Raw genomic sequence first — 71,516 nt, 5'->3', positions numbered from 1 at the left:
GGTAGTCTCGAACACAATACGATGGCTTGCACATGGCCCCAATTGTGGTGTAATGACGTATGAAGGGTATATGGTTAACGGATGTTCTTACCACACTAAGTCTCGTGATGACCATCGAATTGTTCAAAATAGTGGGATTATGTTAGTGGCAACGACAATGCAGGTGTCTAGTGCGAAGGACAAAAATCCAGTGATTGGTGACATGTCTTTCTATGGGATCATTGAAGACATTTGGGAAGTTAGTTACAATACGTTCAATACTGTTCTTTTCAAATGCAAATGGGTTGAAAATAAGAATGGTGTTCGAATAGACGATCTTCATTTCACGTTGGTTGACCTTAGCCGAATTGGACATTCTTCAGATTTCTTCATTATTGCCACACACGGACAACAAGTCTTTTATGTCTCAGATCCTGTTGATCCAAGATGATCGATTGTTGTAAGGCCACCACAAAAAGACTTTCCGTACAAATGTGCTAATGATGACCTTGGAGATATGTTGTCGCACTACCCCCCAGTCTCAAAATGGAATTCAACAAGTGACATTGATGAAAGTGGGGATGCATACACTAGACTTGACTGTGAAAGCACATGGGTTACCACTTGACTTTCATACGTATGTAAAGTAATTAAACTCTCTTTCGATGTCCTTTTTTGGTTATGTTTAATGATAATGATGATCGTTCTTAATTTGCAGGACAATGGCAGTTGGAGATACGAACCGTACTGTTATGAAGCAAACTTATTTCATGTTGAAGACTTTTTTTACAACTTTGAACATTATTAAGTCTTTTATTTGCCATATTTGAAGTAGTATGTGTTGTATTATTGTTAGTATGAGTTAATCATGATGTTATCGTTTGAAAGAACAATTTGTTAAAGTACTATGTGTTCTATTTCGAATCTAATTTTTTTTCGTACTTTTCCATTAGTACTTTAATTATTGTTATTACTAACTGTTTCTTCTTTTACTATTAGATCAGTATCGTAGATATGGTTGATTCACAGGATGTTGCTCGACCTAAGGAAAAAGGAGAAAGTAGTACACAAAAAAGAAAACGTGGTCCAACTGAAATGAAGGAAATAACTCGTGCTAGGAGTGAGGGTCAAAAACTAGTGATTCAGTACAACGAGTTGGGTCAAGCAATTGGTCAAAATGCAACGAAACTGAAGAGTTTCATAGGAACTATTGTGCGGTTCCATGTTCCCATTATATACTCTGATTGGCCTACGGTGCCAAAGGAAATAAAGGACAAAATATTTGAACTAATAGAGTTAACAATTGCCATGAACATTTGAACTTTGGTACACTATCCATTTATTTTGCTATGTAACATGTTATGTGAATATTCTGTAGGCCGGATTTGTGGTAGACTCTCGATCAAAGAAGACTATCATCCAGAACACTGGCGTATGCTTTCGTCAATTCAAGTACAGATTGACGACAACATATGTCTTGCCATTTTTGGATGATGTTGATTTCCGCCGAATGAGTACTCTTTCATAGATCAATAACATTGGACTGAGTTTGTTGCATCTCGGTTGAAGGAAGACTTCAAAGTAAGTATAACGCTTCCTATCCTTCTTTAAATTTGAATTGCAATTTTATAGGCTTCATATGGTAATTGATTAAATTTGTATAATGAAATGTAAAGAAAAAGAGTGAAAATGGGAAGGAGAAGCGGAAGAAACATAAATACAACCACAGAACCTCTAGAAAGGGGTATGCAAATCTTATGGAGGAGTTGGTAAGCTGATTTCCTTTAAGTTGTTGTAGGATTATATGTAATTCTAAATAGCTTATTATGTTATAGTTACTCTTTTGCCACATTCTTTAACATTCGCTTCGTGTTTTAACTATAAATAGAAAGCATCGTCATCGGATCAAATTGATCGATCCATAGTTTGGAAACAAGCTAGAATGGATCGTAAGGGACAAATTCCGGATGAAGAGATGAAGGAAGTGGTGAATCTTATAGTAAGTACTTGCATTTTTTGTACTTTTTTTTTGTATAAGCAAGTACTAATTTCCATTCTTTGCAATTTTATAGGATGAACTTGTAGCGAACCAAAATACGACTAATGCTTTCGGTGAAGAGGATATTCTAACAAGGGCTTTGGGTGGTAAGGATCGTCCTGGAATACTCCGCGGTGTGGGGAAGTATGTCACAAAGAAAAAGTACTTCCATACCGCAACACAACAAAAAACAAATGAAAAAGAGGATGACAAGGCCACTTCTAAAAATACGATCGAATGGCGAAAAGAATAAAAGAGTTGGAGGAGGAATTGTTGAAAATGAAAGAGAATGATGATTGCGTAGGCAACTCAAAAGAAGAACCAGGTATGGGTTCTAAAGAAAAATCATTCATGGAAGGGGCTGAAAATGTGAACGATTTGGAAGATTTATCAAATGATTTAGAATCAGAAAAAAACATAGAGGATGTTGTTGAATTGAATGAAGACATCAAGGTATGTTTTTCTAAAGACCTTTAATCCATAAGGTTACATGTTTTATGTGTATACTGTCCTAACAATTCACTTGGATTCGTAAAGGTCGACATAGCGAAGGATGATAAGAAGGTGGAAGGTGTGACGTTAGAGAAAATGAAGGTTAGTGAATCTAAAGTAATTGATTTATTAATTAAACTTTTGTGAGGTATACATATTTGACAATGTCTTCTAAATAGGTTGGAATCCCGTGCAAGTTGGCGTTTGAAACGAAAGATCATGTCGTTGCATGGAGGACCATAATTGATTCAGATGCAGAAGGTGACAATGTTAAAGTGGCAGTAGATGTCGTGGTGGATGGAGATTGTGCAATTCCCATTCCATCAGAGCAAGGGATGTACAAAATGTCCCAGGAAGTTGGTTTACACATATTGTGGCCACGTGATCTTGTCATTACGAACAATATAAAGGTAATGAAATTTTCATTGAAGGATATACATGTCGCATTTTGTATTAACCCTAATTACAATATCTTTTGTAGATGGATTATGAGAAATTTACTAAGGATATGAGCACATTCGCACCGACACCAATTCAAAATGCTCCAGTTGCACTACGGTTCTTACTACGAATGGTTGAACATATGGGGTCAGCAATTCAAATCACCACACCACATGACGTATTTGGGGTCCGAAGAAAATGTTGCATAATGATAGAGTCGTTGAAGGATTTCACATCTATGCGACCAATAGCTACCGCTTGCCTTGATGCGTACATAATGTAAGATATGTTATTAAAGTGTTACTCTTCATAAGTTTGTTTGATATTTATCTTCTTTCAATGTATTTGTAATGTACTCGTAGGTATCTATACACACGTATGGAATCATCAAGAACTTTGAATCTATACAAGTTTGTTGATGCTGGGTCGATTAGTTGTGGAAGTTCTAAAGAAGAACGAGCCCAATTGTTGACTGCACGATTACTTGGAACAAATTACGATCAACTCTTATTGTTTCCTTACAATTCCGGGTATGTTCATAACCTAAAGTTATTGATAGGAATTGTGCTTACAGTAGTCTAAGATGTAGTATTATTGTTTGACACATATATTTAGGAATCATTGGACATTGGTTGTAATAAACCTTACGAAGGGTGCTGCCTTTTGGATAGACCATTTGAAAAACCGTATTGACCCAGATGTAACCGAAGTAGTTGAAAGGTATGTCATACTTACTTTTACCTTTACTTCCTTTTTTCTTAATGAGACAATATTTTAAGTAGTTCAAACTCCAATATTATTCTGTAGGTCGTTCAACATAATGAACAAGAAAAAACCTTCTTGAAGGGTCGTGAAGGTATGTGAATATCTATATTGCTATGGGTTGTAAATTAATCCATATTTCTAACATAGGTCAACTCATTTGTATGTGTATCTCTAGTGTCCTAAGCAATCAGGAGTAGTAGAATGTGGTTATTACGTGATGCGGTTCATGCGTGACATCATAATGTCAACGAGTACTTCTATCATACAGATAGTAAGCATAACAGTTATAAAACTAGCGTGCATATATACTTTTTTGTAAATGAAACTCATTTAGAACCACTTTATTGTCTACAGACGAAAGATTCACCTCGTGCGTACACACAGGATGACATTGATTGTATAAGGTCTGAGTGGGCTGAGTTAGTAAGGAAGCACGTACATTGTGCTTAGGATAAGATATTTTGTTACACATTTTGTCACATATTTTGTCATATACTTTGCACATATTTTGTCACATATTTTGTCATATATTTTGTCATATATTTTTGTGTTCGAGCTACCATGGAAAATACAGTGCTGGAGGAAAATACAACTGTCATGTTCAATATCAATGAGGTAAGGTTATCTTAGAATGTATTAAAATGCAATTTTTTAAGTTCATCAAATTATCTCCATTGATTTAGTATCTCCTTTTGTACTTTGTTCTAGTTATCTTAGCGTGTTGTTGATCTTGAAGTGTGTTGTTGATCTTGAAGTGTGTATGTAATTATTGCTGAAGTGTGTTGTTCATAAGTGTTGTTGATCGTGAAGTGTGTATGTAATTATTGTTGAAGTGTGTTGTTGATAAAAGAGTGTTGTTGATCTTGAAGTGTGTATGTAATTATTGTTGAAGTGTGTTGTTGATAAAAGAGTGTTGTAGATAAAGAAGTGTTGTTGATCTTGAAGTGTGTATATAATTATTGTTGAAGTATGTTGTTGATAAAAGAGTGTTGTAGATAAAGAAGTGTTGTTGATCTTGAAGTGTGTATGTAATTATTGTTGAAGTGCGTTGTTGATAAAAGAGTGTTGTACATAAAGAAGTGTTGTTGATCTTGAAGTGTGTATGTAATTATTGTTGAAGTGTGTTGTTGATAAAAGAGTGTTGTAGATAAAGAAGTGTTGTTGATCTTGAAGTGTGTATGTAATTATTGTTGAAGTGTGTTGTTGATAAAAGAGTGTTGTAGATAAAGAAGTGTTGTTGATCTTAAAGTGTGTATGTAATTATTGTTGAAGTGTGTTGTTGATAAAAAAGTGTTGTAGATAAAGAAGTGTTGTTGATCTTGAAGTGTTTGTTGATCTTGAAGTGTTGTTGATGTTGAAGTGTGTTCTTTTTGGTTTTGCTAGGTTGACAAAGGTCTTAACAAGGCAAAAGGGAATCCTATGGCATTCTATAAGGTATGTACTCAATCATGTTATGGTTGAATAGGCAAACATATTTGAAGTGTGTATGTGTTCTATGTTGTTGAAGTGTGTTGTTCATCATGAAGTGAATGTGATGTGTTTATGTGGGTGAATGTGTTGTCTTGTTGAATTATTTTGTTTCCTTTTCTTTTCTTATTAGGTTTTGCCACAATCCATTAAAGCAATGAAACCATGGATACGCCAATTAGTTGATGTATAGCCTTTTTTATAGGTTTGGTAGGAAATTTTTTTGTTTAAATGTAATTATTTAAAATAGTTTGTTCGTACCAAAAAACATTTGTACTAACAATTAAAGCAATATTAGTAAGTGTTTATTTCTATTAAAGCGTTCACCTTTTTTTCATTTGTTATTGTATTGGTATGTAATGGTATGTGTAATGGAAGGGCGACAACAAATACATAATTCAATAAGAAATAGGGCTTTTGAAAAAAGTGACTAAAAACACAACTATGACATTTAAAGTGAAAAATAAAACTGTCATCGAAAAGGTTTTATTGACAGTTAATAAAAGTCATGGTAAGTAAAATGATGACAGTTAAAAAGTGTCATAAATGATAAATAATGACATTTAATATCAGTCATAGAATATTAACAATGACAGTTATCTTCCGTCATAAAATGTCAACTATGACAGTTATAAGCTGTTATAAAATATAAACAATGATAGCAATTAACTGTCGCCGAAAATATAATAATAACAGTTATACTCTGTCATAAAATTTAAACTGTGATAGTTGTTAACTGTCATCGTAACTAAATAATGACAGTTATAATCAGTCATTAAAAAAATTCTTTCGTGACAGGTATTATATGTCATTGAAACAACATTTCGTGACAGTTTATACAACTATCATAAAATACTTTCCATGACTGCCGCATCAATGACTGCAAAAAACTGTCACGAAAACCTTTAATGACAGCATTTAACTGTCATTGTAGGCCCTTTTTCTACTAGTGACTTATTCAACGTACCTAAAACATATAAAAAGTGGGGTAAACTACCTTATGCTACCTCTTTTTTCCTAGATTCCCTAGTTCCAATGTCCTTTTTATTGTTAAACTCTACTTGATACTTTCCCTTTAAATTCCTTCTATCCTTCCCTTCTCACGTCACTCTGTCTATAGAGCAAAGTCATCTCAATGCCATCGTTCAACCTAAAGACATCTCATTCGAAGTGGAATGCCTCTCTAATGAGCTCTTTTTGACAGCAAGTCTTGGATATTCTATCCTCTCATACATCCTTCCAACAATACGTTCAATAGCATAACATAAGGCTTCGCTACCTGATTTCTCAACCATTCTATAAAAAAAACTAAAAAGTAATAACTATCGATTCTTCATAATCCAAGACTAGCTCTCATATTATTCCTCATTAACCTTGGCTACACAATCAATCATTTCATACGTCATGTTGCTTGGTTTTTCAACAAAACTGGTATCCCTTAAGGAGTTGAAAAGAACATATACCAGAAAAGAGGAAATTTGGCTTGAGAGACAGAATAGAAGACAAATTTGTGAATTTGTTGTTGTTGGGTTGGGTTGGTTCAGAAGAAGTTATTATTGAAGGTAGATGGTTTTCTAATGATTCATCAATCCTTCCCCACCACATACCCGAAAAGGATTAGTTTTGTGAACATTATGTTTAGAGCCACAATCTCCTAAGTTTTATTTACTATGTTTCATTTTTATGTCACTGATTGAGTGTGTTACTCAAGTTATTTATCTTTAAAGCTTTATATTTTTCATCAGTTAGGTGGTGAAGTTTTTTATTTCCCATTTGTCTTTCTTTTTAGATTCCTCTCTCTCAAGAAAATACAAATAAAAGTAAGAACAAATCAGGGAAGAAGAAGATGAATGAGCTAACAACGAAATTTCTAATTTCTCATTTGTCTCTCTTCTTCTTCAACTCCAATTACCTGATTAAATGTTTGGACAAAGGCACATGTGAAGCAATTTTACGATATTGAGGTATGAACCAATGCTTTGTTATGTCAAATGCTTTGTTTACTGTTGAGTACTGATTTCTTCAGCTAAATGACTTGTTTAATGAACTATGTTTAGACGCCATTTGTTTAAATCTCTTGTTAGGTTGTTGCTATTTGAGTAGTGGGATTTAGTTGAAGTAGTTGTGTCTCATGCCTTCCCCCGACTTTTGAATAGTTTACTATGATCGACAGATATTCCTACTCTAATACTAAATTCCCCACAGGTAAATTCATTGGTAATTTTTTTATTCCTTTATTATTTTAAATTTATTATTGTTTGAGATTTTTCTAACCATATTATTGTTAAAAAAGAGTGACCAACACTCCCCAAAGTGTTTGCTGCTAAGTTGGTTGGTTCAGAAGAAGTCATTATTGAAGGTAGATGGTTTTCCAATGATCCATCAATTCTTGTCCACCATGTACCTCTTGGCCCGAATGTAGTTCGTGTGTGGGTTGATACAGTAAAAATACCAAAATTCCTTCTTATGGAGGCCTACCTCTGACATTATTGTTATTGACGTTGTTGGCACTACTATAGCATGACCAATGGATAAAGTCAAACTATACAAGAAAGTTTATTTACTTTGTGAATTAGGTATTTATTTAGTTCATTAACTAATTTATTGTTAGAGTTAGATAATGATATTTCTTTTTAATTTTTATTATGTGATTGATATGTGGAAAAAGCATTGGAGCAACATATATGTATGTGGGAGAATTTTGGTATAGCTACAATTTAAACATCATTTTTTATCCTATCAAATTTTTGGGATTATATATATGGAGTCATTTTATTTGACTTAGAATTTACAACTTGTTCTAATAGTTAAGAACTTTGTTGGAACATAGTGGATTATTTCCAGCCTTTGGAATGAATATAATGTTTTTTTTTGTATGTTATAAATTTGAATATTTTGGTTATAATTATGATTGTAGATTTGGATGAATATGAATTACACCTTTTTAATATGTCAAACGACTTGATGTATAAATATCCATATGATTATAATTTGATTTTACAATAATAATATTTGGTAAACAAATTGTAAAATAAAACAAATTGTTATTGGATAGGTGCTATTAGATCAATTATACTTATGTTTGTATTATTACAAAAAAAAAAGCTATAGAAGATCTATCAACATTAATGCTAAGAAAAATGAGCATTTACAATTTTTTCATTCCAATAACTAATGCTAAGAAAAATAAAAGACTTTCAATAACATATCTAAAATCGCTATAGTCTTTTATAATGTTTTTTTAATTGTTATAAAAACTTTTTGATGTTACTTTTTCTATACCATAAAACGTTTCCATAACATTGAATTAAAGCTATTATATATCAACTTTGTATATTGTTATTAATAGCTCCACAAAAACCACTATAGAAAGTCAAGGACTTTTTGCTATGACAACATTCATAAAACGCTACAAAAAATATTTTATAGCGTTTTTTAAATGTTATTAAAAAAAGCTATTGAAACGTTTTGATAACGCTTTCCGAATGCAATAGAAAAGGCAGAAATAGTCTTTTATAGCATTTTTCCAATGTTATTAAAAAAGTTATTGAAACATTTTATAGCGCTTTTCCAACGCAATAAAAAATGCTATCAAAATTTCAATAGTATTTTTTTCAACGTTATAAAAAGACTTTATAGTATCGTATATGTTCTATTGTTTTGCATAGCGTGGTAAAAACGCTATGGAAAGTCACAGACTTTCAATAACATGAACTTTGACAGCATTTTGAAAATGCTATATAAAAAAACAATGATAGCGTTGTTTGATGCTATCGTAACTGATATTTCTTGCGGTTAATAGCCTTTTAACATATTTGTGTATATATATGAATTAAAGAAAAATAAATATTTTACATTCAATGTTCACACTTTTTATACTTAGTGAAAACAACTCGTGCATATGTATGGCGGACTTGTAAAATGGTAATTGATGATACGTTTCTCCAACCTAGCAATACGTCAAAAGTAAATGCATCAAAATACTATTTAAAAAAACTCATAAGAATATCATTGTTGCTTGCATGAGCATATGTTAAAATTTGTAGGTGTTAGTTTAAAAAATTTTAAATATTGAAATTTGTAAAGACAGTACTTAAAACCATAACCAGTCCACGACAACCATATTTTGTTTTAAATAAAGCTTTACTTAATGTATATTGTAATTTGAAACTTCAAAATTAAATATTAAAATACAAAAATCGATAATGTGAGAGGGGCATGTGTTCTCAGTGGCCCCTATATAAATTCATTGCTTGTTTTCAATGGCTTCTTCTATATGAATCATTTGGATTGTTCTCCTTATCCTTATAACAAGTGTTTTGTGTGTGTATTTTTTTTTTTTTTTTTTTTTTTTTGCCTTGACATAGAGTGATGATGTCCCTCTCTCTTTAAGCAATACAATGCATTTGCAAAAAAAAAAAAAAAAAAAAAAAATCGAGAAAAGAAATAGAGCATATGTTGACATAATCTCTCCACTCCGAAATTATGAAGCTAAAAATTTATTAACTTTTTTTATTATAAAAATAAATTTTTTTTAAAAAATGTAAATTAGTAAGTATAATTTTAATTTAGTTTTAAATAAATAAACATGTTTATTATTTGGGGAGTTTTAAAGATTAATTTAAAAAACAAGCTATTTATCCTTCACACAAAAATCAAGTTTGGAAAAATTTATCTATTTAATTAAATTGACCATATTTTGAAGTTTATTTTCTTTATTTCGTAATTTTATGCTATAATAAAATATTAATTTATTTAATAAAATTATTTTAAATGATAAGATCAAATAAAAATATTTATGAAATATAATAAAAATCGAAGTTTTATCAGTAATTAATACCAATAGATGTGTATGGTGACAAAAAGTCTGGAATTCAAATTCCAACCACAATTTATAGTTAAAACTTAAAAGAAATCATATTTGAGTGTGTCCCTTCCCATATTAAAACCGTGAGAAAGTGGAAACGTGGATGGAAGTTTCCAACACATAAATTCTATTTTTTAATTTGTTTATTTTTTCATAATATAAAATTAAAATAATATTATTTTCTTTTATTTGGTAAATCTTCAATTTTGGAAATCAAGCCGCGTGGAGTTGCTTGAGCCGGCGGACGAGGGAGTCCGGTGAACAATGGCGACGCTGACGCCACCTACCTTAACCTTCCGAATTTGTTCTCACACTGCCTTAAATGGCCGAATTGCCTTTCACTTTCCTCGTTCTTTGACCTCCTCGTTCAATCATCGTCTTCGTCTTCCACTTTCCATGGCTGCGTCAACGGACTCCACTTCTCAGGTACTTCCTTCTCTCTCTTTTTTCCAGCAATCAATTCCCTCTTTTATTTCTTGTTTCTTGTTGATTTCATTTCCGCGGGAACAAATTTGAATCATAGGCAATAGATTTACCGTCTTTCCTTTTGTTTTCGTTTTTGTTATTAGGCTCCGTCTGGCTATGCTAATAGCGACGACATTGATGTATCGAAGTTGATTCAAGCTCATCAGGTACTTCTTTCTTTTAATATTATCCTTGATGTTTCGTCAGTGGTAGTTTGATTATGCTTATATTTTCAATCTCGAGATTGGAAGATTGTGCGGAGTTATTTGTTGTGTTTTGTGAGTTTATAAAGTTATTGCTGAATGTGAATGATGATGTTTTAGGAAAAGGCGGCTCGGCTTTCGCCAGCTGAAGAGATTCGAACATTGCTGGATCAGAGTGTGCGCGGGACGCTCTCCACCTTTTCCCGGGTTTTCACTCTCTTTTGATCTTTAACCCTGTTGTCTTTATTGACTTTGGAATTTGCTGCATAATTATGAACTTGTGACTGAGACTGCTTGTGTAGATCTGATTTCTCCATTAATCATTTGCATTTTGGTTGGTTTTTTAGGTTCTTAGTAATATGGTATGCACCTTTGCAGAGCTTTGAAGGTTATCCGTCTGGATCTTTTGTCGACTTTGCATGCGATGCTGATGGTACACCTATACTTGCTGTGAGCAGTCTAGCAGAGCACGCTAAGGTATCGTTCATCTTTATGCGCCTAGTCCAGAATTTTGGGGGTAGCAATTGAAAATTTTATGTGTCAAGTAATTGTTAATCATTTGTAAGTTTGGTGTTTCTTTTCTTTGTAGAACTTGGAAACTAATCCGAAATGCTCATTGCTTGTGGCAAAAGAACCCGAGGATAGGGGAACTTTAGTGGTCACTCTTCATGGTGATGCTGTGGCTGTAAGATATTTAGCTTATGTTCACTATTTATTTCTTCTTTTCATGTGTCAGTCTATCTCTTTGCTTGTATTCAATCATCAGAAATGCATAGATATGTGTCTTGTTCTTGTGTCTTACAGGATAAGTTTTATTGTGGATGATGTTATGGCATGACAACCTGAATTATGCTCTTCACAATTTAGGTTTCTGAAGAGGATAGACCTGCTGTTCGTGCTGCATATTTGTCCAAGCATCCAAATGCATTTTGGGTAGTAACCAATTCTCAGAGTACTTATGTTTATCATTGAAGTTTTTTTCCATTTATGCATCAAAGATGAGTAAATATTTCCTCCCTGTGTGAAGGTTGACTTTGGCGACTTCAACTTTGTGTATATCAAACCAAGAGTGATACGATACGTGTCCGGGATTGCAACAGCTTCTTTGGGTTCAGGAGGTTTGTGTACACAGATGGTCTTTTCTTGAGATTTCCCTTTTCGTTTGCTTTTGTTCATAAAGCTTTGGTCATATCTTATTTCATAAACAAAACAAAGAGGGAACTTGAAGCTGGTTTTTCACCGTCTGCTTAACTCTAAACTGTCTTATTCTTTATATTAGGCTTATTCTTGTCAAGCTGACTTCTTAATTTTTTTACCTTTTTATCCAAGAACTAAGCGGTGAAGAGTACATGGCAGCACAAGTTGATCCAATAGCTCAATTTGCAAAGCCTGTTACGGTGATAACATAATCTTAAGATCTTGCTTATTATTTGAACATATTTTAACTGTGAATAATCTATTTTCTGAATCAGTTTTTTTTCCTCTTAATCTTTAGTCTCACATGAATAGAGATCATGCTGAAGATACAAAGAACATTGTGAGACACTGGACATCCATTCCGGTAAAATCAATATGTTCTAGATAAATGTTTTATATAATTCATCTTTATGTGGAATGACTTAATATTTTATTGGTTTAGTTTTTTTAATCAGATTCTGGGCTATATGATGGGGGGTGAGTGCTGGGTCTAAATTGGACGAAGTACTTGGGTAGCTTTTGTGAATAATTTATACCCCCGATATACTTTTATATCGGTTTTAAGATTTTAACCATTTCAATTTTAGTAACGACTCCATAGCTACAAAATAACTATTACTTCACTTGGTGTAAGTGTTTGACCCTTATTCCATGACCATCACCATAGCTTTTTTACACTCCTTTCCATTTTCAATTGGAAAGGCCTTTTGTAGTTTTCTCACTAGGATCTCTCCTTCTTTTGTAATTTCTGTTAGAATTAGTGTGGGCGTGGCCCATGGAAGGATTTGCTCTAATTTCCTTTCTTTTTTTATTTTTTTATCATAATTAAGCTTGTTGTCTATTTATTTCCCCTTTGTATCTTTTGTTAATATGATAAATTAATAAGAAAGTTGTATCGTGGTTTTTTCTCTTGGTATTCGGGTTTCCACGTAATTTGGTGTCTATTTTCTTTATCGCTTTTAACATGGTACCAGAACGAGGTAAAGATGAAACCCTATACATGATTATAGATGAAACCCAAACAGAGACAGATGAGACAGCCGCCACTGCTACTGGGATCAACGTCGCCGTCGCTGCTGCAGTGGATGCTGCCGTTGCTGCCGCCGCCATGAAAAAGCTGCTCCACTAGCTTTAGAAGACACCAACGATCACAATGGGCCGACCCTTGGAGTTAGTCGCCTAGCCTAGTGGAGGAAACTAGCCACATGCGTCGCAGCTGTCTGCCCATGCGTCGTCATCCAACTCCTCCGCCGTTCAGCCAGCTTACTCCCACCTGTTTTCCCAAGTCCAGCCGTAGTACCCTTTTGGTCAGCTGCACATCCATGTGCCGCTGGTGCCCTCGGATTACAGACTGCCATCGTTTCACGCACCACTGCCCTTTGATTCTTTACAGTAGCCGCACATCCATGGTACTAGGGTCGACCAACTCCATAATAAATTAGGGTTTGAAGTTGGTGAATCTTCGGCACAATCCAAACCAACCAACTTGTCGATGTATTCCAAGAATTTGGTAACTTACCTCCTTACCTTGTCCTCAAATTATATAACTATTTCTCTCGCACCATTTATTGGTGCTTCTCCAGGGGAGAAGCTGAATGGCCAGAACTACTTTTCCTGGTCTCAGTAAAAATGTTTCTTGAGGGACGTCACCAATTTGGTTTTAACCAGACCAATTTCACCCCTCGGGCCCAGGCGTGTATGTTTGTTGGGTATCTTCTTCATCATCGGAGCTATAAATGTTTCCATCCTCCTTCCCGTAAATACTTTGTCACAATGGATGTCACCTTTCGTGAGGATCGGCCTTTCTTTCCTGTTAGCCACCTTCAGGGGGAGAGTGTGAGTGAAGAATCTAACTATCACTTCGAGTCTACCAGTCTTACCCCTATTACCTTACCTGACCTAGTCCTCATCCCATGGTCCTACCTACGAACCAAATTCCCTAGAAAACTTACTATAGGAGGAATCTTAGAAAGGAAATTGGGTTCCTATTGATCTTCCAACTCCGAACCAGGACTCTGACCTTCATGCGATCAAGGTATGACTAATCTTATTGACTCATATGTTGATAGTAAGATGAGTGAAAATGACAAGTCTGATATTGGTGTTCTTGAAAATATGGGAGAAAATAACAGTATTGATGAGACTAAGGTCAGAGTAGAAACTGATGGTAATGAGGCTGAACAGAACCATTCAGGTAATCTTGATGAGTATGATTTGTCTCTTCACATCCCTATTGCGTTGAGAAAAGATACTAGGTTCTGCACGAAACACCTTATTTGTAACTATTTTTCTTATGAGTCTTTCTCCACAGTTCAGAGCCTTCACAGTCAATTGGCTCCACTGTGATACCTAAAAAATATTCACATTGCTTTAGAGTGTCTTGAGTGGAAAACTTCTGTTATGGAAGAGATGAGAGCTCTTGGAAAGAATAAGACTTGGGAGATTTGTAATCTCCCTAAGGAACATAAAACTATGGGATGTAAATAAGCGTTCACGGTCAAATACAACGCATTATTAACATCAAGGTCAGGTTAGTTGCAAAAGGGTATACTTAGACCTATGGTGTCAATTTTTCTAAAACTTTTTCTCTAGTTGCAAAACTAAATTCCATTAGAGTCTTGCTATATGTTGCTGTGAACTTCAGAATCCTTGTATGGGCTAAACTTCAGAATCCTTGTATGGGTTTGTAAACTTCAGAATCCTTGTATGGGCTAAAACAATCACTAAGAGTATGGTTTGATAAGTTTAGTACCTATGTCAAGTCCCAAGGGTATAGTCAAGGGCACTCATTTCACACCTTGTTTACAAAAGTCTCCAAGAATAGGAAGATCGTTGTGTTGATTGTTTATGTAGATGACATTGTTTTATTTGAGAATGACACCACGAAAATCATCCGACTGAGAAAGAAGATGGGTGATAAATTTGAAATTAAAGACTTGGGGAATTTGAAGTATTTCCTTGGGTGGAGGTAGCTAGATCAAGAGAAGGTATCTCCGTATCTGAGAGGAAGTATATGTTTGATTTGTTGACTGAGATAGGTATGTTGGGATGTCATCCTGCTATTACTCCTATTGAATTCAATTGTAAACTAGGAAATTTAGGTGAAAAAGTTCCGATTGAGAATGAAAAATATTGGTGCCTTGTGGAAAAGTTAATTTACTAGTCACAAACTAGACCAGATATCTCATATGATGTGACTACCGTTAGCCAGTTTGTGCAGGCTCTTGATGAGGAGCACATGAAGGCAATTAATAGAATCCTGAGGTACTTAAAAACAACTCTAGGTAATGTCCAGGAAGACCGACGAAGAGCTATTGAGGCCTATACTGATTCTAATTGGGCAGGGTCCATTGTTGACAGAAAATTCACCTTCGGCTATTGTACCTTTGTACGGGGCATTCTCATAACATGGAGGAGTAAGAAGCAAGGGGTTGTGGCCAGAAAAAGTTTTATCTGACGTTCATGAGATGCTGATAAAATTATTCTATGGTAATAAGACAACTATTAGCGTCACCAAAAATTTAGTTCAACCTGATAAAATTGAACACTTGAAGATCCGTCAACACTTCATTAAAGAAAGACTGGATAATGGTAGCATATGCATTTCGTACATCCCCTCGAGCCAACTAGTTGCTAATGTTCTTACCAAGGGACTTCTCAGACGAAGCTTTGACTCATGTGCTAGCAAGTTAAGTCTCATTGACATCTACGTCACCAACTCGAGGGGAGTGTTAAAATTAGTGGGTTTGGCCTAATGAAGAATTTACCCTAATTTCCTCTCTTTTTTATCATAAGCTTGTTGTCTGTTTATTTTCCCCTTTGTATCTTTTGTTATAATATGAGAAATTAATAAGAAAGATAGATCTTGGTTTTTCTTCCGGTTCGGGTTTCCACGTAACTCGAGGTTTGTTTTAACACTTTCATACCATGAATGAAATTGTATCTTATCAAATGTATAGTTTTTTCAAGGAGAGAGAGAGAGAGAGAGATAGGATGCCCCACCTATTAGAGTAATTGAGTAGTTAAGTATTTTACTAAATTACCCTTACTCATCTTAAAGTAGTTAGTTTGTTACGGGTTTGTTATAAGTGTAGTCTATAAATAACCACACCTGTATTGATTATCATTATGAATGAGAATATTCAGTTTCTCAAAATACTAGTTTTATAACCACCATGCACTTTTTCTGATGCGTTTTCAGTATATAATTAATATGTACATATATTGATGAAGGATCCTGTGGGACTGTGCTACTATTCTATCTGCAGGTTGATTCTGCCATCATGCTGGATTTGGATAGCCTTGGTTTTAATGTTAAGGTATTGGTACTATTAATTAAATTATTTATTAGATCTTGTTGCCTTGTATTATTTCACAAAAAGTTAATTATCTTAAGTTCTCTAATTCTTTGCTAAAATATATCGGAACATGTTAGGGTAATTAGTGATTTATTTCGTCAAAAGCTTACGTGTTAGGTTAGCAATAGTCGGCTCATACCTGATCATGGTATTGTGGACCATTAATCTTGACCGGAGGAAATGGCAATATGGATAATTGAACGCGGACTCCGGCATTTATGCTAATGTTATATGGAATGTATTTACTTCCAATCTATCGAGCTATTAAATTAAGATTTGCCGATGATATATGCTTTACAAAGGGTGTATTGACTTCAGTTCTACTTTCTCAAGGACATATCTTCTTTTGTTTGTACAACATCCTTAATTTCCTTTCTTTTTTTGTTCATTTAGGCTGATTATCGAGGGACTTCATTTAAGCTTCGTGTGCCTTTTCCAAGAAGAGCAGAAAATAGAAAGTAAGACTTCTTATACTTGAATTGCTAGTTTTGTTGATCAGTTGCTTCTATTGAAATAACTGTTTCTTTTTATTCTAGGGAATATTCGATTTTATCAGGTTCAATCCTAAACTCAATTAGTGAAATTCAAAACCTACCCAAGGCCAAGTTAGGAAATTAATAAAAAACCAAACAATCAATCGTCCATAATCTTACTCCAAAAACACTTAATCCCAACACAAAAACACCCTACATTCAACTATAAATTATGATTTAAAAAGTAGAAATAATGATGGAACTCAGAGCCAAAATGCTCATACCTAATAAAGTAAAATAAAGGCACAATTCCAGTTTAAATCCATAATAGTAAGCCCTGCTTGGTCAAAGTCGCAAGAACGCTGTCATCTAGCCATACATCTTTTAAGGGATGAAATTCAACCAATAAAAGGTTTTAATATAAAAGCAAGTAGAAGAGATTTTTGTAGACTTAATTTTCAAAAAAAAAAACAAAATATAAAATGGTTACCAATATAGACATTTGTTTTGGTTTTTGAAAATAAAGGCTATTTCCACTTCCAATGGCATGCATTTGAAATCTTAGCCAAATTTTTTTTAAAAAACAAGTTTTTAAAATACTTTTTTTAGTTTTCAAATTTTGACTTGGTTTTAAAACACCCCTGAATGTAGTATAACCAAGGAATGAAAATGGGGTTTGTTGGGTTAATTTTCAAAAACAAAAAACCAAATGATTACCAAATGGATTAAAAAACGTCATGCACATCTCATCAATTTGAATATTTAAGCCCTTTTCTCGGCTGCATTTCTGATCACTTTTTTTCTTCCTCCTTTTTAGGGATGTCAAGACTCTTGTGGTGGAAATGCTAGAAGCTGCTAAGCCTCAAGTTTAACCATTTTCGCAGGAAGATGACCAATTAATTACTTGTTCTCTGTCTAATTCTTATATTAAATTTCTCACAACTCTAATTTCCTGAGATTGCTCTTGAGATCTTTAAGTATTAACATTGCTTCTCATAAAATAGTTTTCAAGTTATACATGGTATCTGAAAAACAAGCCATACGTGTAAATCTGATTACAATGTTAAATGATCACTTGTAAATTTATTTCACTTTTCTGAATGATTTGGCAGGATATAGATTTCAAGGACCACGGTGATCATACAAATGTAAGGATTTTCTTTTAAGGGGGCTATCATTTTTTTGATACATATTTCTTTTACTTAATTCTCGTAAATTTAATCTTCTCCAGAAAGTTGGATACTGATTAAACTAATAGTTATCGTTTAAAGTTGAGCATATTTTCAATTTTCTTTTATATCTGTGAGTTTAGTCTCTGAACAAACTTTATGTTCAATAAGCATGCCCATAAGCTTTGTGTAAAAGAAATCTTTGTACTTAAAAAGTATATCCTTGAGCTTTCAATTTGTGTCCGATAAGTCTTGAAGGTATGAAATAGGTTCTTGACTTAGAGAAGTTGAATGGCTTATTAAACGTTTTAAAAGTTCAAAATTGAAAGTTTAGTTAATATAAAAACACTTTTTCTAAGTTCAGAAACAAAGATACAAACTTGAAAGTTGTTGAGAGACCAAAGTTATAATTAAACCAACCAAATAATATTAAAGTCTACATATAATATACATATATTTAAAAGAAAATTATGTTATCTGGTTTAGTGAAATTAAAGTGCCTAAAAACATATTGAACTGACGTGAATTTGTCATTTGTCAATCATTTGAGAGTCAAATGCAAACTAACATTGTTTAGGCGACTTCCTATCAGGATGCATCATTTCCATTGGAGTTATTTGAGCTATTTTATTCAGTTGGTTGGGGAGGGTTCTCTTTGCATCACTACTACTTATTCTTTTAATCATCCCGCTTGTATTCTTTTTAGTTGCAATTTTGGAATTCAAGATTGTTTGAGTCATCTCGTGGACTTCTATCATCTAAAGTTTTTCTTTTCTTTTCTACGTACAATCAAAGAAAATGAAAAGAACTTCAATGTGTAAAAAAGATAAAAGAGAATAGTAAAAGTCGGAACACAAGAGAGTTCTTCGAGCCACATGACCAAGTGTAAAATGTTGAGCATGAATAGTTAAGTCGTGAGCGATAGAATGATTAGACCAAAAGAAGTTTGATATAACCACATAGATGAATATATCTAGTAGTGTTGACAAAATTTTAAACCTTATTCACAAATCTAGAATTTTCAACCAAAAAACTCCAAAGAATTTAGTAGTCAATATCAATCTAAAGGAGAGAATTGTCAACTTCAAGAGCTTTAGTAAAATATATGACAATGTTTTCCTAAGCTCCAAATAACTCGCTAAAGAAAAATGACTCCATATGAGTTGTTATATCATCATCCGAATCTTGAACAATGGTTTTGGTATTCACTCCACCATTAAAAAATGTGGTATTAGAGATCTTAAAGAAGGGACTACTAACAAGTGAGGGGTCTCCTCAATGTAACCATGAGGGAGTTAAAAGAGCAAGAGCTAACTTAGACCGTCAATAAATGGTTATAACTTAAGTCTCTGAGTTTGGTTTACATAATATAAGTCAAATTTTTTTTACATACATTTCACACATATGTGATAGGAAGTAAGTGCATGTTAGATGCCAAAACCAATTACAACTACTTGATCTAAAATTTTGAGAATTAGAATAATCACCACTACACATAGATATTTTTTTTTAACAGACATCTAGCCTTATGACGCATCTCGTCAACAAAAAGGTGACATAAAAATTATCAACAAAATGGTCAAGGTGTATCTAAAATTCTTTTCTCCATTGCTTCTTTTATAGATAGTATAGATCACTATAAACCTTCGGTATAATGAATTGATCTCTCCTTCCAACTTTTGGGAGAGAGAAAAAGAAAAGTACAAGAAGAGAGAGAAAATGAAAGAAAAAATGTTTTTATTTTGTGGTTACCGAGTAATTTCCTAATGGATGGCACTCCAAAGGAAGGGTAATATGGTAGTTTCACTTATTACGAACTAGGCCCAGCCCATTTTTAACACTCAGGCCCGATTCAGAAAAGCCCAAACCCTAAAAACCCTAAATCAAATGTCGCTATTAAATTGTTCCCGCCCCCATTCTTTAATCGCTGTGGATTCACCTAAAAAATTCCTAATCAAATAACCAATTTTATCTCTTTTTCTCTCGCGTTTTGTATTTTCATTGCAATTCCTGCAAGATCTTTCTTTCTTCTAGTGTTGCTAATGGTATTCGTTTTTTAGATTTGGGGGAAAGGAAAAAATGAAACTGGTAATGCACTTGGTTTCTGCATAGCCTTTCGAATAACCAGAAGGTGCTAATTATTTTTCCACACCGTTTGGTTCAGACAAAGGCTTATATCAATTGATCGGATTATAATATTATTCCGTCGCCGAATCCGTTTGAGGGAGTCGAACGCTTTTTCCTTTCGTTCCTCTCCTAGATAGATTCGGACATTTCTCTGCCTACCCCCATATCTTTTGTAGTTTATTCGTTCTTTTTAGCTCTTTTGATAAGGCATCTGATCTGGGTTTTTGTTAGCTTTTTCGAAAATTGGATGTTCTTTTTTTTCTTCTTCTTTTTAAGTGAATCTGGGAGTGTTGGATGTAGGTTTAGATGCTGTTGCGAATTTTTAAGGCTAAATAGTGATTAAACAAAGCTTTGTAGATTAGTGAAAATGATATTCTGTAATTGGATTTTGATTTAGGGATTTAATCGTTTTTGGCAATCTGATTGTGAAATATGGGGTTGATTACGTAAAGGGTTTGCATTGTTTGATGTTTAAGACAATGTATTTTGTCAATAATACAAATGGCGAAGCTATGGTGTATTGACAAATTAAGTTTGATATTTTGTGAATAGTTCAAATCCCACCATTGATCTATCACTTTCTGAAGTGGGTCATGACTCATGAATCTCTTTCCCTTTCATTGGACTCCTGACTTTTCCCCTTAAGTTTCTCCTCTATTGAATTATTTGATCTGATCGATTTTGCATTATTGTTTACTGTTCTAATCTAGAAAAAGAAATAGAGAGGGAATTCTATTTTAGATTTTGCTTATTCTATTATTTAGTGGGTCACTCTCTCAATTCAGTTTCATTATTTTGGCCTGAACTTGGGTTCTTCTATTGTTTTGCCTTGTATGTAAGCAACATTAATTAGTGGGAGAATAGGGTAAGTTTGTTTGAACACTCAAGAACAACGCATAAACAAAATGGGCCAAGGAATAACAAAAAATGCATCTTTCTTGTTTGGTAGCTAAGCTCAACTTGGCAGTCATTTAATTCTTTCCCAGGGGCAAATGCCTTTATGTTTAAGAGAATCTCTGGTCCTGTAATATGCTCTCTTCTCGGTTCTAAAAGATTGAAATTGCTCTTTTGATTGTGTGTTAGCCAGGAATCTAAGGAAAAAAAGGCTTCGGAGGGTTTGAAGGTAAATTAAGATTCACACATCTAAACAAGATGGTCAAAACTATGATAAAAGCAACATCGTTCTTTCCTGGTTGCTAATTTGATTATCTTTCACACGGCAAGTACCTTTGTGTCCAAGAGAATCTCTATTCTTTTTGGTTCTAAAAGATAAAAGATGGAAATTGCTCATTTTATTGTGGTGTTTCCAGTCAGTCAGGAATCAAAGAAAAAGGGTTTAGAAGGGTTTGAAGGTAAATTAAGATTCAAGGCATTCTTTAATGCTAAAGACTTGCAAGTCTTTTTAAAATATCTCAAAACTTTTAACGTTTAAGTATTATTTTTTAATGCTGAAGACTCTTTTGTTGGTTACATTAATTGGAGTAAGACAAAAGTTATAATCTTGAGACCTTGTCAGAGGAGTTATTGTATACAGACTAAAATGGTGGCATTCTAACCATCAAATGCTGAGGCTCAACAAGTTTTGCTAAAATAACCTCTTTCATTTCCTATGTATATTGCGTGAATATTGGACCAATTATCCAGACTGAGCATTATGGAAGACACAATAAAATCGTACAAACCTTTGAAATTCATAGTTGAACAACACTCGGTATTGGCTTAGGCTAGGACTCCATCCAGTATGAAACCAGGTTGGACTCCTAAACCTACTTTTGTTCTTAAAGCTATAATCTCTATGTACAGAGATGGTAAACTTTGCATAGAAAAGTAGAACTGGGCTTTGGCACATCCACCTCAATTCATCCTCTAGTGTTAGAGTTTGTCTTCAAGGCAGAGCGAACTCTTGGCTTCCTTAGAGCCCACCATAGTGTCCACCACAGGTTATATGAGCCCTTGTCTGTGGAAGTCCTCTTGCTGCTGAGATTGCTTCATTTAATCTAGTGGCTTGCTGAACTGCTTGCTTTAATTTCTGCAAAAAAATGCTACGAAAATAAGCTTCTGCAGCTTATGGGTTACATGAGCTGAATATTTTCACTTAATAGTTAATTCTCTAGAAAATTTTGCTTGTTCATTACTGTTTGAGGTAATATTACATAATATTTTTGACTTTCTGACCTTATCATGGGTATAGATCTGGATTCTCAGCTTGTGTTGGTTGCCTCCATGAAACAGAATACAAATAGTGGCAGCTGCAACACCAAAGGAGCAAATGGCTCCAATTCCATTTAAACTCCACTTTAATATGTTTAACCCACCCATGGATCCATCCCAATTCATCTCATCTTTGTTTGCATCAATCTCTTTGTTGCTTTTCTGGCTGATCAAGTTCATTCTAGGGGAGTTTGTAATGTTCTCTTTTGATTCACCCCCATCATCAAACTGATAATGCCCAACATCAATTTGAGGCTTTGTTCCTTTGTTACTGGATCTGGGTGAGTCTAGTTTCATGTCGACGAATTCATTTTCCTTCATTTTCTTGAAGAAAACTTGGGTAACAGTATCTTGATCTGCTTCCACAGCTCCTTTCTGATCCTTTTCACTCATGGCTGATGGCACAACACCGATCACGATGGACTCCTTTTCTTTTTCTTTTTCTTTCAGTGCTAGTGAATCATCATCTGGGATTTTGACAATTGGTGAATCCAATTGAAGATGAACAGGAATCGGCTGTCTAACCAATCTTGAAGAAGACGGTTGGCTGATGTGCTGCTTGGAAGAAGAATTCATTGACGGACAAAGGAAGTAGTTCATATCAAACACAATCTTAGCATCAGAACCGGAACGCCTCTTAGCGGAAACAATCTTCTTTTGATCATCTTTGTAATCAAGCAACCCATCATCTGATAGAATTTCCCATTCATGGAGGTCCATTTTTTTTTCCTTTTTCTCTAGAAGAACTAGGGAGAAATAGAGGATGAATGATTGGATGCTGAGAAACAAAAGAAAGTCACAACAAGGTGAACTTTATATGAAACGAGACTCAAAATTCAAAACTTTTTTGCAGAAGTGGTTTAGCCAAAGCCCTCTGAGAAGTTGTGTCTTGTAGCTCTTGGACAGGGGACTGCCAAAAGCAAAATGATATGAAGTAATTTTTGGAGTGCTTATCCCTTTTTAATTCTCTCAAACAGTAATGACAAAAGGGTTGATGGGGTCAGTAAGGACCCACCAAGAACTCAAATGATAAACCCTCTTAGATTCCTCTAGCTTTCTTCTTTGTGCTGCTTTATTTGTGAATATATATTTAGATAGGGAGGAGAAAATTCTTTCTGAAGATGGTTTGTTTGGAGAAGAAAAAAATAAAAAACTTGAGAGGAAGACGAGAGGAGTTTGATGATTTTGATGACTATGGTGGCTGAATTTGTTTGGGTGATTCTAAGAAGCCACAGCCTCACAGGAATGGAACCAAAAAACTAATTAAAAAGTGTGTCGGTTGCTTGCTGGGATTGTCTAGAAGCGATAAGGATAGGATAAGTGTATTTTCTTTTCCATCTTTCTTTCTTTTTTAGAAGGAAGAGGAAAGTTAAATGTTATTTTGTAAATTGCAGCTGTCCATTGCTAAGAATCTTCTCATTGACAATACCTAGAAAGACCAGAAACTTATAAGTTTTCTTTTTCTTTCTTTTAATTATTTGATCTCTATTTGGTTTTTAATTTCTAAATTTGTCATAGATCTTATATAATTTTTAATAAAAATTTATTCCCAAATATAAAATTTATTCCCAAATATAGTAAGATGATAAGAAAAAAAAAGAAAAGTAATTGTAAAATTAGTAAAATATTATCGCTTTTCTATCGGTAGATACTTCTAAAAGTTTTGTTATTTGAAATAATTTTTTTTATAAAATTAATTAATTTTATTAATATATAAATCTAAATTTTATTTTAGAAGAAGTTTTAAATATAACAAAATATAATAAAATATTTTATAACAAAATATGGACGTATATTATTTTACTATCAGTGTTGATTATCAATTTTAAAATCTTTTTATATTTATAAATGGGATAGTTGCAAATGTAGCAATTATATTTAAAATAATTAAGTATATAGCAACATTTTAAAAAAATTGCAAATATAACAAAATCTGTCAAAATCTATCAATGATAGGAGTCTATCGATAAACCATGTAGCAAATGTTAGTCTATCACTCTTAAACCATAAGAGTCTATCATCGATTGAAGTGTATCACCGATAGATTTTGCTATATTTACAATTTTTTTAAAATATTGCTACATACTTAATAATTATTCTAAAAATTGCTACCTATTGTAATTATCCTTTATATATATTTAACAATCTTGTTATTTAAAATTATTTTCTTATATTTTTATGCAATGCGCCGTAGATTTTCATTAACTTGATTACATTTCTACTATCAAATAATCCTTTAATAGGTAAGCTTGACAATTTTTATATAACCTCTTAATAGGTAACCTTGAGGATGAGGATTTTTATATAACCGGATTTTTATATAGACGGTTAGTAAATATATTCAAATCACTTTCAAAACAACAAGCAAACAATAAACTTAACTTTCTAGAGTATTTAATTTTGAGAATAAGTCATTTTGAAAAAAATCAAGAATGAATCATTTTTTGAAAAAGTTTAAAGTGTGTGACAAAAGATTCAAAATAGGGTTTTAAATAATTTCAAAGTTTACCACCTTTGTTAAGAAAAGAAAGAAATAGTTTGAATAGATGCAGTTAGTTCAAAAAAAGTTTTGAATTAGTATTCTCACCATTTGCTGCTTTTATTAATTATAATTATAATAATAATTATTAGAGGGTAGAGCGAAAGTTGAATATTGGAAAGTTGCCAATTCTCAACTTTTAATTTTATTAAAATGAAACGTAGACTTTGGCTCTTTTTTATTTTTATTTTGCCCTTTTTGTGTTTGTTATATTCACTCTCTCCTTCTTATTTTATCAAAAAAAATCTAATGGAAATCTATTAAAAGCAGTTACTTTTATTATAACATTCATCCTTTCACACTATTATTAATCTTCCTCAATATTTTATTCTCACCTCTCCTTTCTTTTTATTATTATTATTTCTTTCATTAGAAACATTGTCAAAAATAAAATATTTGATAAAATACTTAAACTTCAAAGAAAAATCAAGTCTAATGAATTTTTTTAGTTCTACGGAAGTGTAAACATTTTGTTAAATTTTTCTTCTTCTTTTTTTTTTTTTTTGTCAATTTTTTCTATATTTTTGAAAAACCCCTTATTATTACTTCCTTTCATCTAATGTTTTTTTAGGGTGTGTTTGGGCCTCGAATATAGGGGAAAAGGAATTAGGGTTAAGGTTATCCTAATTCCCATTTAACATATCTTTTCCTACTCTTATTCTGTCGTACGCCCCTTCTAACCCTACCTCATTTTTCGATCAAAATCCACCGTTTTCCTCTCCATTTTCGTTCCATTTTCTTGTAATTATCTTCCCATTTTACTTTGATTATTTTTCCATTTTCCAATCTCTTCTCCCTTCCTCTTCACTCTTAACGAAGTGAAAGTTCATTTACATTTCCTTCCTTCCCTTTTCTAAGCATATCTCCGTGTTCTTCTTTCGATTTTTTTCCTACTCTCCCCAATTCTTTTGTCGTTTCGGCACTACCTCCGAAACGGTTCTCATCCTCTCTCTATTTTGCGTTTCGTTGATTGGTTGCCAAGAATGTGCGTGACCTCCGAAATGTTTCTCATCCTCTCTCCATATTTCCATACGTTTCGTGTGCCGAAGAACCCTTCCCGCTCTCCACTCTTGTCGGTCCTAGAATGAGTTTACTGCACTTTTATTTGTACCCAACAACCATATTGTCATACATGGTGAAAGAAAGCCAAGTAGAGGCATGGCGGAGCATGGCAGGGGTTCTCGGTCTACACCGAAGGTATGCTCAACCTATAATGAGTATTGTGGTGGTCTCTCTGATTTCTTTTTCATGTTTGTTCATTTTTTAGGTCCAATATACATTTCTTTTTCCATTGCCAGTGATGAGTTTAATCTTACCCACTATATGATGCACGATTCTATTTTTGTTAACTATTTTTTTCTAATGCTTCGTCTGTGAACTTGTTTAATCATTCTCACTATGTGTCCTCACATTCGTTTGTTTTGTGTCCATATGTGATCAATTTTGTTTTGCCTCCGTATGTGATCAATTTTGTTCCACCTCTATCTTCTGAACATGTATGGATTTGTTTTACAAGCTCTTCTATTTCAATTGTTGCATCGAATTGTTGTTACAACCTCCTTCTTTCTGAGAATTCTATCTATTCCTGTAGCCTATGTACAACAATGTGATGCCTACTATGTGTGTTGAAAAATATGATCAGCTACTTTCTTCAGCTTTGACTGCATTTCTGAAATCTCCTATTTTACGGAATTCTTGTTAGACTTAATTAATGTTGGCTGCCTTATTTATTTATGATACTCCCTTTACTATATATTTAGACCTTCCTCCTTGCATTTCATGCCCAACTGTCTTTCCCTTTTGGTGTACTTGCACTCCTCTTTGATATGTTCATCAAATCTCTTTGGTGTACTTGCATTCCATTAGATTTGCCACTTTAGCCACTGTTTTCAATAATTTACAACTCAATCATGTTTGAATGTAACATTTAAAACCACACTAGATATATGTCTCTTGTGCTCAAAGATAGAGTTAATTTAGCCCATTTGTTTTGCCTTCTTTGCCACTGTTCGTAATTATTTACAATACACTGATTCTGTAAATTTGTTTGCTTCCTCCTTTGAATGCTCCATTGCTCTCGGTTTGATCACTCTTTGGTATGTTCTTAAAATTTTTCTTATTTACTTTTTATAAAACAATTCTGCTTGTTTTACTCTGTTTTCTCCCTATGACTTTCCTCATGCACTTCACCTTAGCTTTTTTTTTTATTATTTTTACCTATTACACCATTATTTTATATGTTGAACATGTTCACTTACAATGTTAATGCATCTCATTTGTTTTGGCATTTTAGTCACGTTTTTTTAATATTTTACAACCCTCTTACTTCTGTTTTCAATGCATTCCATATGTCACCACTGTTGTATATGTCTCATATTCTCAACTATCATGTTCATTTAGCCCCTGACTGTTGCCTTATTTGCGACTGTGTGTAATTACTTACAACTCATTGTTTCTGTCACAAGAAATGCTTGCTGTTTTTAATGCTCCATGTTGGTTTGTGCACTGTGTTGTCACACTGACCACTGTTTTGTGAACATGTTTTGATACAACACATTAGAATGATCTCTATTTTAGGTCTCTCTTTGGTTGCTTCTCTTTTACGTATAATGTTATTGAGTCCATCGCACAAAATTCTACCGCAAATGCATTCTTCTTGAACATCTTTGTAGGAATTTCTTAACTCTGAGGCTACTTCCTTTCCTTTACATTATGTATTGACACTTTTATTTTTTGTACGGTCCCATGGATTTGTAAGTTTTCATTTGTGGTTAAGGTATGTTTAATTTGCGTTTTTTATTACTTTTTTACTATACGTAATGTTTACCGACATGCACATGTAATGACAAGGTCATTTTTTGTCTGCATCTTCAGGTTGTCGTACTTAAAGCATTCGTAAACGAGGTATTACGACTATAAACCTCATTCATTTATGAAGTCGATCTATATGTGGTCTACTTAATTGTTTTTGTAATTATTTCTTTTCTTTCGTTATTATTCATTTATGTTTGTTATATGAAATGCTTTGAATTCTAGCTTGTAAACCATATTTTTCTTATTATGTTAAATGATACTTTTTCTTTATTCATTCCTTTCCATACTACATTTGCCACTGCATTTAACTCATGTTAAAAGATCTTTTTTTTTTTGACAAATAAATTGGGTGACATTTAACTCATGTTAAATGATAATAAATTTGAAATTTATTTTTTCAACTAACTTTATTTTATCTAATGTGTAGTGAGTTACAAATTCCTAACTCCCCTAGTTAATTTAGAAACAAATTATATTTATAAATATATTTTACAAACACCCCCAATTACTTTAGAAACAAATTATATTTATAAACATATTTTACAAACTCTCCCAATTAACTTAGAAACAAATAATATTTATAAATATATTTTACAAACTTCAATTAATTTAGAAATAAATTATATTTATAAACATATTTTACAAACTCCCTCGTTACTTTAAAAAAAATTATAATTATAAACATATTTTACAAACTCCACTAGTTAATTTAGAAAAATGTTAAATTTGAACATATTTCCAACATTTCTAAAGTTAATTTCAAGTATGTCATTAGGCTAACAACATTTGAATGTAATGCGTTCTCAGGATTCTTTTTTAACAAGGTGTCAATCTAGTATTTATAATGGACGAGCACGAGTTTGCGTCTCTTCTAAATGCGTTCAAAACATCCCAACATCAGTTAGTACTAATGTTGGAGCTGTTAAATGACGACATGAAGAGGATAACACACATCCCCCATGACACTAGGCATTGGATTAGATAGTTAGCCTATTTCCGCATGATTCATGCCCCAGACATAGTGTGTCGCCAAAGTACGAGAATGGACCGAAGATGTTTCATCATTTTTTGTCACCTACTGAAGACCATTGTTGGACTAACGTCGACGGAAGTCTTCGATGTTGAGGAGATGGTAGCAATGTTCCTTCACATTCTTGCATACGACGTGAAAAACCATGTGATTCAACGGGAGTTCATGCGGTCGGGTGAGACAATTTCCCGTCATTTCAACATGGTTTTGTTGGCCGTTATTTGACTTCATGACGAGCTTTTAAAAAAACCAAAACCAGTGCTCAACGATTGCACATATTAAAGATGGAGGTGGTTTGAGGTACACATTTCTTTGGAACTACGTACTTTCAACCCAACGACATTAGATCCTGTCAGTAATCATTAATTATACGTTGCAGAATTACCTAGGTGCATTAGATGGAACATACATAAAAGTCAACATTCCGGCAAGTGACCGAGCTAGTATAGAACACACAAGAGGGAGGTCGTCACAAATGTACTTGGCGTGTGTAACACGAAAGGAGATTTCGTTTACGTACTTTTCGATTGGAAAGGATTAGTTGTAGACTCACGCATCCTTTGTGATGCCATTTCAAGACCTAACGGCCTGAAGGTGGCCAAAGGTAGTTACCTACGAAATTGTACGTATAAATGCAATTTTGCAATTAACATATGCGATATTGTAATCATGCAATGTGATCACAAACTATTACTACCTGGTTGATGTTGAGTACCCAAATGCAGAGGGTTTTCTGACACCCTACAGAGGCCAATGCTACCACTTGCAGAATGGCGTGGTGCTAAAAATGCACCTTCAACGTGCAAAGAGTTCTTCAATATGAAGCATTCGTCTGCTCGTAATGTGATCAAAAGAGCATTTGGTGTCTTGAAGAGTCGGTGGACGATACTGCAGGAAAAGTCATACTACCCTGTAAAAGTCCAATGTCGCACAATACTCACATGTCTCCTCCACAACCTTATCGATAGAGAGATGACAAACTTTAATATAGAAGACGACATAGATGAGGTTGATTCCACCCACGCGACTACTGTCGGCGATGACATACATTATATAGAGACGTCCAATGAGTGGACTCCGTGGAGGGACGAGCTTGTAGAAGAAATGTTTAGTGACTGGGAGTTGCGTAACCAATAGAACAATTGAATGTTCACCGTTCATTTTCATACCTAAGTAGTGATTGCACTGGGTCTTTTTTTGTCATAGTTTTTTTGATATATTTGTTTTTAATGTATTAATTACGCAAGTAAATTAATGGCAAACTGTTTTTTAGTAGGAGTTGAATGTACTATGTATTTGTGTTCTAATCATAGGGAAATTAATGACACTAATATGTTTACATTTGATTTCTAGCATGGCAAGTACATCGAGACTACCTAAGCACAGTTGGACGAAAGAGGAAGAGCCAGGCCTCGTCGAGTTAGTAAATGGTTGTGGGTGGAGGTCCAACAACAAGACCTTTTGCCCTGGGCACCTAAATCAATTGGAAAGAATGATGACCTTCAAGATCCCATGTTGTAACGTCCATGCTTCAACGATCGATAACCGAATAAAATTGTTGAAGAGAATGTTTCATGCGCTTGCGAAGATGCGTGGCCCGACCGATAGTGGGTTTGGGTTGAACGATGAACAAAAGTGCATCGGCGCAGAGAAAGATGTCTTCGACAATTGGGTCAAGGTGCATTACTAGTCATTTCAACAATTACTGTAGTATATTTAAATAAAGGACTAACCATTTATTATTGCACTTGTACAGAGTTTTGTACAGAGTCATCCGGCAGCTAAGGGCCTCCTTAATAAGTCATTTCTCCACTATGACGAACTGTCGTACGTGTTTGGCAAAGATTATGCGAAGGGAGCCCGAGTCGAGACTTTTGTGGATGTTGGGTCAAACTATCTTGTTGGGTACGAGGCATTTACTGTTGACACTGAACCGAATATGGACTTCCAACCAATGTATAGTCAGGGATTGAACATGTCGTCTGATGAATTGATGGAAACAAGAACCACTCGGGTAAGTGAGGGTAGGTATGTTTCGAGCAGGTCTCTACGGAAACGTGGTGGACAGGCTGCAGACAGTGGAAAAGTAATTCACATTGCGATTTGAGTACGAAAATGAACAACTTAACCGCATCACTGAATGACCTGTCCTACAACGTCAAGACGCAAGCCAAACACATCAAGAGGTTGTTCAATAGTTTGAGGCCATCCCTGAGCTGACATTGATGGATAGGTGTTGCTTAATGCATATACTGATACATAACGTGGACGACATGAAAGTTTTCCTTAATGTTCCTAACAATATGAAGTACCTATACTGCAGCATCATTCTTGGAGAAAACCGATGGCCAGTTTGTTTGTTGTATTTGTATTCAGTGGCTTTTCTGACTTCGACTATATGTTCTTCTTATTATGTGTTTTGTCTTATTATCTCACGAACTTCTCTTTCTGTTCAAGCTTTATGGTCTTTATTTTCATTTCGCTTTCATATGTAATGGTATCATATTGTTGTACTATTGTATAAATGTACTATTTTCGTTGAAGTTCTATTGAAAAAATATTTCTCAATTGCGTACACATGGAAATAATTTGTTTAAATGCGCTAACGGAATGAAAAATTTATGCATTAATTTGTACGACAGAACATAAAAGAAGAAAAAATTATTAAATGGGACTTATGATAACGATTTAGAAAACAAATATTTTGTTACTCACAAGGTACGTCAGAAAAATATTTTAAAACGTATATAAAAAATATTTTTGGTTATTCTAATTACATAAATGAATATTGATAATTTACAAAAATTAAATTATATTTTTTAATTCTTATATTTATATTCCTTATTAAAAAAATATCCTAAATCCAATTAACGTAATCCTTGCCCCAAACAATTATTATAATAATACTACACTCATAACTCTTCCTCCAAACACATGTTATAATAATACTACAATAATAATTTTTCCCTCAAACACATCTTATAATAATATTACAATAACAATCCTTCCCCCAAACACATGTTATTATAACACTACTATGATAATCTCTCCCCCAAACACATACTATCATAACACTACCTTTCATATTCTTTTTACCAAACACATATTATCATTAACACTAGGATTATCATAATCCTTTTCCCCTATAACTCTTTCCCTGCCCCAAACATATTCTAATAATGTCAAATTTTCAAAGACATATTTTTGTTTAAAAAATTCAGCTAAGAACTTAGGAAATGTGAGAACCATATCGAGTACGTACCAAATATAGATTTCAAAATTAGAAAATTATGTAAGACTGATATTTAAATTGTTAAAACAACTTTTTTAATTTTGAGTTTAAACATAATTTATACTACTAAAATTGATTTTGATTGATTATAAAAGTTATTCAAAAGTGATTTTGAAAATATACAAATATGACTATACGGAATAAATAGGATTTAAATCTCAATAAAAGTTTACTTGTGTTTATTTTGTTTCACCCAATTTAAAATGGAGCCAATTTTGTTATATGAACTATAGTTTAGAGGTGCATGCATCATAGAAAATACGTGAGTTTTGTAATTTGCTCAAATAATAGAAACTAATAAGAATGATTTGAACCATTTTCATGTCAACTTTGCTTTTGAGGTAGTGATATCTACAACACAATAAATAGATTAAAGTGATGGTATATATATTAGTCCTTTCATATTGGTTTCTTTCCAACTAAAAGATAACTTCAAAAAATCTAACTATACTGAGTTAAATTCTTCATATTATGTTTTGACATTCTTAGAAATGAGAGAGCTCCTCTTCTTTATTTAAATTTATGATATTTAGGATAAAAGAAAAAAGAGAGAAGAAATAAAAGAGAGGGAGATTCCTGATGTGCAGATAATCGATTTATCCATGGGCTAGTTTTTCATATGAGATTTCGACGAAGGAAATATAATTCATGGACATGAAGTTGATTTTTTATTTTTGTTATGAGCATTACAATCTCTAATTTCAGCATTTGATTCTTTTTTTTTAAGACTTAACCTTGACTGGTCGATTTTCTTAAGGTCGACCTTTTGTATTGATGGATCCTTTTTTAGAATCAACCTTTTGATTTGATTGATCCTTTTTTAGAATCAACCTTTTGACTTGTTGATCTTATTAGATGATCAACTTTTGGGCTTAATGATCTTCAAGATTTGTTAATTAGCTTGAATCATTCATTAGTTGGTTGATCAGATTGGATTTGCCTTTGGTTGTTGATTGAGTCAGATCAGCCTCCTAGCTTGTTTATTGGGTTGGACGGACCTTTATGTAATCGAGTTGGGTCGGTCTTTGGTCTGTTAATCAAATTGAATTGTAGGAAAAGTAAGATCGGAATGTCGAACAGAAATAGTTGTGTAGTGACGAACCACTACCCTGAAAGTAATTACGGTCGATCGAGGTACCAATCGTGTTGTCGGTTGCTCCCCAAGGTTAACATAACTCCCCTACTCAAACATGCACTCACCGGAACAGTAGAACGTGGAATGCCAAAAAGAAAGACCAATGATAGAATGTGAGTACAAGAACATGAACCTGAACTAAAAGAGAGCGTGCCAAATGAAAGAGACAAAAATACCCAAAGTGAAAACTAATTACCAAATTAGTTTTCAAAATGGGTTACAAAATTAAAAAAAAATGAAATAGATAATTAACAAAAAAAATTATTTGTTCTTCGCGTAAGCATGATTACCCAAACCCGCCCACCCAACCAGATGACAACGACAATGCACATGCGTGTGGTGACAAGGAGGGTTATGCTATCACCACCAATATACTTTGTTTCTCACTTAAGCTTCTTTGGTATTCATACCCTCTCTCCTCTTCTAAATTTTTCAATGTGGGACAAGGAAAGTTAAATTCTCTCAACTTTATTTATGGGCTTAGGACCACAAGTCATTTTTAACAATCCCCCACAAATGACTGTAACAACAAATTTACTGGGTAAATAAATGAAAATGAGATTTTGATGATTCTATTCTGAGTTAAGATAGGATATCAAGCTTAAACATCAATATCTAAAGATTTTAATTTATGTGTAGTGAAGCAAGGCAACAACCTTGTTAAAGGGAGTGAATTACATCTTGAACTTTCAATAACACTAGTTGAGACCCTCACAATACACTTTATTCCTGGTCTTTATATTGTTTTTTCAATATAGATTTGTGCTTATTATGGTCATGCATATGAACCTCAGGTCACCATGAAAGCTCTAGAAAGGGACCTTTAAACTCTTTCACATAAGGCACCCATACCTTCACTATCACGTTATGTGCTTCATCAAGTCTGTCAAAACAAACCACTCAAAAAAAGCAATGAAGACTTCTTCATCATTCATACAAATTATGGACCACTCAAAGGGTTTTAGTATCATCCATTAAGTCTATTTAAGGACTATCAACACAATGGGCTATGGATCATCAAGTCTATCACAATAGACCACCCAATATCAAGTGCTATAGATCACTAGTGTCCACTGAGGAATCTAAAACCACTTTTCTAGTTAATCCTTTGGTTAAAGGATTAGCCAGGTTCTTCTCAGACTGAACAAATTCTAAGAAAACAGTTCTTTCTTTTAACAATTGTTTCACAGCTCCATGTCTAAGACGTATATATGTCTTCTTTTGCCATTATAAACCGTATTCTTGGCAATACCTATGGTAGCCTGTGAATCGCTGTGTATAGACACTAGTACAGATGTCCCCCACAATGGTACATTTCTTAGTAGGCTTTTAATCCACTCAGCCTCTTGTCCTGCCAATTCTAATGCAATAGATTCATATTTTATAGTAGATCTAGCCATGCAAGTATGTTTGCAGACTTTCAAGATATTGCTCTACCTTCGAGAAAAAGATACATAGCCACTAGTAGAGTTAATTTCGTTATTATTCATAATTTAGTTTGCATCACAATAACCTTCTAATACAACAGAAAATTTGTTAACGTGCAAACAGTAATCTTTTGTGCCTTTAAGAAATTCAACAGATAACATAAAGTGTCCCAAAGATATTTATCAAGATTATGTGTGTATCTACTTAATCTACTGACAGCATATGCAATATCAGGTGTAGTGTAGTTCATTAAATACATATTACTACCATGATCTTTGCATAATTAGATTACGACACATTATCTTCCTTGTTCTTCTTAAGATTTTTACTAGCATCACAGGGAGTTCTCCATGGAGAAACATCAAAACTATCAAATTCCTTTAATATTTTCTCAACGTAATGAGATTGACACAAGGAAAAACCATCACCACAAGAAGTAGTGGTTATCCCGACGCACACAGGCATCGGTAGAGCCCACAAAAAGTATTGGTAATGGCTACTCCGACGCAGAAAGTCGCATCGGGGAAAACGTCGACAGTAGTGCATCGCGATAGGCAAAGTTGACTCTCGAACCGAACGATGTCGACCATTAGTTTTGCTTGACGCTGCCTTCGCTAGCTGGAGTGACACATTGGGGACAACATTTAACCAAACGTCTGATCAATACGTTGGTAATAAAGTATTGCCAACGTACAAGGCGACATCAACAAAAGTGGATCTTCGATGTGGCTTTGAGGGAACTTGGATTGACGTTGCATCGATATAGGTGCCCAAAACCGACGCCCCTTGTGCATCGAAAAAACATATTAAAAATAATTTATTTATTTATTATTATTTAATTATTTTCTATTGGATTCTGATTCAATTTAAATTCAATCAAATTATGAAAACAATTAAAGTGAAGTTACTAAAAAATAATTAAAATATAAAATCAAATTTATATTAAAATTAATTCAAATGTTAAAAAGGTACAGTAGGTTCAAGAATTACAAAATAAATAAAAACTAAAAACTAAATTTACTAACAGTCACGGACGCCGGTTTTTCCATGCCTCCTAACCTACAATGACAGGAAATTAAATGTAGATATATATCACCGATAAAAAATTGAAGAACTTAAAAAGTTAAAAAATACATACCGTAATGGAATCAAGGTGCTCTTTGTGCCCGAGTCAGCTTTTCAATCATCTTCCTCATATCTTCCATTGGTCGGACATTTTCTTTGTGTTTCACTACAAGAAAACAGAGATTTTTCGACGCCAAAAAGGACGTCAGCACAAAGAACATCGGGAATAAGGGTATTTCCGACGCCATGCACACTGCGTCGAGAGTGGCATCGGGAAAAAGGGTATTCCCGACGCCTGAAGCACGCGTCGGCCAATCGACATCGAGAATAGGCCAAATTAAATTAAAAATACACCTTATTTCTGACGCCATGCAGAGTGCGTTGGGAACGGCGTCAGACATAAGGGATTTTCCCGACTCACCGTAGGGCGTCAAGAAAACTCTTTTAATGAGCGTCAGGAATACCATTATTTCCGACGCCGTATAGGAGATTTCCAGACGCCGTCATGCGGCGTCAGAAAATTCTCTTTATAAACGTTTCAGTTCTGTTTTATACAGAACTGAAAATGAAAGGAAAAGGGAGAAGAGAGAAATGAAGAGCCTTCGTCGTCCGTAGCTCGCCACCGTAAAGACCTAGAACATAAATATGTTTCATTAGTCTTATATTCCTCCTCTCAAATGCTCAAACCTACTCCATGAATAAACTACACCTCATAAGTATCCAATATCCCAAATTTCACTACATCTAAGTTTAAACTAAAAAAGCTATCATAACTATAGGATCACTAGAAAAACCTAATGACATATAATTACCTTCAATCTTTCAAAGCTACCTAACACTTCCAATTAATGAGCTTTAGAAACTACTATACCTAACATTTTCAACAAATTATAAACCTCTAAAGGCTACCATAATCTAACTAACACTTAATTTCAATGAACAAAGCATAGTAAAAAAAAAAACTACATTCTACCATAACTGCAGGATAGTCACAACAAATCAATAAAAATTTTCAATTATTTTAACTATTTTAACATTTTAAAAATTTTCAATTTCATCGATTCAATAATTTCAATACATATAAATATATTTTCAACTGGGCCCCTCTATAGCAGTCACAATTTCAATAATTTAAACTCTGACCTATTACAAATTTCAATATTCCATTTGTACATACAATTTAATTAATAAACAATTCATATACATTTTAATTCATAAACTTCCAACAATCTATACATACAATTTAAAATCAATCATACAAATTAAATATCAATCTATATATACAATAATCAATATATAATCTACATTCAATAATCAATATACAATAATCATACATTTATTTAGCAAAAAAAAAAAACTTATGTTTAGCGAAATGTAGAAACGGCGACGTAGGACGACGATGAAAGGAGGACTATGGATGGCAAAGCACGACAGAAACAAACAAGGAGACAGAAGGCAACGACAACAGCGGATGGCAGACTCTCTCTTTATCTCTCTTGTTCTCGCGACGCAGCCTAAAAATGTCGTGAGAACCCCCTAATCTCGATGCGGTAAGTGAAAACATCAACATTACTTGTGATCAATCCTAATATTTCACTTATGGCATTGGGGAAATTTTAAAAAAAAATTCAAACGTTACAGTCCTCCGGACGTGGTCAACTTTATGTCGGTCAAATGTGGACCAATCCCGACGTCTCTTTGACAGCATCTGAAAAAAGTTGAAATAATTATTTAAATTTCAAGTTTTCCCCGATATGGTCAACCCTGACGTCTGTTGGGGTTGATGCCCTAAATCTCATGGTCTTGTAGTTTGTAATTGTACATATTATACAAACTTTTTATTTATCTAATAAAATAAAGTGTTTAATTTTATTTGACATTTAGTTGCATTAACCCACAAAACCAATAAACTAACATCCAAGGTTATCTTCTGTAACTTAAACATGTATGTGGTAACCTAAACATGTATGTGGAGACATACAGATGGATCATGTTTAAGTGATAACCTAAATGGTCTGTAGTAAATGGATAAGGTTGGATACCTTATCCTGGTGACACTACGAATACGGTCTGCTTTGTAGTTGTTAGAATTGTTCTAAAGTGCTACAAGTGATTTGATCCTAATCATTAATGTCGAGACATTAGAGCGGGGGTATTCTATACAAAGAGTTTGTATAAGACTGAATCATGAAATGAATAGTCTCTCTTATTAACACTATTACTAGTTGAGACTACATTTCACCAGGATGATCATAGGTGACTTAACCTGAATCATGAGTGAGTTGTGAACCTATGAAGGCAGGCCTTTGATTTTCATGGGTGAGAGTGGCCTATGTCGCCAACTCAATATGCCTACCATTCTGGGGATTTGTCTGATTGGGGAGCTAGAACCACAGCTACACAAGAAGGAATTCACTCCTTCTGTATAGATAGAGTAAGTAGAGAAATTGCTCTCTTAAGAACTGATTCCAGGACTTGAACAATGTGGCAACAGACACTCTCTTAGCCCGAGAAGAGTTCAGTTATAGTGGGACTATAATTATTGTTCATTAAAGAAATCAGTAGTACTTAAGGAGTAGATGTAACTATAGGGGCAAAACAGTAATTTTTGGCCTAGCTGTACTTACGAGCAATTTGTGAAGGGTCATTGCACTATTGATTGGTTATATCTAATGGATACAAAAATATCTACAGTAAGAAGAGTGCAACTATTAGTCTATAGTGGAATGACTAATAGTTAATGAATAGAGATTAATTAATTAATGAATAGAGATTAATTAATTAAGAATAAAGATTAATTAATTAAAGGGTTTAATTAATTAATCTCATATCATTGGAACTTTAATTTGTAGGTCCATAAGGTCCCCTTCTTAGCTCAATTTGATAATCAAATTTATTTTGGTTTAATTTGAATTATTCAAATTGATTAAAGGGAATAGGTTGTATATGATACAATTAATGTAATGTATTTGATACATTATAATATAAAGTTTTTTTTAGAGAAATTAATATTTTAATATGATTCAAATAATAATAATAATATGAATAAGATCATAATAAACTATAGGTTAAATTCATATGGATTCGATTTATATTAGCACTATAGATTATATGAAAGATTTAAATCATTGCTTATATTATATATGATATAATATAAAGTTTATATTATATGAGATATAATATGAATTAAATTTATATTCTTTTTTATTAATATATATTTAATTAATAAAACAACTTCCTACGTGTAGAGAGTGAGGGAGTTATTTTGATAACTTTTCTCCATCTCTCTTAAAGTTGGTTGAGATCACTCTGAATTCTAATTGCTCTGTTATCTCTCTTTTTTTTCTTTTTTTTTTTTTTTTTTTGACGTTCTATGTGTTCCAAAAAGAAAAAAAGAATTCTCTTCCAATTTTTTCCTTACCAAAATTACAGCCCACAACTCTCTGTTAGATTCTTTCCTTGAGAATAATGAGGAAGACTTCATGTTGTTCTTGAAAAATTTGAAGAAGATTTCTTGGAGGTTCTACAAAGGTTAGTTTCTTTTTCCTTTTTTCTCCATAGAAGCATGTTTAGGTTTTAGTTTTGTTTTTCTCTGAATTGTTGTTTTTGGGTTTTACAAATTGAATTCCATTTGTACGGCGTTCATACGCTTCCGCTTTGGAAATTCCATTCCTACAATGTCGGCATAGGCTAACACTATCCCGATGTCATACAGGTAGACCTCGAGGAAACCTTTAATTAGAATAATGTTTTAAAAAACTTGTTTTGGTTTTGAAAATTTGTCTTAAGAATATAACTCTCCTTTTTAAGATCGATGCAAACTATATATATATATATATATATATATATATATATATATATACACACACACATATACATACACACATACACACATACACACATACATACACACATACATATGTATATACATATCTATATATGTATGTACGTATGTATGTATATATGTATGTACGTATGTATGTATATATGTATGTATATAGGTATATATGTATATATATATATATACACATACATACAGGTAGACCTCGAGGAAACCTTTAATTAGAATAATGTTTTAAAAAACTTGTTTTGGTTTTGAGAATTTGTCTTAAGAATATAACTCTCCTTTTTAAGATCGATGCAAACTATAGTAAGAAAATGATATATATATATATATATATATATAGACACACACACACGTACATACATACGTACATACGTACACACACACATATACACATACATACACACATACATATGTATATACATATCTATATATGTATGTACGTATGTACGTATGTACGTATGTATGTACGTGTGTGTGTGTATATATATATATATATATATATATATATACATATGTTTGATTTTCAAAGACAAAAAACAAAAAACAAAATAATTACTAAAGAAGTCCTTAATTTCTAAACTTTGAATTTGATAATACTTTTTTAAATAATAATATGCTGTAAAAATGAGACACAATCGAACCACGAAAATCGACAAAATATAATATTAAAATAAATAAAATATAAGTAAAATAAAATAGATAAAAATTAAGAAAATAAGAAAATCGAAAAACTAAAAAGAACTCCACTTTCTCTCATTCATTTGGAAAATTTTCCCATATGCCTCTTAGAAAATCCATCAAATGTCAAGACACTTGCAAAAACGAAAAATAAGTTATAATAATTAAGTCCATAGTACACATTTATTGTTTGCAAAAATAGCAAAAACAAAACTCAACCCACATATACAATATGTAAAATGTCAAAAATGCTCTTCCTACTAATACAAATTTGATACATTTGGTATACCTGATATACCTAATATCCCTCAATACACTTGAGATACATTTGATACTTATTGATAATCTTTGGATCTTGATACACTTGATGAATCATGATAATATTTGATACACTTGATATCCTTTGATACACTTAATACTCCTTGTTACACATGATTGTTCTTGATACACCTAAAACCAAAATCTTAATAAAAAATTTCAGATCAGTCACAAATATTCACATCATTTACCAAATATTTAATGATACAATTACAAATAATTGAGTTTGTGACTAATTAAACGTTGACATGTGTCCCAAATTTAAATTGATCACTTAAATTTACGAAATTTTAATGATTTCTTGTGCTTTTGTGTTGCACATTGTATCTAATTAATTATTTTGATTCAATTGAATATTAAGATTTTGGTTGAAGTCCAATGGAGTGAAAATAAACTTAATTTACTTCAAATGGTAAATAAGATATAAATCCAATATAATTGATTAAAGGGCTAAGTCCATAGACGAACCAAGCTCAAACTCATAAAGCCCAATGGAGAATTCTATAAATAGAAAAGTTTTCTTCATTTGAAAGGCTATAATTTTTTTACTTTAGAGGTCCAAAGAGAATTCTCCACAATCAAAATACTCATTGATTTCTCAAGCTGGTCACATTTGAAAACAAAAGTTCATTAAAGATACAAGCTTTCTTTTAAAATTTTGACTTTAAACATATAGCGAACTTTGCTTCCTCAAATTAAGCATACACATTTTAATTGAGAGAAAATTAAAGGATCAAGTACTAGAGATCGAGCCACATTGCATCAAAATCAATATCAACACAAGTACAACTCCACAAAACATGTTTCCCTAAAAACTTAGAGTGAACGAGTTCCTTCGTGATGCTTTTTACTCACATATTTCTTAAAGAGAATTTTCAGAAGTTCACCCAACATAAGACTACTTTAAAGCAAGCAAACTTAATTTTGGCGTTCCAATTGAATAATTCATTGATCATATGTACATACTTTAAATTACAGATTGAGCAAAAAACTTAAGCTAATGGGAGACGATGAATTTAATATTATATCACTTAACACTTCCTTTGACTTGTGGGCTCGGTATACGAAGAAGAATTTTAATTAGAGAGAAAATAACATTGTAGATGCTTATAAGAAGGACCTCCATGGAATACCAACTTTAATAGCAACTTGCTTTTTAGGAAGAAAGAATAATATTATTGTATTTCTTCTTTTTTGTCATACTCTAAAACAACCCTAAGGTATTCTTACATTGGAGAAAGACAAATCAAACAAACAAAGAAAATAGAGGAGAAATATTTCAGAGAATATAAGAAAATTCAACACTTTCAAATCTTGAGAATATAGTTTTGGTATGATTTTCGTTTAATCATGTACTTCTCTTCAACTTGCTTGTTACGATTAAAAAAAAAAAAAAAATCCATAATTCTATGAAATCCAAATCTCAGGTAGAAAAGTATAATTTTTCTTATTTTGATTTTGTATCTAATTTGAAATATTTTCACAATTGATTTTAACTAAATTTTAAAAACAAAAACATATTTATAAACTATCAAAATTTGAGTTGTTTTCGAAGATATAGGAAAAGAATAAATGAATGAATAAGCAATTAAGAGGTAAAAAGAGTATCGAGAATTTGAATTCTAAAAAAGTAAAAAACAAAAAATTAGATGATTGTTAGAGGTTTAAAATGCATTTATTAGGTAATTCCAAAGTCAAATTTGAGTAGAGAAATTTTTAAGATAAAGTTGGGCACTAATAATAGTGATGGTCAAATGTACATTTATTTCCACTTTTTAAAACAAAATAATAAAACCTACCTACAAAAATTAAATCTCTCTTTCCTTTTCCTTTTCCTTTTTCTTCCTCTTTTGTTTTTCCTTCATCTTTTTAGAAATAAATAAATAAAAATATTATCAAACGGACGGGTAAAGGTCACAAAATTTCGTGGCAATGATGTAATCACATGTCCAAAACTCTCAACAATACAAACACTATTTGAATAAGCAAACTCTCCCAAAATCTTTGGCATTTGGCCATTTATAAAGCACAAATATCTTCAATCACTTTCAAATCACATAAAACCCCCCTTTTTTTTCTTCCTTACAAGCAATCTTTGAAAATGGTATGTACAAGATCAAACTCATTCTCAATATGGTCCCTAATTCAATGCCCCACAACCCTTCCTCTTCTTATCTTTCCTTCAAATTCTTTTTTTAATATGTGTATATATATATATATATATATAAACCATTACATCCCATCAAAGATTTATGAACCCAAATCCCAAATACAACTCTTGTTCTAATTTCTAAATATGGGAATGGTGTGTAGATATGAAGTTACAAAGTTCAAATGAAAACACAATGTTGTATTTAATGTTTTCGTGTGTTTGGTAATATATTTAGAAATTAGATTCTTACTTTAATCCATTTAAAAATAACCAGTATAATATTATTTGATAAATTTTTGTAGCCTATTTCTCACCAATCAAGGACTAAAATATTACATTTTTTGAATTTTGAAACCAAATGAATCTATTATAAATTTTGAAAACTAAAAAATGCACTTTTAAATAAGGGACTATAAACACACATACACTCATTTGAATTATTCAATACAACTTTGGATTTAAAAATTTAAATTCAAATTTAGATACAATAAAAACATAAAAATCTTGTTTTCTAAATCAAAAACGAAATCTAGATATTTGTGAAACACACGTGTGAGAAATTTAGTGAATCTAAAAACACAAACAGTTGTTCTAACCACCGATATCGTTAGGTTCCAAATATCATGAACCGACCCGCCAATCAAACAGCCAGTTGGAATTGACACATGTTCTGATTGTGTGCAATGTGTAATATTATTAATTATACAAATATAAAAAGAAACAATTTATACATGCCTTCAGAAGAGGAATCAAAAAAGCCTAACTACTACTCTCCATTACTTCTAATAGCAAGAAAAATACTTGTGTTTCATCAGAAAGTAGGATGGTTCTATCATCAAAAGCTGCAATTTCCATTTTTACAAGGTTTGAGTGAACCTAAGTTGATCTCGAAGACGAGGATTCACCCAACGAGACAGATGCCAAAGACGATGCCCAAACACGTGCATTCCTTGCTCCCTTGTGGATGTTCTTTGTCTTGTATAGCCTTAGCTTGGCCCACGCCCTTCTGATATCGAGCATTTGAAGAATGCGCCCCATTAGTTGTCGTGTTTCGCCAAATATTTCCAAGTTTAGATGAGGTATGCAAGATCTACAAAGATTGTTCAGCTGGTGCAGGACGTGTGGTAATTTGAACATTGCTACACGAAGACAGACGAATACAAAGGAGAAAGCCAACAGTGGATCACTCTTCAATATGTTGTTTGGTGAGGAAGACTTTGCCAGTTGGATAATGGGCCTTCCAACACTCTCGATAGTAACTAACTCGGCGTTGTTATAGTACGGGATTGGTTTTAATCCTGATATAACCAAACACAACTCATTTGAGCAAGACCACACACACACACACACACCACGTGTGAAAACCCAAGAGAACCTTACCTGTTATTCGGCTATAGAAGCGAACAAGTGAAAGTATATTTTTTCGACCACGATACCGAACACGTGATGTCCCATTGACCAGCAATATAGATGGGAAGCTGTGGACCCCATATTTTGAGAGTACACTAAAATATGCAAGGATAAATGTATAAGTAAAGAGAATGTAAACTAGCATATCTATTCTAGCTTCAGTGCCAAAAGAAAACACCAATATGTTGATTACTTCAATTTCTCATCTTATTGTTGGGTATTTTTACTAGTTGAAATATAGAGAACATAGAAAGGTTCATGATGCACAAACTTGGGATCGTTATTTAGAATATTTCCAGGAAACGATCCGAAAATGCATTCAGTACAGAAAAACAGAACACAAGACTAGAATTTACAGTAAGCAAGAACATCAGGAACTACTTACTTTGGTAGTGTGGAAGATTGTTCAACCACCAAGTGTTCCATTTGAGGAAACAAGAAACTGAGAGTTTCAAATGTGTGGCGCAAATGGAGAGAAAATGGACACCATGACGCATAAAAGAACACAGAGGTGTAGCCGATCTTCTTATAAGAAGTCAAAGTCCTATCAATGTAATCCCCATCCACCTAAAAATCAAAAGAGGGAAAAGGAAATCAATATGAGAAAAAGAAGAAGCAACTTAATTAATGCTGTAGCCTTAAAGAGGGCTTTGTTTCTAATGGAAACAAACTTTTTTCTATCGATAATGGAAAGAGACTGTTGCTCAAAATACAAAGATACGTAGTACAAGGAGACATAGATCATAGAATTCAAAACAAACATAACAAAAGATCAACATGATCGATTTTCCATAACAAAGATGCCACTTACACTGTACTCCAGCTAAACTAAATTTCAGCTTTCTACATTGAACAAATATGGGGAAAAGGGGTTCAGATTGTTTTCCAAAGATAATTGTTTTCAATGAGTTGCTCTCTGAATATTCATTAGTAGAAGGGTCCAGCAGATACGTCTGACCTGTTTCTTGTCTAAAGTTTGATATACTATCTTTGATAAGTAAAAAATTTAAAACGGAAATGCATCAGCTGAAGAAACAACTGCAGTTAATTTTAAGAATAAGTTGATCACACAGATGGATACATAGACGTGCAAAATGGAAATCATATGGCACTCAGCACTAATTCCCATCTAAATAGATCTGACCAAACGCTACCAGAAATAATTTCAAAAGGGGTGAAACATGTAGAGTAGAATGATTTTTTGAGTTCAACAGGACGTGGAAGTGAGTGATTCTAACCTCTAACTGAGAAAGAGAGATATGCTTTCAACTATATGCTGGAATGATTGAGAGTTATCTGTTAGAACTAATTGATGAAGTAACTTCTATCATAATTCAGAAGGCATATATGTATGTCTGTATGTATTGTAAGAACCAAGCTTTCATTGAGAACAATGAAAAAGTCATTATTCAATCATTATTTCAAGTTATACAACTTGGATTGACAAGGATGACAATGATGCCTCCATTAGTATTCCACTACATCATGGTATAAACAATATGATGGGAAGGAAGCATTGCGTAGATCTAGACATAGAGATAAATTGGAAACATCTCCTAGTAATGGTTTGGAAAATTAATTCCTTTAAATACCATGTTTGTCATAAATTGCAGGAGAGATTTGCATTTCCAGTATCTCCTACTTTAGCTTCTTAATCTGTTTTTCCCACAAAAGGGAGAATTTTCCCCTAAAATGGAAAAGGCTTTGATTTGTGCACATATAGGATTCACCAAATTAAATAATTAATTTGAGGTGAGTTTGAATATCCTTCAAAAACTGAACACAAATGTGAGAATGCCAAAAATGTCTGAATTTATTGATATTTCCTTAATCGACGTATCCTCTGTATGTGCACGGGAAGTCCCAAATTTGACAATGCTTCACTTTAAATATGCGAACTCTAACTCAATGGAGAATCTTATTAACAAATTTAGCATCTCTTGGAACCTTTCATCATCGGTGCAAGATTTCACGAAGCAAAGTTTATCTGTTCAAACCCTCAAGAAGAACAAGAATTCATTGGGGGGGGGGGGGGGGGGGGGGGGGTAGGCCAGGGGAATAATAATGGAAGGAAAGAAACAGCAAAGTTTTCAAACGAGGATGACCAACCAATGTTTCATAATAACAAGTGCCTATGAGGATGATCATTGTTTTCCCTTTTTGGAACTATTCAACTCTGCAGCTCCATATCATTGCAAAGCATGCCTTTTTTAGGAGACAAAAATTTCATTGATGAAATGAAATAAAAGAGAAAAAGCCTCAAAAACCTAATGGTGGGTCTAATGAAAGTTTCCTAATTAACAATTAAAATAGAGAGGTTATAATCAATAAAAGAGCTTCACACTTACAACAATAATCCATAAAATAATCAAGAAAGAAGTATCCCCAAAAATATGTCCATTCCTTTCTCCCCAAGGAGAAACAATAACGATGACTACACAATTCAGTCTGAATCATGCCAAAAAGAGACAGACCTTCTACTATGCACTCATGAGGGGAACGAGCAACAAGGCCCAATGTAGAACAAACACTGGAAGGGGATATGCTAGAACCACTCCTAATCTGATGAGGCCAGACACAAACAGGCTGCAATTGAGAATACTTGGCAACAATCAATTGGCACCGTAACACATTTACCTTCCATTAGAGGTCTCCGAATCCACTTTGCCAATAGACTCAAATTACAGTGCTGGAAATTGCCAATACAACGCACCTAAAAGTTTAAGAAGTCGAGTTGTCCCCCAATTAGCATTATACATCCTTCCACTGCCTCTAAAACCTTCCAAAAAGAAATCACAAACAAGCTTTTCCAATGAACTGGAAACCTTTTTTGGAAGTTTATACAAAGTTAAAATGTAAGTTCGCATGCTAAACAAGGTAGCTTGAAGAAGAGTGTGCCAACCTCCTTTCAAAATGAAAGCATATTTCCAGGTATGAAGTTTATGCTGAATTTTCTAAATAATAGGTGGCAAAAAACCATTTGGATGTACCCCAAAGGTGGGCCAAGTACCCCTCTGACAACCAAACTTTGATATCATTGTCAAAATGCTCAAATCATCATCAGCAATGTGAATCCCCAACAGCTAACTCTTAGAAAGGTTGATGTTCAAACCAAAAGTACATTCAAAATTTTAACTACGTCAAAAAGATTCTCCAAGGCCTTTATGTCAAAAGTGGAGAATAAGAACATATCATCAAAAAATTGAAAGTGAGTCGAACAAAACTGTGAACTTTTTATAGAATGAGTTGCAATTTTACCCGAATTAGCACTGCGTTTAAAACTTAAAAACCTGCTTAAACAAGACCAGACCAAAACGAAGATAAAAGAAGAGAGAGGATCAACTTGACATATACCTTGAATCGGAAAGATTTTACCTCTAAGACAATTATTGACAATAATCAAATAGTTGGCGCTAGAGATGCAACCCCGGGTGATACCAAAACCTTTGGCATGAAGGGTAAGAACCAAAAAATCTCAATCAATTTTCTCAAAGGCCTTTTCTAGGTCTAATTTAAGAAAACGCCTTTCTTGTGAGAGATGAGCCCATCATCAATCAACTTATTAACCAAAAGAGAGGTGTCCATAATTTGTCTATTAGACATAAACGGCAATTGGTTCTCAACTATGGTGGATGGCAAAACCAATTTCAATTTATTCGATGTAACACAACCAACAATCTTGTGTGCATAGGGCAGAGACTAATTGGCCAGCTGTCAATAACGTATTCAAAAGCCAAACTCCTTGGAACAAAACAAATATAAGTTTCATTGAGGGCCAAATTAATGATAACACAGAAGTATAGATATCATAAATCATAGCCATAAAATCCTGTTTAATGGTATTCCAACAGTATTTGAAAACTTCAGAGGTAAAACCATCAAGCCCAGGAGACAGTAATTATACCCAAAGATTTCATTTACTACTTGGAAAACTTTGTAAATATAACTTCCAGTCCAGTAGATTGATCCACACTGATAGGCCACCAATCAATATTAGTAGGAAGGAATTGAGAATCATCATCTTTAGTAAATAAAACCATCAAGCCCAGGAGACAGTAATTATACCCAACGATTTCACTTACTACTTGGAAAACTTTGTAAATATAACTTCCAGTCCAGTAGATTGATCCACACTGATAGGACACCAATCAATATTAGTAGGAAGGAATTGAGAATCATCATCTTTAGTGAATAATTTCAGAAAGAAAACAATGAATTCGGCCTCAATAGCTTCTCTAACTGTGAATAACTCCATTCACTAACACCATCCCAAACTCATTAATCAATTTTTTTCTTCTGTGAGCCGCTAAAATACAATGAAATCGCCTATTATTTTGATCACACTCCCTGAACCGATTCAATTTACAATGCTGTTACTCACAAGTTTGACCTAAGCAGTCAAATTTTCAATCTCTTCTCGCAAAAGATGTCGAGTCTCCTATTGATTAGGTGAAAAAGATTCTTTTTTCTTGTCCAACTAATGCAATAGTGAAATAAGTTAGGTAAGTTGGGATGCAGCAAGAGGTTGAAACATGTCACATTGAGATCCCCTCAATCACCACCCTATACCAGCCACTTGGAGCCCTCACTAGAAATCATCATAAAAATCACTTCCTAAGGCTCATTGACAGTTGTAAAATAGAAACCACCAGCTATAAAGGCATGAATAGATATTTGATAAATTCCTTTTGATAAAGTCAAGCTCACTGCATAGGATAAGAATGCCCCAGACGTTCCAACGGAATCGAGAGAAGTTCATGAAATATCTGAAGGGCTCCATACAGATTTGACAAGATAGGTGTCAATGTCTGATAATTTTGCTGCTGCAGAAGAACGATACAAGATGTTGTTGTTGAAGAGTTCGTTTAATCAAGGCTTTTTTTTTCCAAAAGCACATACCTCGTACATTCCAAGAAATAAATTTCATTGATTAAAGTTTCTTTTTCTCTAATATGATTGTTCTTTCATAAAAGACATAGTAAGAAGATTATGCAACTCCCTTTTCATTTTGGATTTCTACTCATCAATAGTATAAACTCTCTTTTGTGGGGGTTCTAGTAACAGGGTATAACCATGATACAAAGACCATGTTCACCGAGAATGGGAGCTAAGCATTGAAGGTATGTTGTCAAGGAAAAAGGAGATGGAAAATTGGTTCGTGGAGGCTGGTTGGCGAGATGGTTGAGGTGAGATAGTAATTTCAGACAAGAATAGTTAGGGTAGAAGAGCTATATTTGGTAGAGGGGTCAGAGTCTCTTGTGGGAAAAGATGAGGAGGAAGGATGGCTAAGGCTTGGAGGGAAAATTTGGTTGCTCGGTCACCAATGAAGGTTAAAAAGGCCAATAGTATTTGATGCAGTGGGTAAAGCGTAAACAATGGATGAACTAGAGAGGTAAGCTTCATTATCATAACCTTCACAAGGCATGGTAGGATTGAATGTTGAGGAATCTTTTGTCTCTAGTATCAGGGAAGTGGGACCTGCAAGGAGAGTACACAAGAGTTGTATAAAAGGGGGAAGGCTCATTGATGGAGGCAACTTTTTTGGCAAAAAGGGAAGACTTTAGAGGTAGACTATTGCCAGGGTCTTCTCTAGAAATCTCAGGATGAGTAAGAGAAAAAAAAGAGGGATCCACAGAAATCAAGGAGTTTGAAACCAGTGGATTATTATTTATTTTTGTTAGAACCAAGGTCGAATAAGATACCTTTGTCCCACTTTGGTTAGAATGGGATGACCAATGTGATACTTAGCTCTTCCACCCCAATAGTCGGTTTTTGAGGTTTGATTCTTCAAGGTGCTTAAGTACCTAACAATGGCATCTGAGCCAATTTTCAACATTTCAAAGTGGAATCGATGGAGGCTTCTGACCAGGTATGGCCATGGAGTTTTACCACACTTTCAAGGGCATGACAGTTAGGTCGATCTGGCCAAGCTCGCAATATACCTCCGCACTTGTTTCCAATAAATTGAAAGATTTTTTCCATTCAAAGAGTGAGGGTAGAGATTGAGTTCCAATTCAACCCCTAAAGGAAGATATCTTTCTTTGAATTAGAAACATTTCCAAAAGAAGATATCTTATTGCCACAATATTAAGATTTTGTTGTTAATTTGTAGAACAATTGACACTTTCCAATCATCATGCAATCGGTTTGGTTACAAAGGTTGGTGGCTAGTATCTAATGATAAACTTGAGTTGTTGCTTTGTTGTTCTAAAAAGGGTTGATCTAATGCTTGATGAGATTGGTGATGATTGATTCTCGAATGATTGGACATGAAACACATTGTTAGCATCCTCAGACAACATGGAGATCATTCCAATCTACCATAAATGAAGAGATATTATCCGGAAGGAGTGTTTGTCATTGGTTTGCAAACGATTCTTGGGTTCAGGGGTGTCTTTGCAATAAACGGGAAGGAAGTGGACTTTGTTGGCTGTAAAACTTATGTTCAAGGCCATCCCTGTAGCTAAGTACCTGTGAGCTTGGTCTTTTTCAGTGTACCTCCTCGAGGTAATAATATATGAGGGAGAAGAAAGAGAACAAACGTTCGTTCTTCTCAGATGGGATAATTAGGCATTGCTAACTACCAGAGTGATGGAGTTAATTGACTTCCACATAAAAACCACATTTGTTACTCTATTTTTCAGACCAAAACACATAATTTCATTTTGAAGTTCTTTGAAAAACTTGAAGGCACAAGGTTCTTTGGCAAAGGTATGGAAGAAGGATACAAGGGTTAAAGGAAAACAATGGCAGGTGGAAGAGTGGATCACCAAGAGACAATGTTTTTGAAAACAATACAATTCAACTTAGTTTTATCAATGGAGTTAACTAAACACTATATATATATTCTCTTGGATTTTAACAGTATCAAATCAGTGAGAACAACCTTCGTAGTATTATATTTTGAGTTTTTTGTCTACAAGCAAGACCAATGACCAAATCAACCCAACTCTAAATACATAATTTGAAATTGATATTTAAACCGTTCAAATTCAATTAGGTTGTAGTATTGAAATCAAAATCCATCCAAACTCGACCCAACTTTGAGTGTGTGATGTTTGAATGAAAAACTCCAAGTCATTTCTGTTGACTTTCTTGTCCACACAAAAATTGGATTAAAAATGAATTAATCATCCCAGCTCAACCTGATTCAAGATTGATCTCTCCCAGCTGATTTTCAGTTAACACTTAAAAATTTTCAATAGAAAAAGAGAAATAACAAATAAGCATAAATTTCTTCACCTACCCTCACCTGAATGTTCATCATGTACAGAACAATCAAGAGCTCAATACAGCCAAAATTCAACCATTATTTCTTCTAACAATCTAATTCTAAAGGAATAATTGACCACCCTACAAAACATACTTCAATAAGGAAAACCAAACAGAAAACCTCCAAGATTTTCAAAACTAAAAGTACAGAACAACAAGGGAATCCCAGGAAAAAAAAGCTTCACAATCATCAACAGCCTCCCAAAAGGTTAGATTCAGACAAGAAAACAAAGACACCACAGAGAAAAGTGATAACAGCACCTAAGCAAAAGGAAAATCAACACAAAATTAAGAAGATGACAAAGAAAATCATACCTGCAAAGGCGAGCTGGGAACAGCAGAGAAAGGGCATTGAGATCGAACACCATAGAGAAAGAAATCAGATTCTTTGGGGCAAATTGAAGATCTAGAAAGAGATGTTGAAGACACAAACCCTAAAGAGCAAATGGCAAGAAAATAGACAAAAAGAGAAAAGGCAGCCATGTTTGAAGAAGAGATTAAACCACAAAACCGATGAAGAGGAAGAAGAAACAAGGGTATTACAGAGAAATCGATAAGAAAAACTAGGGATAAATCAGAAATGAAAAATCAAACAAAAAAAAAAAGTGATAGAACAGACAAACACCCCCAAAAAAGTGGGGTTAAAGATTGTTTTGTTTCCTCAAGTTTCTAAAAAAAGGGGTGTGCTTCGATCTTCTTTATCTGGGTCATACGGTGGCCGTTGGGAGGTGGCGGCGGCGGCAGCGGTGGAGGGTTTTTGTTGAAAATCCAACCGATAGAACTGATTCGATCTCCTTTTTGTGGATTATTTTGGGTTTTCTGTTCTTTAAAAGTTCCAAATAAAGGTACGATTTTTGAAGCTCCAAAAAAGTCAAATCAAATTACCCATTACAGTATTTCCCTTAAACATCCATCCAGCTGAGACTTTGCTGATTAATCTTAAAATATCCAAAACAACAATGAACCAAAATGGAGTTTATGCTTTGTAATATTTTCTATTCTGTCCTTCCTATGAATGTGGAGTGATTATTTGAAAGAATTAGATATGAAAATGAAGAACTTTTGGTCATTTTGGATTTTATATTTCATGAATCATTATGGGATTTTATTATTACTGTTATTGTTGTTATTATTATTATTTTGGAGAAATATGAACTCTAATTTGTTTGTCAAGGGTGGTTGAGGACCGATTCTACTTTGGTGATCGCCCTTTTTTGGATTTCCCAAAGTTGCATTTTTTTTATAAAAAAATTTCATTTATATGATGCTTCTCTCATACTTTCCTAATCTATAAAATCTAATTTTTAATATTAGTTCTGACATAAAAAAAAAGGCCAATTTATTTGCAATGGTTGAACTTAAATAACCTCAATTTGGAAATGTTTCTTATTGTCCTATTAATAATAATAATAATCTAATGAAACAACCAAAAGCATTTAACATTGTATATAAATTTAGTTTTCATATATATTTAAATGAGTGAATGATAATTTATGGCAAATTCTAACTAAGAGGACTCATCCCACCTTCAAATGTCACCAATGATGAATTTGTAGTTTGTAACTGAGGTCACCTACACAACGGTCAAAATAACGTGAAGGTCTGTTGGCATAAACATTCTAATGCTTATGTTACAGGACAAAGGTCAAAGCAAGCAATTTAAGGAAAAAGATGAACTTACTCGATGTTGAACTGTCATACTTTATTTATAGTGGAAATAAGTCAAAGATCTCTCATCCTTTTAGGATTGTAATCCTATCTCATTTATCTTTTTGGAAATAGGACATTCAAGGGTTGGACATCTGAAGAGGATGAATTCTATCTTCTAACCAACAATTTAAAAAAAACATAACAAACTATTAAAAAAAAAAGGAAAAGGAAAACGATTTGATGTGCAGAGAAAAGAAAAGAAAAAAGTCAAACTTATGACCTATTACGAACCAAATTTTTAACGGTAATAGTAAAAACTTATAAAAAAAAATATGAAATGCATTCACCCACGGGTTTAGCATAGACTTGAGGTCTCGAACCCCCTCTCAATTTTATGTTTTTTATATTATATATATTTATATAATTGAATTAATCACAATTTTAGAAGTTAATTTAGTGATAAAACTATCTTCAAACCTCTCTAAACCTCGACTCAAAACTCCATTTTTTCCCCAGATTATTCATTAATGGCATTCTAGTTTCATTTCATCATTCTATTTCATAAATTCAGGTTATACTTAATAATAATATGAAGCTATATAATCCAAATGGACTTTAAAAAAACGTTGGTACTTACCTTTCATAAATATAGTACATAAAACATTTTTAAATATAATATAATAAAATAAAATATTTATAAAATATTGTAAAATTTTAAATTATATAACAATAAACATCAATGAACTTTTATTAATACATTAATAAAACAACCTAAAATTTTGTTATATTTTATAAATATTTTTAATTAACAATAATTTGTCTGGATTAAAATACATAGTACATACATAGAAAGGTGGGAGAATAAATATTTTGAAACTAAAAATTTGGCATGCATATAAAAAATTACACAAACTCCAGCAATTGAACATTCAATATTTCACTCTTACTTAAGCAATAATGCACACAGTGTATCTAATACAATATTAAAAAGTCTACGAACTTTGAAAAACATTTTTGGATAAATTATGTCATATTAAATTTTATTTTCTAACAATTAAGGTATTGAAGTGGAATATGAAACTTCTTTTTCTAAATACAATAAAATAAAAATAAAAATAAATAAATAAACAAACAAATTCAACGTTTGTATAACAAGGAATTGTTATTTCAAAGCAATTAAAATAACAGTTACTATCCTTTTCTTATTTTATTTCTAAGTTTTTGAATTTGAGTTACAATATTTTATTTAATAATTAATTTTCATAATATTATAATTTTTTCGAGATAGAACATTTTGCCGATTGTAATTCTTATTTCTGCATTGTTTTAAACGGGAATACTTTCATGCAATGTTCATAGCCTCTTCTCCAACATCGTAATATCCATGTCACAAGTCTATGTCTTCATGGTGCAAGAGCCGAACCCCTAAATTCGAAATTAATAGTACAATCACTATGTCGATTGAGTTACATTCATGTTGCCATGTTTGATAAGTTTTTTATTCAAAATTTTAAAAGCCAAAGGCATTTAATTTACGGAAGTTTTCATAAATATAACAAACCACTGAAATATTTACGGTCCGCGTAACAAAATTTATGAAATTTGTCCTTCCGTCTTTCTTCTCCTCTTCGCGATTTTTTCTATCGACTTTCTTCTTCTTTTTTTTACGTGGAACCAAATCTAAATGATCATATACAAAAAATAGTCAAATCTAAAGAATCGTGTATAAAAAATCTTGGAAAAGATTGTTTACATTAAGGTAGCCTATCTAAACGATCATGTAGTAAAAGGATTTTTAAAAAAATCCTTTGGTCAAATCTAAACGATCATGTACAAAAAAATTTTGAAAAAATAAATAATGGTATATCAAAAGAATATTGAAAATATTCGTTTAGCCAAACCTAAACAATCGTGTAAACAAATAAAATGGATATATACTTGACGACATATTTGTTGTATTTTCCATTATGGACATGTGAGATTTTTCCGTTTTTGAAATTGATTTATATGGTGTAAATATTTATCAATTTATTATATTTTTTAAAATATCCTTTTAATATATATAATTTTTTAATTTTATATTGTTATCTCTAGTTTAGACTTTATCATTATTCTAAATTTAGTATTGATCTAATGACACAACATTTAAAAGTTTAATGAGATAATAAAATATATAATTATATATGCTTTATCAACATAGAATATGTTAAACATTAAATAAACCATTATCTTCCATGGATTTGAACAAAAAGTATGTAAAACTATTATAGAGATTTCAAAATTCAACAAATATGGAAAACTAAGGTATAGGTAATTTTTTTGAAAATACTTGGTAATATTTTGTCAAAACTCTAATGTAAAGAATACTCAATGATTAATATCTACTCTAACCCAAATTAAGTTGTTTTAAAATTAGAATGTATTTACGCAATATTTTAAAATAGCCCATATTTTGATCCATTCATTAGAAAAGTAAACATCGCTAAAACAAACAAAGAAGTTCATATCCTTGCAAAGAGAGAAAAAAAAAAAGCCTTGACAAACGGGGCCTGAGTGACAAAATTATACCATATCTTTTATAACTAAGGCGTTTTATATAACATGTGGCATGGCTTCCAAAGCCATGAGTGATTCTTCTTTGGCACTTCACATTTGGATATTAATAATATCATATTATAACTGCAGATTCTACAAGACTAAACAAATAAAGAGAGAGAATATAACAAATTATCTTTCTCAATACGTTTGTTTTTCCAGCACAACCAACGCCTTTAGACAGAAGATTGAATTCCAATAATGCCTGCCCAATAATCAAGAAATGAAGAAGAAAAAGTTATAACAAAATTACAAATGAAAAGAACAAGAGAGTCTTAATGGGAAGATGGCTTTAATGCGAAAAGCCCTCACATGGGTCAGTAGCTTTAAACCAAAATGAGATCATTATCATAATAATCAGTGCTTTTTTGAAAACCAGTCTCAATATGAAAGAGAGGTGGATATGGAAAATGCTTATAATATATGGGGTTGGTTGGGATAATGTAAACCTTCTGACAATGTGATCATTTTTACCCCAATAAACAACCAAGGAAAATGCTTGTCTGTTTTTGTGAACAACAACCGTGGACGGTGGGGGTCGAACATCTAGAGATTGAACCATCAACTTCTAGAGTGGAGATTATGCCAATACCACTTCGTGAAGTACACTTGGGATTCTACACTTTTTTTTTAGTCTTAGTTGATTATGACATTCGCTCCAAAGGACCCAACTAAAAGGTAAGTTCATTTGCAACCATTAAACTTCCATTCAACCTTGAAAGGACGATCTTGAGCACTAAATTCAGCCAATCCTTCTTTAAGGGAGAGCCAAAGGCCAATTAAAGGAAAATTACATATTCATTATTCACTATAATTATGATCCATATCCGAAGCCGTAATACTGCAAATTTTTTAATTCAGTCCAATACGAAATTATACTTTTGTGAGAGCACCGGTTACAGATAAAGTAGGATTATTGGAGAATTTTAGTATGGTCATAAGAAGAAGCATTTTAGTACATAGGTAGTAAATTTGTTAAGGCTTTTAGTTATAAACAGAGGGAGTGGGGTTGAGAGGAGGGTGTGAAGAATTTTTGGGATTTCTTTTAGGGGAATTTAGGAGAGACCAACTCTCTCAAAAGAGGCTATGTTATACGGTAGTTTTTTCATTGGTATTGCAATATTTCTATCTTTAGTGTTCTTTGTATTTCTTGAGTGTTCTTATTAGAAAGTATCTGTTAGGATCGCTTCCCTGAAACTCAGTAAAATCCCAACAAAAATATGAAAACAGAGACGGTACTCTGCTTTGATTCTATTGATGATAAATTCCAGATGAGTTCACAAAATATCAACAGAATACTCTAAAGGACAGCACAGTAAAATAAGAAAGAAAAGACAGAAACGAATGCCAATGTTATTCTCCGGCTCCTTTGAGAAGGCTGGAATCTTCTCCTCAAGAGCCTCAACAGCCTTTACCCAAAATATGACCTCCTTTGCTAATCCCCAAAACATTCCTTATATACCTCATCAGGGGTGGGTCCCCCCAAAAACCTCCCCACTCTTGGTCTTCTGTGTAATTCCTATCATACCCTTCCCTGACTTCTTCCTCTTGTAGGCGTAAATGATTGGATCTAACAATATCCTAACCATTTTCAATAATATCATAGTACAGTGCATCGTTGAAGGGCATTGCATTGACAAGAGAATGTTGATTTTGTAAGCATTGCTATATTGATGGGTGTTTAATTGGGTTGAATTTCTCCAGTCATTGATTGGAAGAAAATGTCAATATCGCATGCTCTACATGAAAAGCTAAAAAATGGGGCGCTAGAGCTTTTCTATTTTCTTTTATCCTTTCACTAAGTGTTTGGTGCATTTTGTTTTTCTTTAGATAGTACCTCCTCAACTAAGACCAAAGGGTTGGTTCGAACAGCAGTTACATGTGAGATTTGATTGTCTTCCTCTCAGGAACCATGTATTTATGGTACTTCCTAGTGAAGGTTCCTACTAAAGAACTAATCAGATCATTAGATTATTTTGTTTTCCCATATCTAGACCTACTGTCGAGGTTTCTTTTGATTTCAAGTTTTAACCTGCAAATGTTACTGGCTACTCTTAGTCTTAGCTATGTGAATATTTTCTCAACCATACCAAATTGAGCATCCTTTGGGGTAGGAATGACTTTTCCATCATGATCCATGCATCCTTCAACAAAAAGCCCATGGAGGTTAAGATACCTAAGAAAGTGAAGTTTTTCACAAGGAAAATTTTGCTCAGGAGAGCTAACACTCAATATCATCCATATGAATTTTTCCTTTGAGTTATGGCTGCAATGGTGCGTCCTTTACAAGCATCATAACGTGGATCTTGATATCCTTTTGTGGGGTTATCAGTAGCTCACTTCCTATGAACTCTCCCTTTCACAATACGGAAGTGTGTCGTCGCAGACTTGTACCTTCAGTATTTTGTGGGACATGTGACCAGTATAGATTATTGGAGCCAAATCTATCCAACCTCATCCCCGCTACTTTTCAAGGATTTATTATATTGACAAACCAAAATCAAGTGTAGAGGATAAAATACTAACCGCATCCGATTCTTGCACCGGCATTTCCAGTCGTCTTGCTAAGTTCGTGCCCACCTATTGCATTTAGTGTGTATGATTAAGCCATAAAGCCAAAATGTGAAAAGACAAAATAAACATGAATATCAATAATAAAATCATAATTCAAATACAATTTTTCTGACTGACAAGAAGAAGTCACACTCTCATTCTATGACCAACCGAATAAAGTCGGAGGGGGTGTTTTGAGTGCGTGAAGAAACTGTATTACTTTGAATAAGTTTTCCACTTCAGGATGTTAGGAAGTAGAATAGAATAACCTCAAGTACAAAACAAACTCTTACCTTTGCCAAGATCATCGAGATCCGCGTGCACAACAACTGCTCGACCAATTATCGAATGAGGTCCCTTAAGTGAAATCTACACATCAAAATAGAAAAACAAAATGAAAAACACAATCCACAACTTATATAATCAAAATAAATTGCATCTGAAAAGACAAAAAGTGACTCATAAACAAAATAAGCAATTAACCAAATGAACAAGAAGCAGGACCGACAGAACAACTCGCTGAATAAGAAGCAATTTAAAAGGATCGGCAAACAAACAATCCATTTAACAGACTTACCAGCCTATCCGAAATGGAAACTTCAGCAACCCCTGAAACAAACCACTGCTACAATGTCATAATTTTTTTTAGTAAAAGAAACAATTCATTTATAAAAAAATCAGGTCTAAACATTACAAGATGTTACTGGAGGGAAAGTCAATTACTGACTAAAAAGGATAAACTAAAATGAGGGGAAGAGTGCTTCGTTTTAGCATTAGACAAAACGAATTCCATAAAACGAGCAAAAGAGGAAAAATAATCATTAAAGAGACGTTTGTGCCTTTCGCCCCATAAGCTACAAAAGGAAGCACGAACAATGGCCAACCGAATCGTCTTCTTAGTACCAAAACGAAGCAAAAACATAAGAGGAAGAGGAAAAACTACTGTCTATGTTTCTCAAGAACATTCCAAAACCAAAATGTAGAAACTCTACTAACCATCTGGACCTGCATAAATGTTCCCCAAATCCCCTACATGACGTTCTGAATCCCCAGGACCTCCATGGTCCTTCTTCAACGGATTAAAATGAGGTCCTAACAGAAAAAGAAAACCAGCAGAACAAAAAGCCTATTCAATCAGCAAAAAGAGATGAATCTATGGCAGAGAGAGAGAGAAAGGGAATGGGGGATTACCAGTGGAGTTGCAGCCGTTTGTGGTATCGCCAAGAGCATGGATATGGAAGCCATGAAGTCCAGGAGAGAGTCCACTTATTCTTCCATTGACATGGGTTGCCCCTGTTCATATTCATCATAACTTCAATAAAAAAAATGAAAACCCACCTCGAAACTTAAAATCCCTTATGAGAAATTGGATCAAACGAAGCAAAAACGCGAGCATCCCACACAAAACCCTTCAAACAAGCATCGCAAACAAAAACCCACATACAGAAACTGACCATTTGAATCTTGGACGAACTGGATGGTGCCTCTGATGTTGGAATCTCCTCCAGCGATGAGTACCACAGCTTTTAGAGCACTCATTTTACTAGTCTATCGCCTAACAGAAGATTTTAGCGGTTAATGGGTGAGCGAATGATAAGCGGTTTGCGTATTACCTGCTTGGGTATGTCTTGTATTTGTATTGATCTTGAAAAAATAGAAAGAACAAAAAAAATTCCCCCTCTTTTTGGTTCCTTCTTCCTTTTCATTGAAAATAATGTCAATTGTCATTGAGATAACTACCGTCATAAACTCTAATTTGCTTTTTTTTTTTGTTAGGATGTTTGATGGAAGGTATTCTTTTCCTTAGTTATGAATACTCACTATTGTACCTTTTTCGTTGCTTCTTAGGGTAAATAAAGTTATTATCATTTTGGCCAACATAAGTTTAGTTTAACCTGTCTGCTAAAAAAAAAAGTTAATTATAGTCTTGTCCTCCTCATTAGTGTTTTATGCAGAATTTGTTTTCTTCCAAGTGTTGTTCGTCCACTGCTTGTTTGATATGGAATTGGAAGAGTTTATTTGTGGTGTTGCTTGGTTGTTTGTCTTTGCCCGAAAACAATGGCAGAGCCCAAAATTCTGTATAAACAACACTGTGTAACAAGAAGAGTATAAAAACAAATATTCACAACTCCATATATTAACTATTTTGATATATATTACGGATATTAATTTCAAGTCTGACAAAGACTTTGTTGTAAATAGGTTATACATAAAGTTTGTTTTAAAAGTTTAGTTCTCTATAAAAAAAAAAAAAAAAAAAAAAAAAAAAAAAAGTAGCAATACATTTTGTTTTAGAAAAACAAAAAAAGTAGCAATACTATTCGGATTGGATGCTCCTTCCTCCTCTATTTTGTCAAGATATTAATAATAATAGAACGAAAATAAAGTTTATTCATACATCAAACTTTTTTTAATTTTGAGATAAAAATTGGATTCTCATCCCCATATTATCAAAGTAATAATAATAACCATAGAAATAGAGTTTCCTTTTATTTTATTTTGAAGTAAGAATTGGATTCTCTATCCCATAAATTGTCTAAATAATAATAATAACAACCACGAATTGTTTTAGGGTTTTTAAATGGATTATAATATTTTAGATAATTATAATGGACAACTATTTTTAGAATAATTATTAAGTATTTTTGTTCTTTTTTTCATTTTTTTAGGAAAATTACAAGTAATATTGGCTACCAAACCCTTTATTTTTAAATATTTTTAGATGTTGTATGATTTAAACTAATTTTCGGTTGATTTAGCACAATTTTTCTTAAGAAAATATTTTTCCTACTGTATTTTCTTTCTTTTCCAATTTTTCACTAATTGTTATTAAAAAACAAGCTTTTTGGGAAATTTCCGAGTAAGCTTCCTTTCAAAAATTTTAACAACAAACTTTCTCCATTAGTTTTTTAGGGGTTCGGTCGGAGTTGGTTTTTCAACCAAACCGACTACATTCGGTTTTAATAAATGATAAAACCCACATCGACCTTGAGGAGTAAACGTTGGTCGATCGGTTTAACACTAAGAAATATTTTCTAAAATTTCTCGATTTGGAACCTTCCAAAATTGACCCCTCTTATTCTTCTCCCGATCGACTTTAGTTTGGTTGGTTGGCTCGATTTTTCGATCTATCATGCTCGTCCAGTTTTTTTTTTTAATTTCATCTTTGTTCGTTAAACTTAAGTTAATCTTTTCTTTTTTACTTAAGCTCTAAACTCTTCCTCACAAATGACCGAGTAAAGACAAAATGGTACTTCATGTTGAAAACAAATGTCAATTGTTTGTTGTGTAGTGCTGAACCACTGTCTTGAAAGCAAAATTTGGTGCGACCTTGATGCTAAATTGCATATGTCAATTGCTCCCAAAGTTATACACAACTTTCTAACCCAAGCGTGCATTTGCCGAAGTAATGAATGAAATCAAGGAAAATATTGCTCAGAGAAAAAAAATCAAAAGTTAGAAAGGGAGAAGAACCCCCAACACCAAAATCTTTTTCTCAAACATATAGAAAAGGAATAACGATTTTAGATCTAAATTTCATTTCAGATCTATAACAATTAACATATTAAAACATAACATTATTACCATAAAACAATTACAATATTTGTAACCATCAAAATTGTTGTTGTTGTTGTTATTATTATCATCGTCGTCGTCATCATATTTTCTATTGAAACATTAACTATGAATCATTACAATGATAGTCATTCCTAACAATTTTCCATAAATTACTACTATTACATTCTAGTTAAAATAGTAATAAAGCATTTTCTCCGAGCAAAAAATATATATATATAAATTTAAACATTAATATCTTTTGATTTGAATTGATGCATAGTGAGATGGGGCAACAATCTAATTAAAGAAAGTATGTTGCCTTTTGAAATTTTAATAACTATGGTTGAGACCCCCAACACGTTTTACTTCTTAAATTTTTTTTGATTTTGCGATAAAGTCTATTACAATAGGCCACTCAAAATTGTGCTATTTAAGGCCATGCACATAGATTCTCGGGTCAATGTGAAAGGCTCTAAAAAAGATCCTTAAACTTTTTCATAGATCACATTTATTGCTTCATCAAGTCTATCACAATAAACCACTCAAAACTGAGCTATGAAAACTTTACATCTAGCCCATACCAAGACCAACTTCATCAAGTACGTAAAAGGCAAACCACTCAAAACTGAGCTACGGAGATTTTACAATTATCATCAAGTCCATACCAAGACCATCTAAAGAAGGGATATGAAATTCTCAAAGGTTCTAGTTTCATCCATCAAATCCATTTAAGGATTATCCTCACGTTGGCTATGGACCATCAAGTTTACCACAATAGACCACCCAAATAAAAGGCGGTGGACCATCAAATGTTTGGGTCCTATACTGGCTAACCATCAATCAAAGAATTTGCTAAATACTTCTCAGACTTCACATACTTCAAGAAGGAAATTCTCTCATTCAACAATCTTTTCAAGCTCCATGTTTTAGGCGAATATGCCACAATGGTATAGAAGCAACAAAGCTTGAACACATATCCACAATGGTACATCTAAAATAAAGATAAGTATATAAGTCCCCCCACAATACGTACATCTCCAATTAGGCTTATAAGTCATTCATATTGATGTCTCCATACAATGGTACATCTCTCATTAAGAACACATATCTATTCAAGCTTACTTCATTACTCTATGTTACCCAGTTTACACACATACCTCTCTAGTATGATAGAAAATTATTAAAATGAAAATCATAATCTATTGTACCCTTAAGTTATCCTTATCCTTACTCTATTAAAAGTGGCTAAGGGGGAGAATCATTTTGAGCGATTCTACCCTTGTCAAATTCTAAATTTACAATATTACCATTACTGTTAATATTAAGTTATTGTTTAAAAGTCACCCACACATATTGTCATTTTTTTTATTAATATCAATTTTAAGTTATTGTCATTTAATTTATATTTTTTAAAAAATAATGAAAGGATCCTCCTTCTTCTTACGTTGTTTGTAATAAATAATTATTTTAATTTCATATTTGATTTGTAATCGATAACCATTTTAATTTACTCTTTTAATATTTGTTCCATTATAATATAATAATCAACAAATATAAATTTTATAATAAATAGAGAAGGAGAAAAAGTCACCAAAATATGGCTAAGTAAACCAGCATAGCATTACGTAGATGAATAATGTTTTTAGAAATCAATTAAAACATTTAACACTATTTGTAACCATTTTAAACTAAAAAAAGTAGGTTTGGTTTTTCAAATTTCATAACTTAAAAAATATAAATTGTTTGTAAGATAGGAAATAAATAATTTGTAACAGTTCGTAAGAAACAAATACCTATGATTAAGAAGGGTTTGTCAAGATTCGTAAGAAGAATATTCGTCAAGATCCAAACTAAAGATTGAATGTGATTTGAAAAATGTGCTTCTTAAAAAAAGGAGTGATGCAGCAACGATGTTTCAGATGATTAGTTATAATGATTTCTTTAGTATATGTATATTCAATTATCATTATTATTGTTATTTTCTTTAAAGACAATACAATGTTAGAAATTTTAATTTAAAATGTCGTTACAATCTTTAAATGTTATACAATATAGTCACCATGTTCATGTTTAATATTTTGAAATGGACAATAATTCAACCACCATTTAACCCTTAAATTTGAGAATTAAATTTTTTTTATATAGAAAAAGTTTATATAAAAAATGTTTTTATGAACCTCGAGCAAATAATAGTTTATTTATATAACAGAGATAAAACTAAAAAAATTTACCTTTTATGATGATGATCGACATACAAATTTGTATACAAAATTTAAACCAAAAAAGAGGGAAAGAAAAAGAAACAGAAAACCCTTTCTTCATCGTCATCAACATAGTCAACAGAACAAAGAACAGAGTGGTGGAAGATCCCAAATTGGTTCATTAGCTTCATGAACAGCCTCCATATACTCTTGAACTCCATTTATAGCATACAAAGAAGCTGAGATTTGTCTCTCAACTTTCATTCTCTCAAAAGCACACAACTCCAATTCCTCTGAACTAACCGTCCCATTCTCCGCCAACGAAACCCCCAGTTCACAAGATTCAGAGCAACACGAATCACAAGAACTCACCTCTCTTTCTTCCAAACAATTAGTCATATCCGGTTTATACGCTCCCTCGAACAATCCATCGTCCTTAATTGACGGACCCACGACGGCGGAACCGGCTGAGGCCGCGACGGAGGTGGTGGGTGTTTCCAAAGGTTTTCGATTTACAGTTTTTTTGGTGTTTAAGAGAGAACGAATTCGAGATGCGATTGGGGAATTTGTTGAGATTTGAGGAATGAAATTGGTTCTTGTGTTCGAACCTCGAAGAAGACAAGCGGCTTCATCGTAAGCACGGGCGGCTTCTTCGGCCGTCTCGAAAGTTCCGAGCCACATTCGGATTTTCTTCGTTGTGTCTTTGATTTCCGCTACCCATCTGCCGGACGGCCGTTGCCGGACCCCGACGAACTTGTTGCCATTGTTGTTACTTCTGTTTCTGCCTTTGAATTTGGTTGATTTTATTATGGATGATGCGGTGGCTCCGCCGTGGATCTCCGACGATTGGAAGTCAATTTCCATGGCGGGAATAATTGGGAAGAAGAAGAAGAAGAAGAATGGTTTTGTTTGGTTGGAAGATGGGGATTTATTTATATGAAATGAAAAATGATTTTGATTTTATTATTGCTATTATTATTAATTGGGAATTAATTAATTAATTGGGTAATGAGTTGAAATTTGAAAATGGCAGCAATCAAACTTTTGTAATGTTTTGTTGTGTTTGGTTTCATGTTCTTGGTCTTTCATTTTTTTTGTGTATTATAAAATTAACTCTAAATGAATTATGTAATTGAAGTCTTCCCTTCTTACTCTTTTTCTTTCCCAAAATACCCTTTCAAAATGCCTTTTTTTCTTCTTTTTCTTCTATTATTTTAAAAACAAAACTTTTGGACACCAACGGATCAATTATAAAAGTTTGTTTCGACCTATAGTATTATCATTTCCAATCTCTCATTCTATTTATTATTTCTTACTCGTTCTATTGTTCATTATGTTACCGTGTTTGTTATTTTCTACCTAACCAAATTAGTCTATAGCCCAAATACAAACTACAATAGTCATAATAAATTATAATAACAAATTGAATTTTGCCTAAAGCTTCATGCGGTAAGTAAGAGTAAGAATTAAGGAATGTGAAGAACAAATGATCCAAACAAAAATTTTTGGTTGACTAATCCTTTTTTGGGGTCTTTTAGAGCGAGTGTATTTTGTAAAAATGTTTTAGTATATCATTTTAATGCTTTCGATCATTTTTTTCCGTTATTAGTATTCTATTTTAAAATAAAATAACTAATTTTAAACTTTTGACGGTATCGTATTCAAATATGACTAATGATTTTAACCACAACAATATAAATATGACTACAATTTGCTTCAATTTTTATGGAAAACAAAAGTGAAACCAACGTATTGGTATACAAAAATCAAATAATGATGATAAAAAATTAACATTTTTTATGGATTAAATGTATTTATATTCTATAAAAGAAAGTTCAACTAACCAAAATTAATAATTTTAAACCAAACTAATTTCAATAATAGATTGAAATTTTTTCTTTCTAGTTGACTTCACCAACAACATATTGAAAGTGGAGATTCGAAAAGTTGAGGATATAATGCTTTACCGAATTATAAAAGGGTTGTATTAACATTAAAAAAAATAAATAAATAAAAACCCACTAAATTGGCTAAATTATAAATGATAAAATAACTTTTTTTTTCGTTCAATAAATTCATATTTTTGTAGAGAAAAAGTGAGGTTAAGGCAAAAATGATTTTTGTTTTAAGTCCGACAAATTGTTTGAGTGTGAAAGATTGACAAAGAATAATAAGAATAAGAATAAATAATAATAATAATAATAAAAATAGAAGGGTAAGAAAGTAATTACAAAGTTTCTGTATCATGAAACTAAGTCAAACATTAGAGAGAGAGAGAGAGAGAAAGTCATGGAAGCACAAAATGATGCCACTTGGAGGCCTAAGGAAAGAAGTTTGAGAATATCTATGCAATAAAATAATGAGAATATAAGGATAATCTCTTTTTTAAAAAAAAAAAAAAAGAAAGAAAATAGACAAATAAAATGGTGGCTCTTCCAACAACAATGAAGACAAACACAAACTCAACCTATTCTCAACCTTCGTCCCATTGGTTACCCTAAATAAAAACAAACTTCCTTTATTTATTATATTCCTCCTTTCTATTTTTATTAATTTACAAAATTTATGATTGAGTCTATCTACTATTCTTCAATTTTTAGATAGCTAATCAATTTGAAATGATATCGATTATTCACATCGTATTCACTAAATTATGTTCAAATTCATTATCTTCGACAATTTGTTATCTTTCTTTCTTTTTTTTTTTTTTTGTTGAAGTATAAGTAAAACAAAAGAACGTCACATCAAGTTCAACCGTAATTGATATGTCTTTTCATTATAGATATTGGAGATTTGAATCTTCCAACCCTCAATTGGTGTACTAAAAAAGGTAACAAAACATGGACAATCTAAAATATATTACATCACCTAAAACAAACATAGAAAACCGCTCAATGTAAGAAGCTGAAAAAGTAAGACTCACACTTCTCTAAAGATTTACACAAGAGTGTGCTAAAACAATTTAGCTTTGCAAACATCATAGGAAGAGATCACTAAAAAAGAGTAAGTAAGTTGCAAATATAGCAATTAACATAAAACATTGGCAAATATAATACAATGCAAAAGCGAACTTAAATTTACACATATAAAAAAATTTAGATTCAATTCTCAAAATCGATAAATGATAGATCATATCGACAATAAAAATTTATTAGTGATGGAGTGTATAGTTAACAATAGATTGCGCTACATTTTCAATTTTTTGAAAAATGCTATTATACACTTTATTATTATGTCATATGTGCTACCAATGAAAATTATATATTTGAAGTTATATTTAAGATGTGCTTTTTTTTTTTAATTGAGAATTACTTCACTTCTTTTTAAGTGGTCTAAAGTTCGAATTCTTTCCCTTCAAATCTTTCAATTTAAAAAAAAAGAATTATAAATGAAGGTTGAAAATTAAAATTTAATAATGTTATTCCAACTCAACTGGTGAGCAGGCACACCATTATGTACTTCTAACAGATAGGTTTTGAGGATCACACAAAGATCAGAGAGAGACTATCTTTTGTCTTTGTTAAAAAAAAAAAAAAACAAAATCAAATTACATTCTTAAACTTTCCTTCTTTCGTATCTACATTCATGTTAAAATAAATGGCCATAACGAACCATTAATATATACCATCTTTTAATTATGTTTATTTCCAAATATAACAAAGTAAACCAAAACATAAATAAAATATACCAAAATATACCATCATTGATAGATTCTAAAATGTTATCATATGTCACAAATATTTTCAACAGTTTTATCATCTACAATGATTTTTTCTAACTTTTACTTATTTCATCTAACATAACTTCGATATCAATTAAAAAAAGAAAAACCATCAAGTAGCAATAGAAATTAGATGCAAAAATAATAATAATGGGTGAAAGTTGGAGCTTGTAATCAATATAATTATTAGTTTAGGAAATTTTATTAATTAATTTTGTTTCCCTAATTTTTTAAAAGATTAAAAGGATAGATACATACAAGAATTATTAAAAAAAAAAATCATTGATTGAATTTACAGAATAGCCTAACTTTCTTTTTATAATTAGAAAATGAGATTAAAAAATTGAATAAATAGGGAAATAATGGTGTCCCATTTTGCACGTCGTCATTGTTGTAACATCCAAATCACTAAGGCAAGTAGCAATGCAATAATCATCATCCATTAAAATAAACTCTATACTATTTTAAAGTATATATTATTTCTCTTTTCTTAAAAGGTATTGGTCCATTTAATACTTTTTGTTACAAAAAAAAAAAAAAAATCAAATTCTTAACAATCTTTTTTTATATATAAAAAAAGATGACGTAGTTGTGTCTTCTTATTATACTATATTACAATGTTTTTAACTTAATGCTTTCTTTATCATAAATATTTGAAGTTTATTATGGAGTTGTTAAATAAGAGAGGGAATATCATTTAATAGCTTTATCCATAAATTGTAAAGGTATAATCTTGGAAGCTCTTGAAGTCCACATATCAATTATTATTGTTATTTATTATTAGATTAAAATATTTTATTCAATTTTAGTCGCTATTAATATGTTTATTTATTTCATTTTTTAGAAACTTTCTGTATCCTATTGTATTTATTTACGCGAAATCTATTATCATTATTTCAACCAATTTCATATGCGAACTCATCTCGATTAAGTTATTCTAATGCAAGATAGAATACATGTATAGATGAACTCATCTCAATTAAGTTCTAATGTATGTAAAATAGAATACACGTACAGATGACATGTATGATCAAATGAAGTTCAATTTGATGAAGGGCAAAAGATCATCTAAGATTTGAAGCTTCAAAGAGCGGACCAAAAACTAGATACTATTTTGGTTTTCTTAAACTTGTGATTGAGCATGGATTACAGTTAATATTAGTCTCTCAAAATTAATGTCATTGTTACAAACCAAAACAACATTCTGACCATCTCGTTATTAAGAAAAACACCTATACTTGATAAAACTAGTTTTGTAACTCGAATAGTTACAAACCATCATTAATTTTGAACCTTATTTAAATCTAATTTATCAATTCTATTTCTCACTATAATCATCAAATGTTGATAAAAAAGAAAAAAAAAAAAATCTAAGTGTTCCCTCCCATATTAGGCCATGTGACCACTTGATAAAATAATGTCCAATGGGTTCCACCAAACTCAAAACCATACACCTTCAACTAAGGAAAAACTATTCCACTTCATCGTGAACAGAATCATTATTCACCATAAATAAGCTATAATGCGAACTTCGCTCGATGGAAACATATCCTGAGGTTAGGTTGGAGGTTCGAGCACTCCTCCCTGCAGACATACTGAAAAGAAGCACCATAAGCAAAACTGGGAACTTCTGTTTAAATAATCATACTGAAGATTTTAAAGAACCAAATACCAAAACTTAACCGTTCTTTGTTTCAATGACACGCTTTGACCTCAACTTTTCCAAAACTTCAAAGCCTCAAAATAACAATTAACCACTCGACATTATTTTTTGCTTGCTTCACTCTTTTTTTCTGAGGGGTAGGGACTCTAGTTCACCAATAATTTTGTACTATACACACAAACTATAACCAACTCTTTCTTGTCGCCTTTGGACCATGCAAAATCGATGCTTTAAACAAGCGCATAAAAAATAAATAATACATTATGAGACAGGATCACGAAAACACGCGACGCCAATGCCGCAGCAGCAGCAGCAGATTTCTTCAAGGGATGACTGCTGTGCTTCGTAATGCAAAAGGGATGAGATGATGACATTATCGGGCTAAAACGCTTCAAAAAATACCACAAAACACACAGCCAACCAACCCATTCAAGAGATGTTAACCAACTCAGGATCTGACACAATATGATCTGTCTTGCCAATTCCAATTACACTAAGACGACAGGATTGATTGAAGTGCAAGCTGCTGTTGCGGTTGCAAAGACGACCAGGTTGATGCAAGTGTGGACGGTGGTAGAGTTTGCTGAAGCTGCCTCAAAAGGTTTACCATTCTACTGGCAGTTTGCTCCGTTGCAAGATCCTTACCCGCACATAGAACCTAGATCAACAATGCCCCCAAGAAATTGAGAAGTTGAAGTATAAAAAACATCTTAGGAGGTTAAGAATACAATTGTGACTAAAGTTCCCAAGATCCCTGATACCACAAAGTTCTTGTGTTTATAGGTAGACAATAGCAGTCACAGAATATCTTAAGATATAGCATTACCTCAGCAAAAATGGAAACAATTTTGGGAAGATATTGATTGTTCGGACCTAAGAGTTCTTTATCAGACCTGTTAATTAAATGCAGGAAAAACGTGAGTAAACAATGAATAAGGCAAAAAAATTTGAGTAGAATGTATTCTGGGATCGAAATTTCAACCTTTCAACCATTGAACAAAGCTGATCATGCACCAACTTTGCTTCAATTAAATCTCCTTTGATAGGCAAACAGCCTAGCCAAGCAGGAACCAACTGCCAAAGAAAATAATTACAGATGCATATAAGACAAATAATTGTGTACACGCACCATTAAGTGATGCGGTTGTGAACAGGATCCATTGGTGCAATAAATAGAATACTTGATTAGAACTTAAAACATGTTTTATGACCTAATTCAAGTTACAACCTTGGCATTCATTTGAATGAATTCACTCTTTATTTTCCTATCCAAGAGCATGGGTTAAATATAAACGATTTTTTTCATAGCCTAATTCACGTTACAACCTTAGCAAATACTCTAGATTATAATGTTTTTACATATATCACAGAAGTGCATGAACGATTATACTGAAAAATACCATCACAAAATCTATTGCACTAGGAAAAGAAAGAGCGAATTCATCCAAACTGAATAGAATCTATTTAAACACTTAGAAAAAAATGCTGCCAGCATTGACAAATAAGAATTCATGAGAAGAAACAAAAACTTGTACCTGAGGAGCATTTATACTGTCTCTGTGAAACTGACATATCTTTCCAAGAGCTGAAACAGCATTGTCATATGCCATTATGTTTTCAGAATGTTGTGCATTTGGGTGCCGTATCACAACATCCAACCTGGAAAGTGCCTCTGCACAAAAGAAAGAGAAGACAACAAATTCATTCACCATTTATAAGAGAGAGAACCCAACAGCTCAAAAACGGAGATCCAAATGAAGCCAACCTTGAACAAGTGGTTTGAATACAGATCCACCAAACTCAGCACAAACACCAATACCATAAACAGCAGCCTGCAAATAGAGTAATGCTTGAGTTAGATAAAGCTTGCCAGCTACTAAAAATAAAATCAATATTTACAACCATACAAGAACAGACCTGACGGACATCAGGATTCTCATCATTGCATGCCTCCAACAAGAAAGGAAGGTACGTATCATAGTACCTGATTCACAATAAGAAAATCAACACAAAATGCTTATAGAGGGCAGTAAATTACAATGAAATGATTACCTGAGGGCTGCTTCACGGCAATGTTCCACAACATCATCAAAAATACATATTGCTATTCTCCTCTCCTCGGCTGTTCTATCCTTACCCTACACACCAAAGATTGTGACAATTAAAGATTAAGTACTTTCAGATGCATTTCAATCAGGTTACTTTCCACAGACCTATGATTATAAGTTGCAAGAAAAAAGTGATAGAATAAATCTGATAAACCTCGCCTAATGTAATGCAGATATGCAGATTTTGGAATAACTTAAAAACAGATAATATTTCATTTTCACTTGAGCGAAGTGA

At 32.8% G+C, this 71,516-nt stretch overlaps 8 protein-coding genes and 1 non-coding gene across 10 annotated transcripts in view; 4 read left to right on the top strand and 5 right to left on the bottom strand.

Annotated features, from left to right (window-relative positions):
* The window catches only part of LOC127150702 (uncharacterized), a 1,846-nt gene extending 1,416 nt beyond the window's left edge, over nt 1–430 (top strand). The window contains exon 4 of the mRNA XM_051089208.1: nt 1–430. This exon is cut by the window's left edge and continues 26 nt beyond it. Coding sequence (XP_050945165.1) covers nt 1–430 — 430 coding nt within the window.
* A 9,697-nt stretch (nt 431–10,127) lies between these two features.
* Nucleotides 10,128–17,836, top strand: LOC103485983 (glutamyl-tRNA reductase-binding protein, chloroplastic). 2 transcript variants are annotated; one of them, XM_008443764.3, is made up of 12 exons: nt 10,128–10,475; nt 10,619–10,681; nt 10,838–10,924; nt 11,096–11,194; nt 11,307–11,402; nt 11,585–11,650; nt 11,745–11,835; nt 12,047–12,114; nt 12,213–12,278; nt 16,183–16,233; nt 16,666–16,730; nt 17,563–17,836. In XM_008443764.3, exons 1-12 carry the CDS (start codon nt 10,314–10,316, stop codon nt 17,615–17,617), a joined length of 969 nt encoding a protein of 322 aa, XP_008441986.1. In that variant the 5' UTR covers nt 10,128–10,313; the 3' UTR covers nt 17,618–17,836. The 2 variants fall into 2 exon arrangements, with proteins under 2 accessions (XP_008441986.1, XP_050944230.1); XM_051088273.1 differs by having other exon boundaries at nt 10,229–10,475; nt 16,148–16,233.
* Nucleotides 17,837–20,022: 2,186 nt separating this feature from the next.
* LOC127150800 (small nucleolar RNA snoR138) lies at nt 20,023–20,190 on the top strand. The gene has a single exon (XR_007823382.1). It is a non-coding gene; the product is annotated as a small nucleolar RNA snoR138 (small nucleolar RNA).
* Nucleotides 20,191–21,621: 1,431 nt separating this feature from the next.
* Nucleotides 21,622–23,702, bottom strand: LOC103485984 (uncharacterized). Its single transcript, XM_008443765.3, has 2 exons — nt 22,217–23,702; nt 21,622–22,070 (listed from the first exon to the last, which is right to left on the bottom strand). The coding sequence occupies exons 1-2, from the start codon at nt 22,970–22,972 to the stop codon at nt 21,954–21,956; spliced, it is 873 nt and encodes a 290-aa protein (XP_008441987.1). The 5' UTR covers nt 22,973–23,702; the 3' UTR covers nt 21,622–21,953.
* A 2,221-nt stretch (nt 23,703–25,923) lies between these two features.
* On the top strand, nt 25,924–29,772 carry LOC103486178 (uncharacterized). Its single transcript, XM_008444049.1, has 2 exons — nt 25,924–25,988; nt 29,361–29,772. The coding sequence occupies exons 1-2, from the start codon at nt 25,924–25,926 to the stop codon at nt 29,770–29,772; spliced, it is 477 nt and encodes a 158-aa protein (XP_008442271.1).
* A 13,452-nt stretch (nt 29,773–43,224) lies between these two features.
* On the bottom strand, nt 43,225–52,421 carry LOC103485985 (5'-adenylylsulfate reductase-like 5). Its single transcript, XM_008443766.3, has 4 exons — nt 51,548–52,421; nt 44,346–44,527; nt 43,931–44,055; nt 43,225–43,848 (listed from the first exon to the last, which is right to left on the bottom strand). The coding sequence occupies exons 1-4, from the start codon at nt 51,713–51,715 to the stop codon at nt 43,427–43,429; spliced, it is 897 nt and encodes a 298-aa protein (XP_008441988.1). The 5' UTR covers nt 51,716–52,421; the 3' UTR covers nt 43,225–43,426.
* Nucleotides 52,422–55,432: 3,011 nt separating this feature from the next.
* LOC103485986 (superoxide dismutase [Cu-Zn] 2) lies at nt 55,433–59,732 on the bottom strand. The gene is made up of 7 exons (XM_008443767.3): nt 59,485–59,732; nt 59,222–59,323; nt 59,027–59,122; nt 58,608–58,639; nt 58,324–58,399; nt 58,004–58,057; nt 55,433–55,682 (listed from the first exon to the last, which is right to left on the bottom strand). The coding sequence occupies exons 1-7, from the start codon at nt 59,567–59,569 to the stop codon at nt 55,654–55,656; spliced, it is 474 nt and encodes a 157-aa protein (XP_008441989.1). The 5' UTR covers nt 59,570–59,732; the 3' UTR covers nt 55,433–55,653.
* Nucleotides 59,733–63,800: 4,068 nt separating this feature from the next.
* LOC103485987 (ethylene-responsive transcription factor ERN1-like) lies at nt 63,801–64,769 on the bottom strand. Its single transcript, XM_008443769.3, has one exon. The coding sequence runs from the start codon at nt 64,651–64,653 to the stop codon at nt 63,925–63,927; it is 729 nt and encodes a 242-aa protein (XP_008441991.1). The 5' UTR covers nt 64,654–64,769; the 3' UTR covers nt 63,801–63,924.
* Nucleotides 64,770–69,138: 4,369 nt separating this feature from the next.
* The window catches only part of LOC103485988 (uncharacterized), a 7,677-nt gene continuing 5,299 nt past the window's right edge, over nt 69,139–71,516 (bottom strand). Inside the window, exons 14-20 of the mRNA XM_008443770.2 lie at nt 71,226–71,311; nt 71,091–71,157; nt 70,939–71,005; nt 70,709–70,845; nt 70,156–70,247; nt 70,000–70,066; nt 69,139–69,831 (exon numbers count right to left, since the gene is read on the bottom strand). Of these exons, the coding sequence (XP_008441992.1) occupies nt 69,667–69,831; nt 70,000–70,066; nt 70,156–70,247; nt 70,709–70,845; nt 70,939–71,005; nt 71,091–71,157; nt 71,226–71,311 (681 nt within the window). The 3' untranslated portion in view covers nt 69,139–69,666. The remainder of the gene's footprint in view (nt 69,832–69,999; nt 70,067–70,155; nt 70,248–70,708; nt 70,846–70,938; nt 71,006–71,090; nt 71,158–71,225; nt 71,312–71,516) is intronic.

This window comes from Cucumis melo, chromosome 8, assembly GCF_025177605.1.
Source record: "Cucumis melo cultivar AY chromosome 8, USDA_Cmelo_AY_1.0, whole genome shotgun sequence".
Taxonomy (NCBI): Eukaryota; Viridiplantae; Streptophyta; class Magnoliopsida; order Cucurbitales; family Cucurbitaceae; genus Cucumis; species Cucumis melo.
Note: the sequence above shows the minus strand (reverse complement) of the source record. Positions and strands in the feature narration are given on the sequence as shown.

Coding starts and splice junctions, on each gene's coding strand:
- LOC103485983 (XM_051088273.1), top strand. CDS start 10,314: ATGGCGACGCTGACGCCACCTACCTTAACCTTCCGAATTTGTTCTCAC. Junction 11,836..12,046: donor AGCTTCTTTGGGTTCAGGAG/GTTTGTGTACAC, acceptor TTTTTATCCAAG/AACTAAGCGGTGAAGAGTAC. Junction 16,234..16,665: donor GCCTTGGTTTTAATGTTAAG/GTATTGGTACTA, acceptor TTGTTCATTTAG/GCTGATTATCGAGGGACTTC.
- LOC103485984 (XM_008443765.3), bottom strand. CDS start 22,972: ATGGACCTCCATGAATGGGAAATTCTATCAGATGATGGGTTGCTTGAT. Junction 22,071..22,216: donor AGATCTATACCCATGATAAG/GTCAGAAAGTCA, acceptor ATTTTTTTGCAG/AAATTAAAGCAAGCAGTTCA.
- LOC103486178 (XM_008444049.1), top strand. CDS start 25,924: ATGGTGAAAGAAAGCCAAGTAGAGGCATGGCGGAGCATGGCAGGGGTT. Junction 25,989..29,360: donor GTTCTCGGTCTACACCGAAG/GTATGCTCAACC, acceptor ACCCAAATGCAG/AGGGTTTTCTGACACCCTAC.
- LOC103485985 (XM_008443766.3), bottom strand. CDS start 51,715: ATGGCTGCCTTTTCTCTTTTTGTCTATTTTCTTGCCATTTGCTCTTTA. Junction 44,528..51,547: donor TTCCCAGCTCGCCTTTGCAG/GTATGATTTTCT, acceptor TTTGATTTTTAG/GTGGATGGGGATTACATTGA. Junction 43,849..43,930: donor CTTCTATAGCCGAATAACAG/GTAAGGTTCTCT, acceptor TGGTTATATCAG/GATTAAAACCAATCCCGTAC.
- LOC103485986 (XM_008443767.3), bottom strand. CDS start 59,569: ATGAGTGCTCTAAAAGCTGTGGTACTCATCGCTGGAGGAGATTCCAAC. Junction 58,640..59,026: donor CATTTATGCAGGTCCAGATG/GTTAGTAGAGTT, acceptor GGTTTGTTTCAG/GGGTTGCTGAAGTTTCCATT. Junction 55,683..58,003: donor CGGTGCAAGAATCGGATGCG/GTTAGTATTTTA, acceptor ATTATTGGGCAG/GCATTATTGGAATTCAATCT.
- LOC103485987 (XM_008443769.3), bottom strand. CDS start 64,653: ATGGAAATTGACTTCCAATCGTCGGAGATCCACGGCGGAGCCACCGCA.